Source organism: Pagrus major, chromosome 5 (genome assembly GCF_040436345.1).
Source record: "Pagrus major chromosome 5, Pma_NU_1.0".
Classification (NCBI taxonomy): domain Eukaryota; kingdom Metazoa; phylum Chordata; class Actinopteri; order Spariformes; family Sparidae; genus Pagrus; species Pagrus major.
In genome coordinates, this window is record NC_133219.1 from 39,214,327 (window position 1) to 39,286,415 (window position 72,089).

A 72,089-nucleotide genomic window follows, 5' to 3' on the forward strand; every position below is an offset into this window, starting at 1 on the left:
GACATCTTGTTTGGCAGCAACTACATTGTCTGATACAAGTGTGGTATTGCTTGGAGATTAAATAAATAAATACAGGTGAAAATGTTGCTTTAAAGTTATTTTAAAGAATAATATAATTATGTTTATTTTTTAAGATAGATGTCTCTTTGAGGAAAACTGCGTGTGGCAGCCGTCCGGTAACCACCTGAGATTCTGTGATTGAGTCTGGGAAGGTTATAGGATGTCGAGTCCCTCTTGATCCAGCTTGTTTTGCCCGTCTTCACTGTCTAACAAAGGCAGCAGCGCTACCTCTCCCCTCAATAAAAGTTCACAGGCATTTTCAATTGGATTTCAGTCGGGAGAGAAACTCTCTCGTAGTGTTGACTCTCTCTGTAAAGCAGGGACAAGGTTCATTTATTTATGATTTTACAACACAGGGTTTTATAACGACATGCCAGCAGTCCCTCAGTGCTTTTCACAAACACAAATCATTTTATGAAGCTGCTTTATAGTCTGATGATATGGCAGCGGATACTTCTGTATCTTTGGCCAGATGGCAGCAGGATGAACAGACTGTGGCTGGGTGGGTGATATAACTGATGCTCTGTAGACTGGTAGCAATGATGTTCTGGGTCGTTTAAAGGTCCACTCTGTTAGAAAAGCTGATTTGATTCTTCCCAACTCGTCAAACGTTGACGACCGACTCAACCTTCAATCCCAAAGCATCAGTATTTGACAAGCTGGGAATGAGAATCAACCACCGAATGTTTTTTAGGTTTGGTTTCAACATAAGTAAGGACTCAACCACCCACCCCCAGATGTCCCTTCTCTTTTGGTGGCATTATGTTCGATCTCTAGAGAGTAAAACATGTTTAAATATTAAGTTATGTGTGCTGTACAGTGCAGGAAATAAAGAAAATGGAGTACAGGGAGTAAGTAGGCAGGAAGGACAGGGAACATGGATCGTCCATTAAGCGCAACAGCTTCATCTGGGATGTTGTGATGGTGTCAGGTCTCTGGAAGGATCCCCTTCCCCTTGCTTGGTCTTATATCAGCCATTTTTATTTTCCTGCGACCAGACAGAAGCAAGAAGCAGGCTGCAAAGTGGAACAGCCTTATCGGTCCAAGCTGGCTCTCTTCCCTCTCTTATTTGTGCGATCTCGGTGGCGTTTGGTCCGGCTGGTTTGGCTGTGTGGTCGGAAGATGTCATGGGCCATTATGCTTCATTTAATCTGATCCACTTCCTTTTTTCTGATGTTGATAAGCGTGTTTCTGTTACATCATGATAAACCTTGATGATCCCCTCACTTTTCACGTCCGCCATCAACAGGTCGAGACTTTTTATTAGCCCGATACTACAATAAACAAACGACTAAATGTTGGCATGCTGACAAGCTAAATCAAGTAAACATTGTACAGATTATATCTGAGAACATCAGCATGTTAGCATAGCCGCTGTAAGAATGCTCTAGTGGAAAAACATCTATACACACGTGCTTCGAAGGTGTGTACTCAATTTTATACAATAAAAGATAATCATCTATGTTCATGTAAAGCCTTATTTGATTATGAGTAAGATATTTCAGTGCACTCTACGAGCAAATGTAGTGGACATGATACCTGGATAGCATCGACATAACAGGTTACTGTGGCTGACCCGGTCATCTCATGGCTCGAGCTGTGCAGTGCAGCAGGGATGCAGCTGAAAATAGGATGAAATGAGTAGGAATAACTGTTTATGTGAGGCTGGTGTCATTCACCTCTTTTAGTTTCACCCTCCAGGCTGTGTAGACTCCAGCATGGAGCTCTGACAGACGTGATGGAGAGGACGGACCGGAGTGGATCGAAGCGAATCTCCCAGGAGAGAAGAAGTGTCCTTGTGCTGCAGGAACGTGACTGGACACCATCTATAATTTAATTATCTTTGGAAGGGGGCAACATTTTTTTGGTGAATGTGTTGTTGAAGAACTTGACGACCCATTTCACCGACAAGAAGACATCTGCATAAAATTTACAGGCAGACGGTTTCTTAAGATGGTTGAAAACCACTGTCTCATCTCCTTAATGTGCTGCAGAAGCCTTCTGACACTTCTTTCACACAGTCGCATCCCTGCTTGAAATTTCTGTGAGATTTGTGAGCAGATGCTATAATTACAGTTGGTTCTCCGGGTTAGACTGAAAAAACCTCCGAGTTCACAGACAATTTTCAACGAGATTTAGCTGTTAGAGTTGTCATTATATTTGCCACGGGGTGATTCTGAAGGGAAAAAATGGAAATTACGTGAAATTTCACAGCAATCTGGTGAAGAGATGTCCAGATATTTTTCTCTGGACCACAGTGTTAGACAGACAGATGGACGGATGGATTAACTGCCTTTTTTAAATTTTTCTTTCAATCACAGCATTCGCACATAAAATTGCATTTATTTTTCTTTTCATGTCAGCCTTGGTCAGAACGGCCACCTTTCAAAGGGTCTCACAAGACGTTGATGGTGTTCTGGGTACTTAACAAGTCTGCGTGAAAGCAAAATCATAAAAACATAAGAGCTCTGATGAGAGGCAGAAAATACTTTGCTTGCATAATTGCATGGCTTTTCTGCACTCTGCGAGTTTGATGTTGTAAATGATGGCATGACAAAAAAGCCTCTGTTCTTTTTTCCAGCAGAGAAAGTGTGTCTGATTGTGGGATTGTGGGATTAAAGCGTAGCTGCAGTGAATCTATAGTGACCTTCTCCTCTGTGTGGTTTTTATGAGTTGTTATGGCTCTATAACCTTGTAATGTAGCAACCTCATTAATTTATTCATGAGAATATGTTTCTGCTGAGATCGGAGAAGAAAACTCTGCTGTAAATGATGAATAGAGCCTTTTTTTTACATCTGGAAGACACAGGATTTTTATTTTTATTTATTATTTCTAATGCTCTCATGATGCAGGAAAGACATTATCACATATAACTCATGAGCATCGTACTGAGTGACTGACTCTTCATTCAGGGAAAAGAAAACATACAACAATCTATATAATATTCAAAGTATAAATGAATAGAAATACAAAAAAATAAAGACTATATACATAAAACCACTGTAAGGAAAATTACACAGGGTAACTGCACCCATAAATGTAAAACACGCTGCCTGAGACATTAGACTGCACAGGATAGCTGCACAGTGCAAACATCAAAGTGCTTTACATGGACATAAAATGACATTAAAAGACATTAAAAACAAGTAGGAAGACATCAAGAAACAAAACATTAAAACAAGTTAACAATAGAAAAATAAGCTGAAGTAGAATCGGTTTAAAAGAGACAAGACAATAAGAGTTACAGTGCAGTTCAATATATCGATCAAAGCTTTAAAACTAATTCAGCCTTGATTGAAAAGAGGTGAGAGTCGGAGCAGACCTGCAGGTTTCTGGGAGTTTGTTCCAGATGTGGGGTTCATGATAACTAAACGCTGCTTCTCCATGTTTAGTTTTGACTCTGGGGACTGAAGGCAGACCTGTACCTGATGACCTCAGACGTCTGGATGGTTCATAACGTCGCAGCAGATCAGAAATGTGTTTGGGCCCGAAACCATTCAGTGCTTTATAAACCAACAGCAGGATGTTGAAGTTTACTCTTTGACAGACAGGAAGCCAGCGTGAAGATCTGGACGGGAGCGACGTGATCGAGTTACTTAAAGTATGAGACGTAAATTTTAACCTGGTGATGGAGCGAGATTAGAAGTCAGGGGTCAATGATTACAGCTCATCCTGAGGGGGACATTAATGCCGTTAGAGGAAAACTCAGGGGAACAGTAAAGTCAAAAGGACTCATCCTCTGGGGAGCGCGAATGTCTGTACAGGATTTATTGCAAATCCATCAGGTAGATGTTGAGATATTCACCGGATAAATGAAAACTTTGATGACCTGGTGTTAAAATATTGATAAATCAAATATGAATTGCAATAATACCAAGAAATATGAGACCTGTTGCTGTAAACTGCCCTGACAGGAGCTGTGAGTTGAGCCTTTGGATCTCCAGTCTTTCAGTGGTGTCAGCGGTCCAGCGGCGAGCCTGGAAGCCCTCCTAATGACCTCATTCATCCTCTCACACACTCTTCTGGGCAGACAGCCGCAAACACACACATGAAGAATGGCAGCTGGAACAAAAGGTCTGACAGAATATCTAGAGCTCGGCGGTGTAAACAAAAAGAGTGCAGTCTCCTGAGGAAAATCTCCTGGACTCAGTCTTATCAATTCATATCAGGTCACTGTATCATATTATTATGATCTTATTTTCATTATTATTTAAATATTGCATTACTGGGTATGAAGGCATTAGGACTTTTACTGTGAAGCATGTTAGCATCCAGTGAAGCAGCTTGATCTCCACACACACACAGTCCAGACTTTGAGTCCACAAGAGGGGGGCAGTGAGTGGGGAGAAGGGTCATCAATCAGTGTGGCACCTCAACACATTACACATTCAGCTGTATGTGGGGATTAATTATTAAAACTGGCATCAACAAAGCCACTGCTGCAACCACTACGCAACTAAATCCTATAACATCCTATAACAGTGTCTTTATCATCATCATTACTGACATTAATTATTAAAATCATCCTGTTCGTCTACTCATGTCCCAGTCTGACTTCCATTCATTCTCCTGCTTTGCTGTTTGTGTTTGTCTACAAAAGGAATTATGAGCAAATGAAATCAGATAAGAAGCATTCAGGCAGGATGATCCTGGTATGAGCCGGATGGAATGAATCACTTACCTGGACTCATCCATAATCATAATTACAGAGGCTGCCTATTGGATGCGGGTGCGCAGCGGCTCGCTCCACGAGCTGCTGTACAGTCGCTCAGTTTGAGCTGAGGAGCCGAAGGAGAGCGCTGGAGGAGAGAGAGAGACACAGAGAGAGGGGAGCAGAGAGAGAGAGAGGAGCAGAGACAGAGAGGAGCAGAGAGCTCAGATACGTGGAGCTGTGCCGGGAGCGCAGACCTGTTCTGTTTCTTGGTGCGCGTAAAAGGCGCGTTTTCCGTTTTTACGCGCGGCGAAAAGTGCCAACGATTAACAGAAAGTAATCGACTTTCAATCAAAATTTCCACGTGAATACTGAGATTGAATTTCTGAAATCAAAATCTCCAATACAGCGGAGTGTTTGACTGCACATCCCGCAGACAACGCGTGCGGTGCGGTGCGGTGCGGTGGGGACGCGTTTCTTAAACTTTTGTTCACTTTGCATTTGGCACCGGGGTCTTTAACTTTGTCATGTATTGAATTAAGTTGTACTTGTCGTTTTACAGTCGGACTTTCGGTCTTGAGCAGCAGAATGGATCCTTTATTTAACACCACCGACGTGCCAAATTTGACCACCGGCTCCAACAACAACACCAACAACGAGACGTTATACTGGAACCAGTTCGTGCAGCCGGTCTGGAGGATCGTCCTCTGGGCCATCGCTTACAGCGGCATAGTTGTCGTGTCCGTGGTGGGCAACCTTACTGTGATCTGGATTATCATGGCGCATAAACGCATGAGGACCGTCACCAACTATTTTCTACTCAACCTGGCGTTCGCCGAAGCCTCGATGTCCGCCTTCAACACGGTGATCAACTTCACCTACGCGGTGCACAACGAGTGGTACTTCGGACTGGTCTACTGCCGCTTCCACAACTTCTTTCCCATCGCGGCTGTCTTTGCCAGCATCTACTCGATGACTGCCATCGCTCTGGACAGGTGAGCTGCGGGTTTCACTGTCTGTCTGTTGGTGGAAAAAGACTGGGCCAGTCATCCTGTAATGAAAAAGATTCAAACCCAATGCAATTTATCTGGAGGACTTTAAGAATAAGCGCACAATAACCCAATATAAAAAAACCCTCTATATTGAGCCAATAAACGGATATTATGTTATAGCTCTGGCACCGAATAAAAAAACAATCTGATATGAGACTTAGAAGACCTGTTGAATTCCCCCTCTGCCCACTCACAAGGTCCCTGAGCAATATTCCTGAAAACAATACTGATATCTGAGAGGACTCTGGTGCTGGCTGTCCCTTAAAATCACTGCAGGTGATAGGGAACAGGCTGTGATATTAGATCTCTGCTCTGGTTTATTGAGGCTCTTGAGAAGTCTTTAGACATTTCTCTACGCTGAGTTCAGACGGTTCTAGTTGAGTAAGTTTTATTTCTAAAGCCTGATCACAGATTCACACTCATGGTTTGAGAAATCAGTGCATGATTTTTGAAAAGTGATCCATAGTTTGGTCCATTCTGCTTTCCAGCTGTATGGAAAAGTGGCCTCAGCATTGAGCAATGTGTTTCACAATTGCAAAAAGAAAAAAAAAAACTGTCATGTGTAGCAACCTTTTTCTCATCTGATGTGATTTGCTGTGTGGAGCTCAGTGAGTGGAACAAACAAAAGGCATGGTTAAAGGTTAAAAGTACTGAATTCACTCTGACAGCATCGTACTACGGTGGGAAAAGGAATTTAGATATTTCAGAAAATGGAGGTGGGGAAGAGATTCACCCACTGTGACCCATCACACTCCTGCATTAATATTCACCTTCCTGATTTTCATTCACCAGGCAAATAGGGTGCAAAACTGCAGGATCTCTTCAGGCGGTGATGCAGCTGATATGTGAAGCTTCTCTCTGTCGGGAGACGTCTTTATTTCTTACAGTGTGTTGAAGAAAGCTCTGTGTAGTGTGACAAACACAGGCGTGGTTAAAAGGTTCAGAGCCTTCTGCATGGAGTCCTGTTGAAGATAAAGCCGATGACTGTGACACAACGCAGGCTGTGTTAGGTTTTATTCTCTCGTTGTGGTGACTGCTGGAGAGAACGTGGTGTTTAGGAGATTTATATGTTTGTATTGACGGCTCCTCCTCCCGTCAATGAACCCTGTTCATCAGTGGGACGGCTGCTTGTGACAATGAGGCTGAATGGAAATTAGATGCATAAAAATGCCTGTGCTGCTGTTTGTGTGTGTGTGTGTGTGTGTGTCTATGCGCATTTGTACAGCGCAGTGTGTACGTGTGTGGGTGAGTATGTGTATTTTACATGTGTGTGTGCATGTCTGTGAGTATTTGTATTGTTTTATTTATAAGATCATCGTTTGCATCACTCATCTTTATTCTGTGTGTGTGTGTGTGTGTGTGTGTGTGTGTGTGTATGAGACAGTCACCTCTCACTGTAACGACACATGAAGCTGTATCCAGTGTGCGATACGACACTGTCTCTTGGGTCGGCCTGGTTGATATGGTTTAATGACCTGTCCTATTTTCATCATTTTTAAAGACCAGGTGAAAAAAAGGTTGAATTTGACCTCTTTATTTTGAACATAACCACTTTATCAAACACAGTTTCCTCTCGGTCAGCGCTCATCTTCTCACTCCGGTGTTGTGCTTTGTGTTTTCCCCGCGGTTGGTTTGTAAAACAGTTGGTGGAGCTGGTGCAGTGGTTTGTGAGTCTGTTTTTTGCGGGTTAGCAGCTGCTGCAGTGTCTTTGGGCTCGTAGGTAGAGCAAACTGGCTGGGTGGTGGACCAACCAACGAGCCCGGAGACACTCCGGCAGCGAAAAGCGGCTCCAGAGGATGAGTGACACCGAGAGGAGCAGCAGGGGAACGAGGACACAGGCTGAAGGGGTCGGCGTGTTTGCCGGCACGGCTGCAGCTCGCAGGCCACCGTATCAGACCGCGAGAATAGCAAACATCACTGCTGTGTGAGTTAATAGTTTTACAGGCGGAGCACGGCTGGTCCTGTGAGATCTCTTGTTGTCAGTCTCATGGCGATGGTGCAACCGAAATACACAGCCGATAAATGATCAGCTGTTCACGTGTCACTTGTAGCAACGCTCCGTTATCAAGGGACATGACAGGCTGTTTATAAACCAGGGCTCATTCGCTATGTGCTGTCAAGTTGGTTTGCATTTAATGCATACACGTGAAACTGTCGAACATCTTATCAAACTATCAGGAATATGAGATGCATTTTATTTCATCCCGACTAGAAGAAGGGATGAGCTGTGTCGTCACTGGGGATTAAACAATATGTGACCACAGGGGGGAAATCAAAAGCAGAGAGGGGAAGTCTGGCTGTATCCATCCTGCCAGAACCTTCTCACAACTGCATCTACGTCTTTTATACCTCCACATCGAAAGTGTTAACTGCCTGTAATTCCTCCGTAGAGTCTCTCTTTCAGCAGGAAAGCCATGAACTCATCCTTTTCCAATATGAACTGAAACATTTAAAGTGGGAAATAGAGGGCAGATGAGGATGGCACCAGGCCACGTTCACGATACAAATCCAATCTGCTCATTGAGAGTTCGCTATTCATGCAAATTTGCCTTTCATACTTTGTGTGGCAACGATAGGAGGAGGTAGTTATTTCTGTGAAATGTCAAGACCCACTGTGACCTATCACACGCTGAAATTTCTCAGCAGCTAATATTTCACTTCTTAATTTTCATTTGCCACCTTCTGTGCACGCTGAAGAGTTTCCATTAGTTGCTAGACGTGATATAATTTTAGGCAAATAGGGCAAAAACTGCAGGATCTCTTCAGGGGGGGATGGAGCACAGTGCTGCAGCTGATAAGTCTTTTCTTTTTTCATCATTGCTTCAATCATTCCTGCGGCGTCCACTCATAGATCAACTGTACAGCTGAATTTTGATGCCAGTGTGTGCACGCAGATGCTGATTTAAGAAGTTGAGAAGCATCCAAGCTCATAAAGTCCCTGTTGATTGAGATCATGTTTTTATTTCTTTTCCCTTGGATTTTATTTTTAACGAGACTGGGTTTCTATTGAGGCGCTTGCTTTCTTTCTTGCATAAAATCCCTGTTAAATGTAGCAGAGAAAAGACTTAACAGAGCAACAAAAGCAAAAAAAAGTTGTTTCATTAATTAAGATAATCATATTCTCTAGTGTCAGGGTGATTATAGCTCTCTCATCCTCAGGAGTCGGTTGTTTATCCTCGACTTTGCATAGTTTTACTGCACTTATATCCTTTTTTATAAAGAGGAAATTTGAAGATTGCCAAAATAAAGCTGCTTAGTGTGAGCTAAATCTTGCTAACAAGATTATAAGTATAATACTCGATTCTGATTTGCTGCAGGGTGTCATTCGCTTCTGAAGAAAATGGACACCTGTGGAACTAAGTCGTGTTTCAGCCTGTATCCAAAACAAGGAACAAACACCAATATTCATCAATCTGAATATTTTATTTACAACACAGCTTGAAATCCTTCAATCCTCCGACTCTACTCTTTGACAGACGACAGCGGTGCTAACTGAACACACTGCATTTCCTGTGACAAGTCAACTTCAAAATAAAAGTCAGGTCACTTTTAAAAAAAATAGAATTGTGTATTCATTTCAATTGCAAATGGAGGTGTAGTTTATTTTGGTGTGAAACAACAACAACAGCTGGAAAATCCCTGCTATAAGACGTTAATTATGCCGCCTGGTTTAGAAAATCACTAGTTTGAAACCAGCTAGTAGTTAACGACTTACGAATAGCTGGTAAAACCTGATACAGGAGCTCTTGCTGCGTTGAAACGAGCTTCCTCAGGTGAGTTAAGTGAAATGAAAAGCTCTGAACGGCTCATACAGCATGTGAAAATGTATTACCTGCAATTGACTGGTCACCAGTAGGTTTCTCCATCTTGCCTAAGGCATCCGTTGAAAGGCTCCAAAATAGACTGATAGACAGTTGCAGTGTATCATTGTGCTCAGTGCAGTGTGGAAGATGTGACTGAAACTTGTTACCGTCTCATTTAGTGGAGAATTATTTCCCCTCCATTTAGTTCTGGTCTTCCATTTGGCTGCCGCTGGTCGCTGCCCCTTTGTGTGCATCACTGATGATCACTTTCCCTCATGTTCAGTTTTTAGCAGTGCTTGATTTGATCAATTTCTGGTGTACTCAGTTGGAAATTACAGGCACTGATCATTTAAAAATGAGCCTGTGGGGAGGTATAAGTGTGCAAGTTTCAAGTGCCAATTTGAGTAAAGCTACTCTTGATTAGGCTGATTGGACAGGATGAATGAGACATATGCAGATTAGCATATTTCATGTAAAGCCTATGCAATGCAGGGAAATTAGCATAATGTTATCTAATCTAAAAACAGCAACGTTTGGACCAGTTATGAGTCGACAGCACTGCTCCCATTTCTGCTTCAACCTGAAAACGCACTGGCAATTTTATATATCCCGCAGCTCAGTTCGGTCCTGTAGTTTGTGTAAGGTTGTCATTCGTTTGCTATAAGTGTGAAAAGGCAGCAGGCAAGTTTGTTAAGTTCACGGTTAATCGAGGAAACCCAGACTTTGCTTTAACGCTGCAGAGAAAGTCACAAGCCCGCAGGGTAAAAGTCAGCCAAAACCTAAATGAAAAAAGAAAACCCCATCAGATTATAGCTCCTCTTTGAAGATGTTCCTCTTCGACTTACATGTCAGCAGCACCGGTGGCGGCTGTTTTATCCTTTTAAAGGTGCTGTGTAAGCCACCAAAGTTTTGACAGACCATAAAAACCAAAGTTATTGCACAACAGACAACCCCCTGGCATTTGCTTGATTTCCCAACAGCACCAATAAAACACACCAACATAATCACAGCTTCACAACGAGGCACCACACAGAGTCAGGCAGCGATGGAGCGTCGTGGTCATTTTCAGTTTCACTTCATGTGAAAGAAAGAAGGACGGGTTATTACGTCACCGAATCTCGCTTTGGGACCAGACTGTGGTGACAGTCGATGGAAGTTGCGTGGAGAAACACACTAAAACCCAACATATCTACGTCTATGATTTCTGAGAAGGGTTAGGGCCTGCAGAAAAATGAAAGAACACACTTCAGAGGGTAGCAACTGATTTTTTATTGACAGTCACGGTGTAAGGGCAGTGTCATCAGCGAAAGTGAGTCGGACACGTGAATTTACAGCAAGTTATTATCTCCATACGGCCATTTTAGTAGTGGTGGAGTTCCCCTGCCTACCTCAGAAAAACCTTGTTTTTTTGCTGCATTGACTGTAGTATTAAACCTTATTGACAGTTACCACGGTAGCCCCAGGTCTCACCAGATTACCACTTTAAAGCTGCAATAATCAATATTATATATAAACAATGGGTCAAGTGACAAAGTGAATTGTGAACGGGTTCAATTATCACAAAACTCTGCAGTTCCCCTCAGCTTATTATATGGTCAATAAATCAATTACTAACGCTATGTAAATCAAGTAGAAGCTGTAAGGTTGCCATGTTGGGAAAAACCCCTCAGTCTAATTTTTTTTTCTGACCTCTGACCTGCTTTACGCTGCCCCCCCAACATGGTTGAGGAGCTGATACAGTAACGAATGAAAGAGTGATCGGCTGAGACTTAAGTTTATTCCAGTGCCGGACCATTTATATTCACCTACTGTAGCTGTAGTGCAGGCAGCTTAGCACAATCAGACTGGGTCATGGCAGCAGATGGGCTTACTGTGCAGCATATCAATGAGAGCTTACTGTACGGTCTCCAGCTCGCTCACCGCCTTCCTCCAATTTCCACTTCCTCCTCTTCCTCCTTCTCCTGTCTGTCGTCCCCAGAGGGGTCATCATTGGCTTCGCCTCTCTTTCTGGACCTATTTGTAATTCTTGCTCTGTGCATGAAAAATGGGAGGTATGACTTCTCGCACTACAAAAGGATTAGGTGACAGGAATACAGTCAGTGGCAGAGATGTGACAGTGGAGAAAATGTGGACTTCCAATCAGACCGTGAACATTTCTGCTGTGAGTGAAATTTTCCTTTTGTAGCGTTCAGGTTCTCCTCGTTTAACCCCGACTGAAACCTCCAAATCATGTTGCGTTCAGACCAAACGTGAGGTGAATTATTCGCGTGGTAATGAAAAGATGCAACGCGTGAAATATATGTTGCATTAGTTGACAATATCGAACTCAAGCGATGATTCCACATGACGCTGTGTCATGAAAGCCTATCGGTGTTGAGGTTCACACTGACGTCATGACGCTAACGTCGCTGATGTCCTGACAGAGGAAAATCGTAGCCGTCTGCGGACACCCAGAGCTGCACGATAACACGTCTACTCGTACCGATGCGGGACAAAGAAGGAGCTGACATGGAAGAAAGTGAGCGAGGAAGTTGGACTACCTGGTAAGTCACGCAAATATGTCTCAGCACAGCATTTCCCGGATCGATCCAAACTCCATTCAGGGAACAAGCATTTTAAAAGTTGTTTGCTTGTTGTCTGGCCGACAGACCTGACGGAGCATGAACTCAGGCTTTTTACATGCCGGCATTGCGATGTTGTTATTTCGGCGTCCTTTTGATCTGTTTATCGCATCAGATCACAGAGAAATCTCTTTGTTTTGGTTTCATACCGATGTGGTAAAACAGATTAATTTAGTCGATGTCTACTTGCTGGTCACAGTTTCTATTTATTGATTTTAACACACTTACTCTGTGAGAGACAGATGGGCAGGCGCTTGGCAGCTGAGAACTGGGCACCGGTCGGCCTCGGGTAGCGCTGGAAGCTGCAGTCATCCAGACGCAGCTCCAGAAGGTCCTGGGTTCAACGAAATATGTAACAGATGTCCGAGATATAATTTCTGTTTCAGTGTCTACGTTATGCTCGATCACAGCATGTTGTTTAGTGTCTGTTTAGTGTGTTTGCTGGTCAGGTCAATGCACAAACAACACATGAGGTGTTACATTAGGAGTTATTGCCCGAAGTGAGCAGGAACACATCAGAAATTACACTAATAATTTCACTCCGAGGCTTTTGGAAAAGACGGCATCAGTGCTTCTATAAATCCACATCCATTAGAGTAAGTGTCACACATTTAGATAATTTTGAACAGCTGCCTCAGAGCCATGCCACCCCTCAATGAATAAACAACACTCCAATCAACACTTGTCATCTCCTGTCACCGAAAAATCAACTCCGATTAGAGCTTGAAAAGTGGCTTTCAGGGCCGGTAATATCTTGCTTAAAGGCACTTAGTGGAGTTACAAGTGATGTGATGTCTTTCATGTAGTGCTCTTGTTTGATCTTGTTGACCAGTTGTTTTAATTCGTTAAGGTGTAAGTACGGTGGCCCTGAAAGCTCAGTCCATAACCACTTAAGGTGCAAACATAAGCAAAGAGACAAAAGACAGAAAACACTCAAATAAAAGAAAGTTGGCTAGTTATCATTGATGGAAAATGAGCAAATGCTCAACTCATTTTGTTTTAATTCATAATTAAACTGATTATATTGCAGGTATTTGCAGTTAAAGGTGCAGTATGTAGTTTTGGGGAAGACATTTTAACCAGGAGAGAAAGAGCTTAATCGTTTTCTGCCTAAATAATCAAACTCTCTTTGACTCTCTTTCTTTAACCTTATGTTAGCAGTTTGCTAAATACTACCCCACCACTTCACATAATGCTATGTATAATCTGAATAATGTAATCAGAGTCTGATCCCATATTTACATGTATGATCTAAATGATGATTAAGTATGCATCAGATACGGTGACAACATTAATCAGTACAGGTCCTCATTCAAAGCTATGAAGGTGCTGAACTTAAATTATTAATATGATATGAATGGAAGCAGCAGTGACTCCTGAAGTTTACTTCAGCTAGAAGAGAAGACCCATCACTGCGTCGGCGTTCAGTCCACTCACAGTTGTACAGCCGTGTTACAGAGAGACGCTTATTTTGCCTCATAAACAACCTTTGGCAGAGTCCAGAAAGCAGACTGCAGAGAGGACGCACACCAGACAAAGGCCAAGTTTGATTTTGTCCCGCCGTCAAAGAAAAACAAAAAGAAAAGAACGTTAAGGAGCCACTGCTGATACAATCATTTTACATTTTTAACTGTTGAAAGCGTCAGTCAGTGCCAACTTAAAACAAGAAGCCACTACCTGAATGATTTTATCTGACTCTTTGCTAATTAGACCGTCGAGGAACAAATGTTACAGTCAGATGTTTAGCAAATTCATGTATTTTCCAGGGTGTCGGAACAGAGTACTGCTACAGCTCCATCCACTGTGCTGATGACCAGGACAGGAGGGTGAGATGGAGAGAGGAGTTTGACAGACAGACGAGACACCAAAAGAGCTGCTGGAGAAGTGACGAAGAGTAGAGACAGCAGATTGGGAAGTCACAGAGTTAACACAGTGTGTCACGGTTCAGATGGAGTCCTGCAGCAGAAGCTATGAGAGCAGGGTTGTTTTGTGACATGCAGTCAGGTGACAGCTGCATCAACGTCAAGGCTCTTATTTAATCTCAATTTTTCTGCGGTTCCTTAAATTAAAATGATAATGAAATTGAATGAGAAGTCAGATTGCACTCATTTAGTTTATTTTGGGTCATGTTGCACATTTTGGTGGAGCACAGTGTCTCACATCTCGTTTTCACTTTACTGTGATATAACTTTAAAACTGCAGTTATCAGGTGAAGATTGAAATGTTTGTGGGCTTCTTCGTCTTCGTCTTCTTCGTCCTTCTTCATCTTCTCTTTCATCTTCTTCTTCTTCTTCTTCTTCTTCTTCTTCTTCGTCTTCTTCGTCTTCTTTTTCGTCTTCTTCGTCTTCTTTTTCGTCTTCTTCTTCTTCACCTTCTTCACCTGCACAGACTGTTTCTACCTCTAGATTAGCAAGCCTATCTTCTTCTTCAGTGGACACACAATCCTTCCCAAAAGGATTTCTATGTGCACACACACACACACACACACACACACACACACACACACACACACACACACACAGACAAACAATATCAGGGGAGAGGTGAAGCTGTGGTGTGTAGGTGGATATTGGTTTTGTACAGGACACCGGAGTGTTTGCTGGTTACTGATGAGACCGAGGCGGCTCCAGGAGTTGTATGCATGTGGACAATAATGGAAACAACAATGACAATCCATCACTCACTCACACACACACACACACACACACACACACACACACACACACACACACACACACACACCAGCCTATCTCCTCCCAGCTGATGGAGTTGAACGTCACCTTCCCTCAAAACAACAGCAATGCCCTGAGAGACCAATAAACCCGATGAAACAAATTCATGATCAAATTACCACAACCTACTTTCAAATACAATTTGGAGGGAAAAAAAAGGGGGGAAAAATCACCAGCATGCTTGAAGGCAGGCAATTTCATCTGTCGCTTTGGCTGCTTCCTTCTTAATCACTTATGTCTCCTCTGGAAAACACTGCAGCGGCCTCATGGTGTTTATATCGAACCGTAGCATTGCCGTGGCAGTTTAGCTGCTCGTTGTGGATAATTGGAGGTGTATGTCACCCATGCAATCTAACGCCGGCTGCCGATGCTGCCTGCCACCTCGTGAGAAGGTATCCCGCCTAGCGAAATCAGATATTGCCCACAGATTTTGGAGTACGGTCTCAGAGGTGTGCTTTACAAGATGTGAAATAAAGGGCAGGAGGACGGCGGCGAGCAGAGCTCCACTGATAAATCCATAAAAATGAAACACCTCTCAGCTGCAGCAGGGCCGGTGGGGCACTGCAACGCAGAGGCTGACTTTTCTGGGGCGAATGAAACGTTAAATAAAAAGGTGTTCATACTGAGTTACGCTGGAGGAGCTAGACTATAAATTATACTCTATTTGCAGGCAGAGGAGCTAATCAAACAGAACTAATGGACTCAGAACACATTAGAATGGGATGAACAGTGGGGAAGGGTTTGAATGTGCACAGCAGATGTCAGACACAAAGCGTTTGGGATAATACTCAGTGTTTGTTGCAGCCAACTGAAAGCTTTTTCAGAGGGAGTTGAGAATGAGTTCCCGCTGTTGCCCTCAGGCACTTTTTACTTTTCTGTTTTTGTCAGAGAAAGTTCAAGTTTTCACTCCATTTGGGCAGAACACCGTGTAACAGAGAGCCGAAGTGATGACGAAAAAAAACATTGTACGGTCGTCAATGAAGAGACACAAATACGTTTTTGTGCCATGATCACACATGATGTTTGTGAATCAGAATCAGAATCGTTTTGATTGCAGAGTAAGTTTTCACAGACGAGGAATTTGCTGTGGTCGGTAGGTGCAAGTCACTGATGAGGTCCTGTGTGACTCTTCGACTTACCGACCATATTTCGCCAAACACAGACGACCTCAGCGATTAAAATGACTTACTAGAGGTCCTCAGGTAACACTGGTCCCATGTGAATAGGGCTTCAGTCAAAAACCTCTACAAACCTCTACTGTTGTCTGATCTGGCGTGCATGAAATCTGAGCTTTCACGCACGCCAGCAGGGGTGATGATGTCGAGCGAGCGGTCCGCTGTCCTCAGCAGGTGTGTGTTTGATTCTGACATCAACGAACATGACTGTGACTCACCTACACGAAGAGAAAAAGCCACACGGCTGCCAGCGGCGTTTGAAGCAGAGCCAAAGTAAAGCCAAGGCTGTGATCTCCCATTTTTTCCTCAGCGGACCGCTGGGAGCGTTTGATTTTCAAAGGCCTCCTCTCGTCTCTGATATAATTAGAGGGTGAGCGTCCATTTAGCAGATTCATTTAGGTTATTAGTGGGATTAAGCCTTTAATTAGGCCTCTTTGGCTGAGGACGGCGTTCCACTGGAGAGCTTCTGCTTTAAGAGGGAGCCAAAAAAATAATCACACTGATGTTAATTATTTGTAGACATTGACTCGGCACGGCAAGGATTTGCATTTCCACCACAACTGGGCTTCAAGGTTTGTCTTAAACTAATGACGAGCTGGTCTGTTTTCATCAGCAGGAACTAAACACGACTCCTGAAACATCTCATCACAGATGAAAGAAAATGACCACTTAGGTTTTAAACTAGCAGTTGATCCGAGAAACGTCCAAAAGGTGGGACCACCGTGTGTTACGCCTCTTAAATGTTAGTCACGGCTGAAATCGACAATGGAAATGGACAAGTTTACCAATTTTAACACATCTCTGCAATTCTACCTGAAAGTCGCTGCTGTGTCTGTTTGGTCAGTAACAGATGTCTCTACTAAGTCTGGCGATTACAGCTGCGTGCTCATGTGGTGAGGCGACGACAAAAAACAACGACAACACCAACAGCAGCTTGAAGTTTAGATAAGAAACGAGTCCCTGTGAAATGCTTTATAATAATATAAAAGTTATTGAGACTCTATTAAAAAACAAACAATGTTTAAGGGATTTAAATGAAAGTGAATCAGCAGAGAGAAGCAAGTGATTTTCTACACCAACCTGATGAATTTTATTCTGACCGAGGGCAAATGGATTCTGCCTGCGAAAAGTCTTTTAAACCAAATATCCTGTTGAGGCTCAGTGTTAACGATGCACAAGGTCATTTTAAGTTATTCATGCGCTGCGTCGTACTCTCTGATTAGGTGCATGATTATGACAATGTGAAATGATTACTCAGCTGCCGAGGGGAATCGTACGACGAGAGTTTAACATCAGCAGCAGACAGACGGTCTCCATAATGTGACTCCGGCGTTGGTTTGGCTCCAGAGACACAAACTCTCACGATCCCGTCTCCATTCATTTTTTAAAAACCAGTATGACTTTTGCCGCTCGTGTATCGTTTGACCTAAACTCAGAATTAAATGTTTCAGATGCAGCCGCGTGGGTGAGCGTGTGTGTGTGTGTGAATAATCACTTCCTGCAGCTTGTAGTTTGTTTTCAGCCTTCACAAACTCTATTTTAAGTATATGACTCTGACACAAATGAGCATTTCTGACACTTACAACCTCCATGATGGACCGAAATAACCTGTGATCACACGCCGAACAGTGAATCCTCCATCTGTGCAACTCTTTTGCATTTTCTGCGACTGTATACTTCTGTTCCACCACGTTTTCAACTCTCGTCTTGTTTAAGATCCCTTTACTGTCGGCCCCTCCCTGATGTGTCTCACCTGTGTTTAATTATCCCTCCCTTGTGTATTTAGTCTGCGTGCTCCCCGTCTTCCCTTCCAGTTCGTCTTCGCCCTTTGTCGGTCCAGCGTTTTCCCAGTGACCCTGTTTATGGACCTGACTTTTGCCTCTGCTGATCCCTTTTTGTGTATGTTTGCCACGTTTGGGAAAAACCTGAACTGTCTCGAGTTGTGCATTTGGGTCTATGTCTAGTGTGTCTGATCTTGTCAACTACAAATTAACTTATTTTATCAGCAGTTGCATCCAAAAAATGGATCCTGAATATCAGATCCAAACATCAGCCAGGCTGATCGACCTGTAGTATACAGTATGAACATACATATATGTATAATTTACTTTTACTTTTGATACTTAAGTACAATTTTAAGGTACTTTACTTGATTATGTCCATTTTCTGTTACTTTATACTTCCACTCCACTACATTTAAGAAGCAAATATTGTACTTTGTCTTCGCCCTGGAGTTATTTGATCAATATTTATATTTACCAAAGTAGCACGTTTGTGAATTAATTCATTTTATCAGCAATCGGATTTAAAAAAAGCAGATTCTGATAATGAGAATAACGCTGAATATCAGATCTGATAATATTAATAAATAAGTATATTTTACTTTTAATTGCTTTTGATGCTGATATAGAAAATCACTTTTTGATATTTTCAGTACCTTTTATACCAGATACTTTTATATTTATAGCCAAGTTCTAGTTGTATGTGTGACTTAACCTTAAACCAAAGTAATATTTTAAGTAATATCTACACTTTTACTCAAGTGTGACCTTAACGCACCTTTTACAACACTGTGAGGGGTTTCTTTTGGTTAGGTTTAAGCAACATAAGTACTTGGTTAGGTTTGGAAGGATAACTTCTCCCTTGTGCATATTTTTCTGGCCTTTTTCCCTGAGCTTGACATAAAAAAAACAGAATGGTCAGTTTCAGTGAAGGTCTTGGAGCAAGATTAATTATTATCATCCCACTCATGATCTGTGCCCTCTCCCCTGCAGGTACATGGCCATCATCCACCCTCTGAAGCAGCGCATGTCGTCCACAGAGACCAAAGTGGTGGTGGGAGTGATCTGGGTTCTGGCTCTGCTCCTGGCCTTCCCTCAGTACTACTACTCCACCACGGACCAGCTCCCCGACCGGGTGGTGTGCTACATCGACTGGCCCGAATACGATGTGTGCGACTTCAAAAAGATGTGAGTGTCCCCGCGGAAACAGCTATTCGAAACAAGTCAACAAGCGCCGTTAATTACTTTTTGAATTGACAGCGAATGTAGGAGGATGCTGTTTTCTATCGGGTGTAAATGAGAGAGCGCGGAGGGAAAGCACGGAGGCTTTTTGTGCTTTGTAGTGACTGAATTGAAGGCACATCACAGGGGATTTATGTTCTTTCTCTCACTGAATGGAAGCGAATCGAGCTGGAAGAAAAGAAATTTGATTTGATTAAAGCCGCCGTTCATTTCCCATTAATAAATCCACTCTCGCTGAAAAACCACGGCGAGGAAGAAGACCTGTTCCCGTTACTAACGGCTAACAGTGGATACACCTTGGCCCATTTAGATAACAACTATGATTCTCGCTTAGTTCAGCCTTTCACACACACGTTAGTCGGCCCACTTCACATTTGTCCATGGCCTTCACTCTCAGCCTGAGCAAGCTGAATAAACGTAATTTCTATGAAAAGCCTAATATGGACAGAGACCTTCACAACCCTCTGGCCTACTTTAGTTGTTTATCAAACCACAGCAGATTAGGGATGTGTGCTAAAAGTCAGCCAACTTCACCTCGACTTCATCGATGAAAGAAACCTGTTTCATAATCCTCTCGAAAAAGTCCAACAAGGACTTGATTTTGCAGGTTAGGAGCGCTCTGCACAGAATGCAAATTCCTAATCTAAACAAAACATTCACAGGATTTTTAAGCCCGAGGCGACCGAGCGAGTCGTGCAGGGTCAAAGTCTGATCTTCTCCTGTATATTCAATAACTCATCTTCTCCCTTAGTTTGAAGCGCTGTGCTGCTTATTGTTCAAGCAGCAAAACCTATATTTCTATGATTCATCTTCTTTATGCTCCCTCTAATGGGCCTTTTAGAAGAAACATCTCGAGCAGCTCAGTACAGTACAATACTATAATTATAGTTTCAATATGTTTTTGCCTCAGGAGAGAGAAGGAGGTGATGGGTCCAGACATCACAAATTTTTAGAGGTTCCCTCCAGAGTTGGTGTAATTTATGTCAAGATGTGTTTTTTCCACAAAATCGAAGCAAAAGCAGAGTTTAGCTTGAAGATATAGTTACTAAGGGACATTATGTAGTTTTTAATGAGGTTATAATACAAACTCAGATTGAAACTCTACATTTCTTTATGTTGCAACTTTGTGCTTTCTTTTGGTCAAATTTTTTAAATTTTATGTTGCGACACTTCTTTGCTCATGTTCTGGTTTGGTTTAGGCACAAAACCCACCTGGTTAGGGTTCAGAAAACATCATGTTTAAGCTTCAAATACCTGGTTCTGTCACCTCAAAGCTTTGTGGAAATGTCCTGAAGGCTCGTCTAAAGTTTCCACTGCTGTGGCCACAAACATGGCTGGAAAATGTTCAGACGTCTCGTTAACAATAGCGTTAAAACGCTTTCTCAAAAAGTGGCTTGGCAGCTTTGTCGCGCAGCTGGAACGCCTGCGGGATCCCATTCTGCTCCTGATATAAGACTCAGCACATATACATTTAAAATACAATATGTAGTTTTGGAGAAAAAATACGCTTCACGTATGCAAGATGCAATCAGTGTCAGACCGACAGGGTCAGGAGTCGGCAGCACGTCGGCGGCAGCAGCAGGGACAACGAGCTAACGTGTGAACAACAATGTTCACGACGCAGCCGGTCGTCTACGTGAACGTGCCGCTCGACTGCGAGTATCTCCGGCCTGAGGTGAGCACAGAGAAACCTTCCTCCTTAAAAACAGGCTTCTCCTGTCAAACCCTGCGCATGTATTATTCTGCACAGTGGAGCTGAACATCCACTCTTTGCATATCGTTTTAATCTGTTAGTGCCACTGAGGTTTTGGCAAGAGGCTTCCCTCACACCATTTGAATAACTGTGATGCTGCAGGGTTTAAAACAAGCACTAAGAATGATTTGCAGGCATTAAATCACACTGCTCCGGCTGCCTGGTGACAGTCAGGGTCCACTACAGTCACCTTTCCTCCAGATATCATCTTTCCTTGAGCTGCTAAAATAGAACTGAAGGCCTTTCGCATCTTATCATAGCAGCGACTGAACATTAATGCTGCTTCTTTTATTTTATTTTGCATTTACGCGTTTGCTTGTGCAGGGGGGAAATAGCTAAAAAGCTGTCACTGCCGCAGAAGCACACCAATTTCATCTTCCCTCACGTCTCTGATCTACAATCAAAGCGAAGGCGTGTATTGTCGTACACGTGGCGTCGTTAATCTTCCCTGTGCACACACTGACAGCGTGCTGTTCAAGACAAACTTCTGAGGCTTCTTCTTAGAGGAACAGAATAAACGCTGCGAGTGATTTATTCGCACGTTGCAGCACCCCAGTAACCTTCTATTTTCTTCCATTTTGTCTTTTTTGTAATCCCACTGGCAGAACTGGGCGACACACACATGACGGCACAAACACAGGTACACACTTCCACAAATGCACACACAATACTCGAACACAGGAAAAAAAAGAAAAGACACCCACGCAGTGACGCACATGTGCAGGAACACGGCTCTGATCACAGCTCTGCTGATGGCAACCTTTCAGCTCATCAGCCGCAGTGTTTACCCTGCTGCCTCTGCCAACCTGCTACTGCCGTCCCCCCTCCCGCTGCCTCTGTCACATTTCTCCATGGAAATATAGTTTGTTATGAACAGCGCAACGGCAATTTCATTCTTCATGATGTGACGCCCGCTGCACTTATTACTTTTTTTAATGAAACTGTAATCAGTCACACATAAGAGCCGGGCGGAGAAACGCAGGAATCATTCAGATCAGCTGCTGAAGCTGTAAATGACACGTCTGATTAAGGCCGACCCGGGGTCAGCTCCCACATGCCTTTGTTTCCGGGCGTCGCCGCCGCCGCCGTCACAGTCTACACCCTGTCTGCTGCCTTCACAGTCAGTGGGAATTACTGAGTGAGGTCTCATAGGAGAGTATTAATAGATGACACTGCCTGTGGATGCTGCTTACATAGAGAGCTGCTGGAAACGCCTCCTTTTACATTTACACGTGTCACCTTCAGCAGCGACTTCATTCCTGCAGTCGCTCTTTTGCATGTAAGCTGATTACTTAGATGGATGTAATACATTTTTGAAAATGACATAATCACAGGCTTGAGTGTCATCGCAGCTAAAGAGTTGCTGGGCTTTTTGAAGAAAAGACGACTGCTGTGTGGGAGGACGCTCTTCTGAGACAAACATGCGAGGCACTGGGACAAGTAATGTCAGTCAGCAACATCACAGCGCTGTCCAGTTGTGAAGAACAGCTGGTTTCCACACCGCACGATGAACATTACAAGCCCGTGTAGTAACTAAGTGCATTTCTTGAAGCACTGTACCTTCTGTAACACGCCATAGTTGCACGTTAATGATCTCAGACAACGTCACTAACGAGACTGTTGACTGTGTCGTCTTTATAATGACGTATTTTCACAGTCACACTCATATGTGTGATTCATGACACGGCATGAAGCCAAAATGACTCAACCACCTGGCTGTAAAATTAACCGGCTCTTCTGTGTCGTGCGGCCCATAGAGACTAACTTCCTGTTTAGCATCGGGCCAACTTGCATAGAAATTAAATGGTTTAATCTTGTGGCTCTCCTCGACTTTCCCAGTTTTATTGGACCAACTGGCTGACATTCAAACGAGTGATTTCGTCAGGGTTGTGACGCTGTTGTTGTGTTATGTTATCCACCATTTTACAGCTGCTTCTTTCACAACGTCAGCTCGTGGAAAAGTCTTTTTGGGGCAGCAGTGCATCACGTGACGTTGTAATTACACAGTTTGGCCACTACAAAAGTTGGCTTCAAGGCCTGGCGCTCTTCCTGGGAGCTTGTTTTAACCTTCAACCTTCATCCAAGTTCATATTTTAACAGCAAACCCACTAATTTACTCCATGAAAGCAGAATCAACTAAACAAACTCATCTCATCATCTTGTCCTCGTCTCCTCTCCTTCCCACAAGAACAGAAATACCTGAAAACCTCACAAAATAGAGCGACACTATCCCGAAGAAAAACACACACAGACTGACTTAATGGATGCACATGTACACACTCAAACACACACACAGGAAATCGCAGACTGAGCACACCTCGTCCTCTGTGATGTCTCTCCCCTTAATTGGGCTTTGCACAACATGAGCCGTGAGATTAGTGGCGGTGAGGCGGCGTGGAGCGAGGCGTCCCGTTACCCCCGCCACTCTTCTGCTTCTGCTGGCAGGCGAAGTCAAAAGAGCAGCTGTCCTCCCTCCCAACACACACACACACACACACACACACACACACACACACACACACACACACACACACACACACACGCTCATTAATTATGAATACTCATACAAACACCCACATGTTTGAATAACAGGCGGATGCACATTGATTATGCACATAAACACTCATTTTCCTTCGCATAACCTGCACATATTGATACAGTAAATCTGAGTATGTGACACCAAGCTGAGTGTGAGCTCAGCCTCTGTTTGATGCCGTGCATTAAATATTTGCTTGGCATGCTCGCTTGCTTTGTATTCACACACACACACACACACACACACACACACACACACACACACACACACACACACACACAGCCAAGAACTACAGGCATGTGGAGTGTTTTGTGTGCTGTGGGAGAGACGAGGCAGCAGCCCCAGAGATTAAAACAATATAAGTTAGTGTGTATAATGTGTCAGTGTGAGTCTGTGGCCCTCTGTGGAGGGAGGTTTTATTAATTCAGCCCGTACACAGACCAGCTCTCTATTCCCCCAGAGCCTCATCCATCAGTGGGAGCTAAGGGTCCGCCGGGGGCCCAGAGAAACAGGCTCTTACAGGGTAATACTTCAGCTACAGCTGGACTTTGAATGGGATCGCCGATAAAGAGGTGGAGTGAACGATAACAGACCACCACGCTTCAGAGAGCAATACTGTAACATTTCCATGTCTCATCCGTCTTCAGGTCATGCTTTTGTTTTGTTTTTTCTCGCCTTTTAGTTCCGTTTCCTGTTTTATTTTGGTGTTTAAGGCTGCGTCCAAAATGTCCGGACTTCACCGCACTTGCAGACTCGTGTTCAGAGGAAGTCCGCGAGTCTTGATCACTGTCCAAGCTCACATTTCATCCGGTCCATCGGGGCTGTCAAGCGGACAAGAGTCTACTTAAGCTGCAGACTTCGCTGATTTACTTATCCACAGTTCATTGCAATGTGTAAAACAATTACTTTATTGGAACTTTCCTTGAATCATGTTGGCCAGAAATAATATTTAACCACATCATGATACATAAACATGTAGAAGTAAACGTCTTGCCGCGTCACTCGCAGACTTGACGTGATGACAGTGAACATGTCGTGGTACGTACGACTGAAGCCTGCGAGGGCTCGGCCCACAGGTCTGGAGGATGGAGATTTGGATGCAGCCTCTCATTTCTGCCTCTGTGTGTTTCCTCGCCGCTGTGATCGTCCTCCCCTCCCTGATGTGTTACACCTGTGCCTTGTTATCCCCTCCTCCCTTGTGTATTTAGTCATCTTTGTCTCCCCATAGCAAGAATCCCAGCATGTCTCCTCCTGACAGCCTTTCTGGTGTGTGACCCTTATTTTGCCTCTGTGTGATCCCTTTATCTACGTTTGCTCCGCCGACTGATCTCCTGTTCACCGAACCTGATTCAAGTATTACATCTCTGTAGTGTTGCTCACGTAGCAGCAAATACTGCGTAGTTTCTCTCCACTGTGTCCCTTTTAATGATAAAATACACATTAACTCTGAATCCCTGAGCTTAACTATCTTTTAACTTTTAATGTGAAAACTGGTCCTAGAACAGAAACGTTTGAGATCTGATGTATTAATGTTTTTGTATTGATCCTCTACTTTACAGATCTTGTTAATTCCAGTTAGATATCAGTTTCTTTTTAGGAAATTACAGGAAGAAAATGAGAACGACAGTTTAAAATAATGTGATGAGCTCATCTTCCACCAGCTGCTCCAATAAAATGCAGCCTTAAGATCTAAAAGTATATGTTTCTTAACTTTGGTACTTGATCTCTTCAGGCACGATGTTTTTTTCCTGACCACAGATTTAAAGGAAAGGTTGCATCAACATCTATGTTGTGTTCAGTCTACTTCACTATTACACTGCTGCTGCTCTCCAGAGGACAAAATCATTTCATTAAGACGTGAAGTCTGAGGGCCCGGTCCACAAGCGGGAGGATTTATTTCAGTAAGATGTGCATATTTTCAGGAGCTTCAGTTTGCTCCAGCCGAGTTATAATTAAAACTCCCGTCTGTTGGTTTGTGGCTCACAGTGTTTCCAGGATGAGACACCCTGCGGAGATTTTCTTGTAAACAAGCAAAGTTTGCAGAACTTTTTTCACCAAAACAAATTGTGTGACCTCGAGCTCTAACAAACACGCTGAGCGAACTGCCTGCCTTGTTTACATCCATGTTGTTAGCTCGCGGTCTTCTTCTTCCTTGTCTTGGCTGCCATATTGCTGCATCTCTCTCGGCACTTCACTGCCGCCAAATGAACTCCAGTGTGAGGGTCACGAGATGATTGGAGACAGTCAGTCGGCCAATGTGCATGACGGCTAGTCTACTTTTACTGTAGAAGAAGGTGAGAAGCAACTGTCCCTGACACAAACTAAAGACCTGCAGGAAGCAAACCTTTGAAAATATTACATCATATTAAAGGAGCACTCTGTAGTTTTGGGGAAGAAATTTGGTGTTCCAGCTGGGCGACAAAGCTGCATTTTAAATGAGACATCTGGGCAATTTCCAGCCATGTTTGTGGCTACAGCAGTGGAAATTTTAGACAAGCCTTTGGGACATTTCCACAAAGGTTTGAGGTGACATAACCAGGTATTTGAAGCCAAAACATGATTTGTTTTCTGAACCCTAACCAGGTGGGTTTTGTGCCCAAACCTAACCAGAACATGAGCAAAGTGTTGTCGCAACATAAACTTGAAAATCTAAGCTAAAAGAGTTGCAACATGTAGAAATGTAAAGTTTCAATGCATCAGTGGTTTGCAGAAATCACAATTACCTCATTAATATTGTTAATATTAAAGTTCTGAGTTTGAATTTCTTCTCCAAAACTACATAATACCCCTTTAAAAGTAAGTATATCTTCAGCCTAATCTCTGATAAAGACGAGAGCAGGATTTGGAGATGAAACCATGACTGCAGTCTACAGTCTTCACCCTCTTGGAGGTTTTATGTTTAATTGTTATACAACATTGAATCAAAGTAGATTTAATGGGGGTCTGTGCTTCACCACCTACAACACCTACAAAGCCACTTTAATCATGCAAATAAGATCTGCAAATTAATCAGTCGACTCTTTTAGCATGATTTACGCTTCTGCTTCATGATTCAGTGTCTGGGGGAGTCAGGAAGGAAGGAGCACTTCAGAAAAGAGAGACACCATCTGGAGCCATGAGTGTGTCATTTTCAGCATGTTTGTCGTGTTTGGTGTCACTGTGACTCGGGAGGTCGAAGTATGCAGAGACGTGGCTGTTCAGCAGTTGTCGACGCTCAGCGGGAGTCGACCCCGACAGCATATTTAACCACAGCCTGATCCTGGCACGTCACACTTGACATGTCTGACTTTTTCAAGGGAAGAAACTACAAGATGCCCGAGAGCTGAGAAATAACACACGAGAGCCAAGAATGAAGATATGAGTCTGATGCCTCCTCCTCCTCCTCCTTCTTCTTCTTCTTCTTCTTCTTCTTCTTCTTCTTCTTCTTCTTCTTCTTCTTCGTGCCTTATTCATGTCTTCTTCTTCTTCTTCTTCTTCATGTCTTCTTCATGTCTTCTTCTTTGTTTCTTCTTCTTCATGTCTTCTTCATGTCTTCTTCTTCTTCTTCATGTCTTCTTCTCCTTCGTCGTCACACAAGTGAAAGACAAGAAAATGGAAATCATAGCTTGGTGGCTCTTCTTCTCCTTCTCATTCTCCTCCTCCTCCTCCTTCTTCTTCTTCTTCTTCTTCTTCTTCTTCTTCTTTTTCTTCTTCTCGTAGCATTTTACAAGAGCGAGGTACATTACCCAGCCCTCCCTCCTCCTATCCTCCACAAGGCAACACATTTATCTTAGGTAATGCTGTTCATTTACAAATGTTGACTATCTGCCGCCCTTTATATTAAGCCATGTAAGGGAATTAGCCGGCTGCTAAAGGCAATTTCACACCTCTGTGCCAACAAATCCAGTGAAGGGAAAACTTTAGGTCAACAGATGTGATGTGCAGCACGTTGTTGATCCTGTCTGAGCTCTGCAGAAACACACAAACAAAAGCTCATTACTCCTCTGGGCTCTCGTGTGCCTACAAATCAATTCCTGCTTTTCTGCTAATTTCATTGCAGCAGCTTCCGTTTTTCTCTGAGTTGATTGCGTGGTAAAACGCTCCGCGGGCTCGTGCGGCGTCTCCTGCACGCGTTGCCTTTGGTTAACACTTTTAATAGCACTGGTGTGGCAGAATGCTTGACTTCTCGGTTTAATTAAAGACAAGATTAGATTTTTTTTTACTGCATTTCTTCTCTGCACTCACGTGAGGAAAAGAGGGTGAAAAAGGCCCAGGTGTCACTAATAACATTAGCGGCGGCTCGTTCCGCTGAGCCGCGTCAGCGTGCCAGCGGACGTGCACGGCGACGATCATAGCTGCGTCCCACTTACATGCTAATTAAGCACATTTTGGAGTATGTGGTGGAAAAGAGACAAAACTGCAACTACTGGAAAAAATGAGGTTGCATGTTTAATACAAAGTCTTGTTATTTGAGGGTGCTGTTGAGTCAGTGCACTGAGGAAACAGAGCTGCTGCTCAAAAAAGATTGTGTAAAACAAACATGTTTGTGCACATTAGTCAAAATTAATATGTAGTATATTCATTGCTATTAATGCAGTCAGAACAGTGGTGCAGCACAACTCACACGTTCATCCTCATGAGATTATCTGTCTAGAAGTTTGGTGACAGGGTAAACTAGCTGGCAAACTCAAATGGAGACAAATTTGGAGACAAACATGCAAGCGTTGCGAAACCAAAAAAGGTTTGACGGCAACACGTCATAATCCTTGAGATCTGAAGCCTGACGGAGCTTCAGGCTCTGATATGAGCCGTCTATGTTTTCCCTTGATTGAATGACTCACTTTCTTTGCAGTGTGTGTGTGTTTGTGTGAAGGATTTTCTTTCTTTCTTTCTTTCGTCTGCAGGTGGTAAAAACCTCAAACCCACTTTTATAGACTTTTGCTTTTTTGTGAAGATTTTTCATCTTTCTAACTTTTTAATCCTTTCACTGCTCTTAATCTTTATAATTCCTCTTACGTGACGTCTTTCTTACTGTCCCTTACTGCTTTAATTTGTTTACTTTTAATCTATTTATTATCCTTTATTCGTTTTACTGCTCTTAATCTCTTTATCCGTCCTTGATTCCTCTGATGTGATGTCGTCTTATCTATTTCTCTCTCTTTCTTTCCTTTTACTTGTAATTTCTCATGTTGACCTTCGTGTTTTAACTCTAGACTCGGCTTCCTTGTGTTTGGCTCAACCGTTGAGTCTTTAGTTCCTGCTTTTGCTTGTTTTTAAAGCACTTTGTAAACTCTGTTTCTAAATAAAGTTTATCATATTATTATCATTATTATAACCTCCAGGTTGGCCAACAACAATACGTCATCCCTGCGGCACTCTCTGGGCATCGAGGCGATGACGTCATCTTTTCCTTAACCCACACACAACTTGTTGAGTTTGGAAGAATCTGCACGAACGAGGCGCGATGAGAAATCTGTGTTTTAGTGACGAGAAGTCAAAACACAAAAGGAAAATGTTTCGTTTTGAACGCGTCCTCGGCGTGTGTGTGGTCATTCTTCCTCTGATGAAAGCTCCCGTGCTCCTGGGAATTCAATGGGATTAACATAATTGAAGTTAATTGCAGAGGAAATGGCCTGTGAGGCTCATCTGCAGCGCTCGCCGAGGGGAAAACAGATCGTCCCCTCTGTGGACGCTGGAGTCAGGGGGTCCTTCCCTCTCTGAAGACAGTTAAACACAATACACACACTCACTCTGCACAGCTCCGAGTGATATAACACAATTTTCAACATTTTAATGGACTTTAATGCACACACACACACATACACACACACTAAACAGGGGGAATTAACAGGATCGCACACTGTGTCTGCGATAGATTAGCAAATCATTAGCTAAATACTGAAACTGTCATATTTAATTATTTCCTAGAGGGTTGAAATTCATCGGAGCAGAGGTCTAACCGCTGCCCCCGACATCTTTAATTGTGTTAACGAAGCAGAATAATTTCTCCGTCCTCCAGTGATGATTGATTCAACCACAGGCAGAGTTTACAGCGAGGCAGGACAACAGTTGAGTCTGAAATATATGTATACAAATATTTACGTGATCCAATGAAATGATTGTCAGAAATAAATCTGAATTCTAATGTTTTTTGTTTTTCACTTTTAACAAACTTAATAATACAATCTCAGAAATATTTATTTGTTCCGTGAGTGAATAAACAAGCTGTTCTCAGAGGAAAATAAGGTCCCAGAACACTGTTTGAAGCTAGAGAGGTGGCAGGGTCCGCCACATATAAACAAAGTAAAACAGTATAAATTGTGTTGTCCTTTAAGGTCAGTCTGTTTATTCAGTTTATTAAGTCATGAAGACAAAGAGAGGTTGGTTATTTAGTTTGTTGAGGCAGAAACAGGAAAAGATCTTTCTCCTCTGATTTAAAATGTCCGGACTTTTTTCACTGTCTGGTTACGAGTGTGCTTTAACTGCGAGCCTTTTATAGTGCGAAGCTTCAGGTGGTGGTGACTGATCTTTACGAGCCAGACTCAATATGGCTTATCTGTGATATGGATTGCATGTCTTGCAGGTACTATGTGTGTGTGGCCATCCTGCTCTACTTCCTTCCTCTGCTGGTGATGGGTTGTGCTTATCTGGTGGTGGGACTGACGCTCTGGGCCAGTGAGATCCCAGGAGACTCTTCTGACCGCTACAAGGAGCAGCTGACCGCCAAACGCAAGGTAACCTGCGTTTTGAGATAGCTACAGTTGTAATCAGATTACTCCACTTGTGCTTTGTGTATGCTTCAGCCCTGAACAGGATGCGTCTGCCTGTATTGTTCCTCCAGTGATGAAATCATCATCACAGCACCATGAACCTGAATCTGAAATCTCTGCTCTTCTTCGGTGGTTTTTCCAGTCTACCTGTTGTCTTTTCACCGTCTGGTTCCCCCACCGGCTCTCCTCCTCCTCCACCACCTCCCCTACCTGTTTGTTTGTCATCTTGTCATCTTTCATGGCCCGTGCTTGTCAGGTGTGTTCACAGCTCCGGTGTTGCATTTCTTTAGAGGATACTCTCCTGATGAAGACGATTGCAGCGACTTGCCTTTTCTGAATCTAGAGCAGGAGATGGGAATCCCGTGAGACTTTGCTCATACATATTTACTGAGGAGCTCCTGCACTGTTCAGAGCCGTCATGTCACACTGAACATTTAGTTTTGCTGTGTTTCAGCAGCAGGAACTTTCTCCAGGGACGAGGAACCTTTGGAGGGACTCGGTGTGTTTCCACCGCAGGGACCAGCGTCTAAATTAAGTTCTGGGCAAATTATTTTACCCCACATAAAAGCTCCTGCTCGGGGTTTGCAGCACTGAACATATTGATAGTTTGAGTGTTATCAGCAGTTTCAGGGTCTTTTCCTTTAATCGATTTACTTGGCTCGAGGAAAGTTTTACAAATATAAAACCCCTGATTGATCAAAAAAAATCATATTACATTGCTTTTGCTACATGGCTCAGTTAATAAGAGTTAAAAAGAAAAACACTTGCTCTTGGCATTACATGCTGCTCCAGATTGCCCAGAATGCACTCTGCTTCTCCAAGACTGTTGTGCTCTGAAGACCACACCATATATTCCAGCTGTGGCCCAAAAAATGTACGGTATGGTCATGTTTGTTTCTTCTCTTCTCTTGGCCATCAACAACTATAATGGAGACTTGTACACGGTAGAAGGGGTCATTTATGACATTTCTTGGACGCTGTGGCGGACAGAAATTGTAGAAACAAATTTCAAGACAACTGCAAAACACCAAGAAGAAGAAGACGACGAAGGAGAAGAAATGAAGAAGAAGAAGATGAAGAAGACACAAAGAAGAAGAAGAAACGAAGAAGAACAAGAGGAAGAAGAAGAAGAAACAAAGAAGAAGAAGAAGAAATGAAGAAGAAGAAACAAAGAAGAAGAAGAAACGAAGAAGAACAAGAGGAAGAAGAAGAAGAAACGAAGAAGAAGGAGAAACGAAGAAGAAGAAGAAGAAATGAAGAAGAAGAAACAAAGAAGAAGAAGAAGAAGAAATGAAGAAGAAGAAACACAGAAGAAGAAGAAGAAGAAACGAAGAAGAAGAAATGAAGAAGAAGAAACAAAGAAGAAGAAACGAAGAAGAAGAAACAAAGAAGAAGAAAGGAAGAAGAAGAAATGAAGAAGAAGAAACAAAGAAGAAGAAACGAAGAAGAAAAAACAAAGAAGAAAAAGAAGAAGAAGAAGACGAAGAAGGAGAAGAAACAAAGAAGAAAAAGAAGAAGAAGAAGAAGTAGGAGAGGCAAAATTGTCTTTTTCGTGTCTTTTCAGTTGTTCTCCTTGATCATGTCCCTCTGCAGGACACCAGTCCACCTCCTACGCTAACGATGCAGCCTGGTGGATCTGTTACGCCTGTCCTTGCACATTATTTCCAGTTCATTGTCTGTTGACAGCAGCTAATGATGTGCCATACATGCGTTTGATTTACATTTTGGCAGACAGTGAGCAGCTGAGCTTTTCCTGGCCTGACAGATTTGTCGCCACTTGTTCATCTCAGAGAGAAGCTTGTTAAGGAAAGAGGATGATGAGAGAAGACGATCAATGCGGCGCCGCGTGTCTCATCATCAAAAGATTACGAAAGCAAGCGCCAAACTGACTTCTGCAGGATCATGGTTGGGATTGATAGGATTGATGTAACCGGGCGGGTTTTACATGTTCCCCTGTTGTCTTTATTTAACTGTCACGTGTCCCACAGGTGGTGAAGATGATGATCGTGGTGGTGTGCACGTTCGCCATCTGCTGGCTGCCGTTCCACGTCTACTTCCTGCTGCACCAGTTCTTTCCCGAGATGTTTGAGGAGAGGTTCATCCAGCAGGTGTACCTGGCCATCATGTGGCTCGCCATGAGCTCCACCATGTACAACCCCATCATCTACTGCTGCCTCAACGACAGGTTAGTCGCTTTACACTCACCTTAACGATAACTACTACTTGGCTAACCCTATAACTTAGTCTAGGACTTAGTCATAAACTGTAAACTGTGTGTGTTGCCTCTGTCCCGACTAGTTAGAAATCTGCTGCTGGCATCAAATTCAGAACAAGCATATATTTACAAAAAAACATTAAATATATCGTCGTCTTCTTCAAATCTTTCAATCGAGTAAATGTCAACAAGGATTAACAAATCATCGCAGTCTGTTTCACACCATGTCCCAACTTTTGCACAACTTAAGATGGACAGGTGCGTAGGAGAAGACCGAAGGCTGACAACATCAGGGAAAAAAGACTCCTGCACGCTGTCTACTTCACTTGCAATTAAAGTTTAATCCTTAAAACCTTTAAAACTTAATTGCAAGTGAAGTGGACAGTGTGTGGGAGTCTTTTTCCTGGAATAGAAGTCGTACCATGAATAAAAAACATCACACAAATACAATTTCCCCATTTGCAAGTAATCACCCTGACAAAAAAAAGAGGCAGAAGTCCAATCTGTTTATTTGTTCTGTGACAAAATAACTTTCTTTGTGAGGAAAAATGACATCTCTTCAGGGAGGAAAAAGGTTATTTTCTTGTTTACCAGCAATCTTTCTGTCCTGTAGGACTGCACACACACACACACACACACACACACACACACACACACACACACACACACACAGCTGCAGGTACACTCGCCGAATAACAACATCCCATCCTCAGCTGCTGCCTGAGTGACAAGCAGTTAAAAAAACTCTGCCGTCGCTGTGGAGAGGCTGCTTATGCTCACTCTGAGATCAAGAAGCTTTATGATTTCACACACGGACTGAAGTTTAGAAGAAACTCCAGACTTTTAATGGGCTGAATCCCACTGTGAACATCGACCGCTCGCTCTCCCAAACTCTCGGCATTATTAGAAGTCTGCCTGTCAAGAAAAATGTCAGTGAATCCAAAAGATTCTGCCGTCTGGTCAAAATGAAGACAGATGGTCAGGTCTGCTCGCTGTCTTTCATCGATCATCCTCTCCATTGTCTTCAGAGCCACCTGTTAATTGTCTCCATGCTGGCGGAGAAATGAGATTTCACACTTGGCTGTTTTCGCCCTCTGTTCATAAGATCATTAAGTCCTAAAAATGAAAATATGTGGGTTGGACTGCATTCAGTAGTTTAGTCATTATTATGTACAGGATATCAAGCCGCTTTTGTCTCCATCATCTCTCAGCCCAATTTAAATTCAAATGTGTCCTCTTGTTTCCCATCAGTCTCTGCTCACCGGCTCTCAGTGATTGACATTTTCCTGCCTTCATTTCTCTCTCTGCCTCTTTGTATGCGTTACGTATGTGTGTGTGTGCCTATTGTGATACCATTCTTTTTCCTTGTTCTTATTTCTGTCACCTCTTCGTGTGACTTTTGGCATTTCTATAAAACATTTAAAACTATTTGTAGCATCTAAAATGAGAGCCACCGAGCGCCGGTAAAATTAGTCTGTCAATAAAAGGCCAGTCGTAAATGTCACATGCAACATTTAGTGATGCTGAACATTACAGTGCTTCACTTACACACAAAGCTTTTTTTTTTTTTTACTTTACATCTTTATTAGCCAATGCACATTCTAGGAGTGCAGAGAGGTTTCAAGGTGTCATTTTCCAATTATCTGCATCTGTGATTTTTCTGTCAGTTGCTGATAAAACATTTAAAAATGTGCTACTTTCACACAATGTCCCGCCCACAATACTATCTGATTGGTAACAGTTAATAGTTCTAAATGTGCATAAACCAAGACTAATCAATCGATCAATAAGACCGATCTTTGCTTCTCTCACACAGGTTTCGTGCTGGTTTCAAACAAGCCTTCCGCTGCTGCCCCTGCGTCCCTCGAGGCTCCTACGAAGGCCTCGAACTCAAGTCCACTCGCTACCTTCAGACCCAGACGAGCGTTTACAAGGCCAGCCGCATGGAGACCACCGTGTCCACTGTTCTCCAGAGTGGGGACGACATGGAGCAACACAAGGTCAAGGCGGCGGCATGTCCGGGCCCCGGCGGGGCAGCGGTCGGAGCCTGCTCCTCCCTGGACCTCACCTCCAACGGGTCGTCGTCACGAAGCGTCTCCAAGACGGTATCAGAGACATCCAGCTTCTACTCCAGTAACAACCTGCAGGAATAGGACCTCAAACGCAGGAGGCATTGCGCTGGACAGCAGGGAGAGCGTGAGTTGACTGTTCACATTGCTGCTTTTGCCGCCGTGTATTCCTGCAAAAGAACAGCGTGAATGTGTGAGTTTGTCTGCCAGTGACTGTGGCTTTGGTGAATACATTTCCAGCGTGCCTACTGGAGCATCATGTGAGGTAATTTGCAAGTGAGACGAAGCCCCTGGTCACTGAGCGCTGTCTTCACCCACAACGCCCTTGTATAAAGTACTCATGCTGCTCACAGTTAATGATCAACTGCCATTAGAGAGGCTTGCTCGGTGCCAAAAAGTGTTGATGAGCACTTCAACGATACGAGCACATTCCAGTTCAAAAGCCAAACCGAAGCAGACGCTAACGCCTCCGATCTTCACAGCCTCTGCTCGTCACACCAACATGCTCTCATTGCAGAATGAAGGTTCACACATCCGCAAATCACACAAGCTGTGTGACTTCACACAGTCTATTTTGGAGCGGGGCTTTAACACGAGACCGGCATGCTGGTGCATGCAGCGGCTCCTCGTTTTGACAGGGAAAGACTTGAGTGCTTGGAGACCTTGGGTTTTGCAAGAAAGTTCTCCACCTGGTTTTCACAGGAACTCTCTCTCCCCAGAAGATACATGTTGAAAACACAGGCAGATGTGTGGTTTCAGTTGAAAGGCTCTCCCTGAAGAGGTGATGGAGAGAAGGAAAACAACAAAGCATAAACTCTGAACTTGTGTGAGTGTGTGAGTGTATGTGTGTGTGTGTGTGTGGCGAGCTGATCATAATGCCAACTGTCTCCCTGAGCAGGACTTGAGTGCCTGTCTGGCTGAAGGATCGCTCTAAAGGATCCCCTGCAGGTGTTGCTGAAAGTGTCTGGCAATCACCTGAAACGCTGGCAGCATGTAGTTCAGCTTTCATCTTCAGCAGCTGGGAGCATCATCTTGAAACAGAGAGGTGCTTCAAATGCTGAAGAGGCGAGAGCCAAACCTCGAGTGAAAAGTAAAACCTAAACTGCCCAATTATGAGACCTCCATCCCGGATGTAGTCGTCCGTGACACCACTAAACCCCCGAACAACGCTGGCGTGTAGCGTAGAGATCAATCTGCAGTGGAAATCAGATGAAACGTTCAAATTTTCTACTAAATTTCTCCGTAATAATCATAATAACCGTCCCCTCAGCTGCCTGTCTGTAACCCGCTCCACCTTCACCAGGCTCATGACACTGGCTCATGATCTGAATGCAAGGCGCCACTTTCAAACTGTGAAATATTTATGTAACTCTTCATTAGCTGCTCTACCCTTCCGCCTGGCACTAACATGCACTCTGTGTCTTAATGCGATTTGGCTGGATTACATTTATACCTCGCTTTAAATCTCTCGTTGCCCATTTTCTGAAACCATCCATGTTTTATATGTGCCGCTGCGCCGTCCAAATGTCAATCCAGTCATACAAGATGCATGTTATTATCAAGGTTTTAAAAAAAGGGCTCTGTAGACACTGAAGCCTCGAATGTACACAGGCAGCCTCGTTAGCTGCAGCTCCTCTAACGTGCAGTGATGTGCCTTGCTGCGTAGCATAATGTCTGTACCGGGGCGAGGGGAGCAGAGACACTGCTCACTCTGCTGGGGTCCGGGAAAAAGGAAGGTCAGGCAACAGGGGCTATGGAAGCCCGCTGGGACAAACTGTCTTAACCTCTCACAGTGTCAAACACACACACACACAGAAACACTTAACCACTATAAAAAATTGAGGAGCAACATTTTAAGCTCGTCTCCCAACAGGAGGCAAATTCACTTTATATCATGATAATCCGACTTCTTTAAAGATCTTCACTTACCAAGTTCCAGCTGGACGACTTCACGCACAGTTTTTTTCTTTGGTTTTTCGATGATGAAAGTGGAGTCGATTAATGGGAGCCAGAATGTTTTTTAATACAAATATCCTGCGGTGAGCTTAATAACTAAATCCTGAAGATTTACATATTTGCTGGGCGCACAAAAAAAACACAGGCTTTAACGACACACATCCACCGAACAGTTTAATGTATCACACACACACACAAAGGAACAAAGAAGACAAAATCCATTTTTAATCGGTCTTTTTGAAGTACGTCAGTATAAAGAAAACAGATGCTACGCGTTGGAAATCAACACAATAGTCTCACAATTATCACGTTATCACATTTGTAAAGAATATGACTCAGTCCTCTGTGAAATCATGTCACCAGATACATATTCTTTGCAGTGTGCAAACACAACACAACACAACACACACACACATGGAGAGTGATCACCTGTTGACAGCCGTCATTCTGCGTTCACACCCCTCGGTTCCCCCTCCTGACTCCTGGTTTATTCTCAGCGCACAAAAGCTGTTGTTTTAAATTCCAGAGTCAGCTGACGTGAAACTGAGAAGGAGATGTGAAGCAACACAACCACCGCAATCATAATCTGTATTATATCACCGTATCCCCCCCCACCCCGAGACGAGACAAGGCGTATATGAGACAAAGTATGGACACGGTGCAGGGACGACGGGAGGTTGGAGGACATAGAACAGATGTTTTCACAGAGGCTGGAACAGAAATGTAAATACTCCTTCAGAGCGTTTGAGAGATTAATGTCTCGGTCAGGTCGTCAGTTCAATGATGAGAACATCATCATCAGCGCGTTAACGTACACAATGCTGAGTGATCGTCTGGGACTTTGAGGAACCTCGACTACAATTAAGATACACACTCGGTGGATGTGCCCCGATGATTCATGAATATAAAAACTACAATATCATCTCGTTAAATCGTGACATATCTCATTAAGCAGATTTATTACTGGATGTGATGTAGCTTTTGAATGTCATCCAATCGTTTATGGTGCAGTGATCAACACCTCCACCTTCAGTGAGTACGGGAACACAGTGATCTCTACATGTATGTATGTATGTATGAAGGGGAAGCAGCTCCTATAAAAACAAGATGAAGTGCTCGTTTGTGTGCACAGACACTCTGAACGATGTCCTGTTCCTTCTGCTGTCCGTGCATTTATAAAGAAAATTACAATAGACGCACAATAAAAAGGCACAATTTTCACTCAAGTGGTAATTTCTTGCCGGCCGCCCTTCGCAAATTTACATCTGCTCTATATTCTGTGTCGATACGCAAAAGAAACCTGGAGGAACGACCAGCTCCTGTCTGCTCTGGTGGTCGTTTAAAGGGTAGCTCCACCAGTTTTACATATTAAAAGCTGTTTATAGGTGAGTTGGATTGTGGGTAATGTAGGCAGCAGGTTTTTTATAACAATGTTAGACTTATTATGGACAGTTTAAAAACAAAAAGGAGATATCCTCTTTGTTATTCCATGCATTCTTCTTCCTTTTTCAAAACCTGCAGCCTACATTACCCACAATGCAACTTAGCCACTGAGTGACATCACTGGAGACATTTTATCAGACCTCCATGCGGCTTCTTCTGGAGGCTTTATACTACTTTTAGTTGCCCTTTAAAAAAATTGTATAAAGTTACACATTTAACATTTTTCAGGACGTTCAGTTCAGTCGAACACAGTGACACATGATGGCAATTATTTATTTATTTATTTATTTTTATTCATTAGTAACCCTCGGCTCAGTAAGAACAAACTGCAGAGTTTATACCTGCTTTCCATCTTTTTCAGCGTAGTGTGGCCATTTCCCAACGTGACTCCATGAAAGCAGGTCTGAGCTCCAAATATGGGCAACGAGATGCTTCATTTGTCATCTGTATGTTAAGAAACAGGACCGGCCTCGGTGAACCTGTTATGATGTCTGGAAAAATGCACGGACACAACACTTGTATAAGCTGAAGTGTTGGCAGTAAGCCCACTAATGTCCAACACCAGACCTATTTCCATACAGCAGCATATGGTACGTGTCAAAGTGTCGACTATAACTCAACAGGATTTGTGTGCCGTGCTCGAGTTTTTTTTTGTGAAACAGCCACAATTATTCTCACTTTTGCAGAAAATGTCCTGGCAGCAGCCGTGACACACAATCACTCAGCTTTCTAGCGCTGCATTCCTTTATTTTTTTAAACATTCAGAGATGCATATCAGCCTAAAATTAGTAACGCAACGCTGGGTTGAGAAGGGGAGTTTAACAAAGGCAGCCGACCTTCTCGGGATCATCGCAGTTCAACCTAAGAGAGCGAGCCGGGAGAGAGCGAGAACATTACGGTTGATGACATTAGAAACGTAGTTATCTGATTACAGTATGAACGAGACCTGCGCCCTTGATGCCTCCTGCCCTGATGTGATGATTTGGAGTCAGTGAGCTGGATAAAGGGAAATGCTCCTTGTCTGCGTGGACTCCTGCAAGTAAATTAGCTCAAACAGTGAATGTACAGGAGGGTAAACGAGGTTGTGCTTCCTCCTGACGAACCGACAGAAGCAAACACTGCACCAGCATTAAAAACTGATGTGTCACAGCCAATCACAACAGCAACAGCCGTAGCTGCTGCTGTTGACATAACCCCAGCGATGCCCACACAGCGGTGTGTAGTCTGATCACAGCGACAGCCACAGCAGCAGCCGTCAGCCATGAACCGAATGCAGCCACACTCCTGTGTAGTTAACACGAACCCTCGGCTTCTCATGACGGCTCTGAATCCAGATTAGTATCGTTTCAGTGCACAACCTGCACCGATCCCCACAGCCAGCTTGGCATCTTTATCACAGTCGGTGGAAATGGCTGCAGCTGGAGCTTTATCCTGCTGCGGTCGAGTCATTGATTGGTCGATTGATTGATTTCTTTTATTGTCATGTCAGGCGCACAAAGTGCCCGACCCTCGTGGGTTTACAGGGTCAAAAATATCGTTACATATTTACAGGTTATTTTGTAGCTCGGTCTTAAAGGGGCACTGTAAACCCTCTTCAACCGAGGCAGTTCAGGTGCTGGTTCTGAGCCAGTGCCTTCCCTCTGCTACAGAAATCTCAAAATCATTCTTTACATACGTCCTCTGACGTCCTCGTAAACAGGTAACTGATACTGATAAACTGATAATAATAATTACTATCTTAAACAAAGTGTCGAGTGTGGTGAAGTGTGTTATTTTAACGTTAGTTTTATGTTAAACTAGTGTTTGAAGAAAGATTAAAAGATCCTATAAAATGATTCTCAACCAGCTCATCATATTTAATTACAGGGGGAGAAATGACAGGCCTGTTATATAACATATCCAGACTCCTACTTCAATCTTCATCATCATCCTTGAACCTTTTTTTTTATGATTAATTTTTAATTTGAACACGGTGCCCTAATCCAAAACCCCGCGGTCTAAATACAGAGTATGTTCGTGCTCATCCGCCCCGTCACTTGGTCGGGTCAAGTGGAGCTGGTGAACGAGAGGCTGGGGCTTTAATGAATGTGTAATCAACTTTGTCGAGCGAGAGCTCCTTAAATGAGCGTTCGGCAGACGCGCACACACACACACACACACTTACGCTTACACACTCGATGATGAGAGCTGTAGCGTTGGAGACAAAAGATGCCAGCTTGTTGCTGAGGAGAGGCGCCAGGCAGGCTACACAGCAGGGTGAATAGCCTCATCAGCACCATCTCTTCCTGTGTTTCTATCCATCCCCTCGCTCTCCAATCATGTTAATTACAGCCGAGAAGTGAAGAGGACAACCAGCCGAACATACGCTGAAGCATGCAGGCGCACACACACACACACACACACGTATGTTTGCGTGCATTCGTGTGTGTGTGTGTGATTAATCACCAGATCGGTGCTGCAGTGACCCGAGTAGTTTGTGCCACCCGTGGCTGCATCAGTGTCATTTATACAGTACGAATGTGCACACGGATGACGCTTCATCAACGTGCGCCCGTATACACACACACACACACACAGATGCATTGTCTCAGCTGCAGGGTCGAACCCACAGCACCCTGCAAAAAAAACAGCAGCAAACAACAGCCTCTGCCATGTGAACAGTAATCGATGTAGAGATGTGCGTTGCTGCAGTCGGGCTTTGGTATCGTTGCTTGTGAAAATACTCTTCTGGTTTTCTTATCTTGCTCAGTGAATCTATTTGTGAATCTGCTGTACCTTTTCTGAATGTGACATTTTGATTATGAGCTGAACAGAGGACTCACTATGAACCATGATATAGAAAAATGTCTGTATCTGTGTTGTGTTGTGAAATGTAATGAATCCATGGAAAGAGATGTTACTGTGCAGTATCGCAGCAGACGGGAGTGAACTCATGGGGGAACAAAGATGCTGACTCTGTGCCACGAAGAGACATCTTCTTACAGTTAGTGCCTGTTCTAGTACAAAATGATCATATATACCTCTGCTTCATCTTGATAATGGCTGTGTCTGAAAACTGACGCTGCCACACGCAGGATGATCCCTTTGCTTTCTTTGCGTCGACATACGTCAGCCTGACTTTCACCTCGCTGCAGCGGCATTTAGCAGCCAGACTGGGTTTGTCATAGTCCAACCCCTTTATTGGCATTTATGTTCCTAAATTTAATCAGGAGGCTGCGAGTCAGACGGGTTTTGTTTTTTGCTCTGAACTCTTGTTAATTTAATTTGGCATGAAACTTTGAGTTTTCATTTCATTCAGCCTGGGGTCATGTTTTTGTTGATTTCACTTTGTGTTGCACTCAAAATCAGTAGTGAGCAACATATAAATGGTTATTTTCTACATTTCTGTAGCACTTTTTCAGTCTTCTGACAGCTGAAGGAGTCGAAGTCATTGTCCGGCTGTTAAGAGCTTTGCAAGAAGGATTAATGCATTGCAGATTTTTCTTGTCTTTTTTTTTTTTGACAATAAAGAAACTTTTTATTTCTTTTCTGAGCCGTATCCTTTAAAATGCTGACCAGCACCGATGGTGATTACATTCACACCCGATCGACCATGTAGAACTTACAGTCCTCTGAATGCAAAAATCTCCTGCGGGTGTAGGAATAAAATTCATCCAGTTCCTCTGAGAGTTTTTTTTAATCCCCCTAAAAACCATAAAGCTGAAAGTCCACACTTCGACCTCAGTGTGTCATTTAAAGTCCAATGAACACTGAACACGGATACGATATAAATCTGAATCATACACCGAGTGGTTATCAGGCACTTTTCAGACACAGCCATGTTTGTCCGACTTCTTTACTGTATCGATGTTTTACTTGTTTCTAATCACGCTGACGTATTCCTGAAGAAGATCTAAGTTGAGACAGTATTTTAAAATGTTCGTTTCTGCAGTTCAGTCATGCTTTTTGCCATTTGAAGTGAAAAAAAAAAGTGCTGCTCTACAGGTGACTGTGTATCTGTTACTGCCTCCGTCGTTAAACTGCCATTCGTGGAGTCACATTAACTGTACAGTGGGTGTTTTTATCTGTGCTCTTTGCTATAAAATATCAATTTTAATGTACTCTGTTGCAGAAAAAGGAGTAATTACAGTATTGATATACGATTCAACACATTGGCTTTGTGATCATTTCAAGCAACAACAGGTGTTCAGGTGTGTGTGAGCGTGTGGATTCTCTGTTTCTTTCTTTGTCCAGATCAAAGAACGGCTGTGAGTGGTACAGAGTGTCTTCAGTAACGTTCAGAGAGAGAACAGGTCAAAAAACTATTTATTCTGTGGATGTGCTGTGGCTCTCTGTCTCTGTCTGTCTTTGTGAATCCTGACCTGCGACTGAGGGTGAACAGAGATGAAACAGACGAGGATGAAGGAGAAGGAGCCAGGACAAGAGGCTGAGTGAGATAAAAAACGTGTCCTGTGCCACCATGACGTCAGCCATTGTTTTGTGGACTACCATTTTGAAGTTTGGCATTATGGCCGTCTCCATCTTTGTTTTTTTGGAGCCAGAAGTTGCCATATTTGGACGAGAACATCCTGGTTGGATCGGACTGAGAGCCGAGGTTGAGTGGTCGTCAATCCACGTCCGACAACAACACCCCGCTTTATCGTCTCTTTTACTCCAAACTGGACAATATTTACAAAAACAATAGCGTGCCGTGTTGAAGACGACTTGACACTAGCCGATGAGACCAAAAACTTGTTTTGGTGGGTTAATAATTCATTACTTACCAAAACATTTAGGAATTGTTCCAGCTGAGACACAACTGCAACGACTGCAACGTAACCCTTTGAAACACCTTTTTTGTTAAACACAAGTCTCGTTCGAGGTGAAGTCTCCCTCTGAGATCTCGAGAGGTGAGTTGTTGCAGGGCGATGATGGTGGAGAGAGGAGTCTGGAGGTCACCTACAGTAGTGGGACCACCAGCGTGACTTTATCTCCAAAGTCACGGCTGAATATTTAACTGATTTTGATTTTGTCTCATCAGTATTTTGCACCAGTGGATTTACACAAATCCGAGTTTTTAAAAGTCTGAGATTAAATGAATAGTTCTCCTCAATATGAAACTGGAGCCAGTAGATGATTAGCTTAGCTTAGCATAAAGACAAGAAGAAAAAGCTATCCAGACTCTGTCCGAAGATAACAAAGTCCTCCTTCCAACTCATCTGCATCTCACCAGTCAACTATTCGTCACCTCAGTGAACATCACTGTGCTTTCCTGCCAAAAGTGGCGACTGTAATTAATGAGATTTAGAGGTGCTGGTCGGGGGACAGGCCAGCTGTTTCTCCCTCTCTTTTTGGTCTTTTGGCTAAAAGTCAAGCTAACAGGCTGCCGGCTCAAGCACATACTCAGCATGCAGACGTGACGGTGATGTCAATCTTCTGGTTTAACTGAAAAAAGCAAATAAGTGCATTTTCTAAAATCTCTCCATTAAAGACCAGATTGATCTAAAAGTCTTTGCTGCATTACAACGTCAATTGATAAAACATCTCAAGCGTAACACTTGATTTTGCCTCAGAGAGCAGAAAAACACACACTGAAATATCTAAAACTCTGCAGCACGGTTTAAAGAAGTGCGGTAAATGATCATGACAGCTCAGTAACGCAGTTAGTTAAGCTGCTGATTCATTTTGTGTTCGTCTGATATGATTACATTTAGTCGTTTTAGCTGCCATATGCTCATTTCCACAAAACATTCAGGGTTTCTCCTATCGTGTTGTTATTTTCAGGATAGAAACCGAGTTGAGACCTCCTCAGGACTGCAGATGTCCCCACTGAAAGCCACAGCAGCTCATTAGGACACAGCGAGGAGACATTTTACTGCAGGTTTTATGGACTGGAGTGATGGGCATACAGAAATAACCTCTCCTGACCGGTAGATCAGGGAGTACCTTCAATATGAGAAATAAACCACAGCCAGCGTGTGATTTTTTTTTAATAAAAGGTCATAATGATCAGGTCTGCTGTCGGCCTCTGGGAAGCTCGGCCCTGCTCTGCATCTGCTTCCTGTCATTTTCCAAACCAGTGGAGAGAGATTCAGCGAGCCAGCGCCTGTCAGAGGAGCCAGAACCGCTGGGTAGCACCATCTGTGCTCCTCTTCAAGTCTTCTTACCGCTTCATCCTTATTCCACATTTAACACTTTATTTAGAAGGTGGGGATAATCGGGACAAACACCAGTGTGTGGTGATCAACGTTATCACTCCTCACAAGGAAACTCAGGACAGCAGGAAGAGGGGAAGGACAAAAAACTTGAGTCAGAATTACTGTGGCACGTGACGGCAGTGTTGCATGTTTGATGGGATGTTTTACCAACAATTGTCACGAATATTAGTTAATTTTTTACGTGGATTACACTCGCTCAAATCCTGCACACCTCTTCAGTAGTGTCTCTCGGTTCTCGAAACCCAAAGTGCAGCCAGAGTAGAGCAAAGTGGTACCAGATTGAGACTTTATTTGCCGCTGCCATCGTGCAAGGTGATTTGCATCCGGGTCATTGTCACTTTTTTTATTACTGTTATTAAAAAGGTATATTCTTCTGTGGTTACCTTGTGAAAAAATAGAAAAATCGTCTTTTCACCAGTCCTGGTTCATTCATTAACACTGAACAGCCTTTAGACAGTAATTCGATGTCTGTCTCTGGCTCTGGGCCACGGCTGCATAGCAAAATGCACTTGACTCAGACAGAAAGTGAAAGAAGAGCAGCAAAACAAGAGGATGGCAGCAGACCCAAACTATTATCGACAACATGAAACTCTACAGGAGATTGAAGGACTGTGAGGTGAGAAAAAGGGGGACAGTGGAAGCAAATGACTGGAGGTAAAAAAGAAAGAGAGGGAGTTGGTGGAAGTGGACATGAGGGAGAAATATTGTGGAGGAGGAGAAAAAAAAAGATGATAGCTTAGAGAGAATCGAGACAAAGGGAAGAAAGACTGAGAGAGAGAGGTGTTGGGAATGAGGGTGAGGGAGGAGGAAGGAAGGAGGTAGAAGATGAGCCTGGGGAGGTTTCATGGAGGCTGATTATAACGTCTCAGGTGCTCCATCAGTCCCCGGGGAGCACCTGCAGCCCACCAGCCGATGATAATGCTTCAATCAGCCCTCTTCCACATGTGGTAAGGTGTGTCAGAGTGGAGGCAGGTTTGACAGAGACAGGAAAACAACTGGCACCTGATCGTTACAGGGAGGATGGATGTGTTTCGTTGCGATTACCTCCAGTGCGTGTGATTCCTTTCACATCTACAAATCAGTGTCCCATCTCGTCTGAACATTTCCTGTTTGGTTTTGTTATCTAACTCTCGTCTCGTTTCAGATCGCCTCCCTGCCCTTCTGTGTTTCCTGCCGTTGCGATCGTCTGCTCCTCCCTGAAGTGTTTCTCCTGTGTCTTATTATCTCTTGTGAATATCGTCTGTGTGCTCCCTGCTCTCTCCGCCAGTTCGTGTTCGTCCTTCGTAACAAGTGATCCTTGTGTTTTTTGGACTTTACCTCACCTCTGCCTCGCCCTTTGTGTTTTGTTGATCACGCTACCTGCCTTCAGTAAAGACTGCTTCCTTAACCTGAACCGTCTACGAGTTGTGCCTTTGGGTCGACGCCTGCTGTGTCCGATTCTTGTCGGTCAGTTCACACTTGGTATGAAAATGGCTCTCATTTCCTGCTCTGTGCAAATAAAAACATACATCACTGGAACATTTATATATGTATAACAGTTGCCAAGTTTACAAGAAGACCAAAATGATTGGGCGTTACTTAACGTTTATAAAGTTTCTCCTGACTCAACAACTCACTAAATTTAGCAATTTTTTAAGGGAGACTGGGACACAGGTGAAACAATTACATGACATGTGACCAACAATAAAATGTGTTCTATGATTTCTGCATACATGTTGAAATCAGTGTAAACAGTGTGTTCAAACAGCTGCTGAGAGAAGATGTACCTGTGACAAACCAACAGTTTTTACAAGTAAAAAAACAACTAATTGTTTAACATTTAATGCAGAATTTACAAGAAAGCCTTGATAATGAAGAATTTGTCAGAAACAGTGTTTCAGTAAGTTTATAAAGTTTCTCCTCACTCAAAAACTCACTAAATTGAGACATTTTCAAAGGGAGTCTGGTGACTTTCTCCACAGGTAGCCTATATTGGTTACTGTTTAGGGTATTTGTAAAATTTGACATGTTTAGTGTCAATAAAATGTTTCTTTTTTCATTAATTGAGCGTAAACGGTGAAATCAGTGTGTTCAAACAGCTGCTTAATGTACAAACTGACTTTTCACGAGGAAAGAAAACATTTACGTAATGTATTTTATCCTGAATTTTATAAGAAGGCTCCAATATTTCGTGATCTGAGGAACCATTTTGCATAGTTTAAGTTTCTCCCTCTTTTCCCTGTCCCTCAAGCTGCCTCTTTGTTTGTTAGACAGCTATTTGACACATTATTTTATGTGAGCAGCTGAGTTCAACAGCGGACGGCGTTCAGTCAAAGGGGGACAAGAAATTACAAATCTGTGCACATGCGTCCACGTTAGTACGAGATCATCAAGTATGTCTGTGCATTAATGTTTTGGCGTAAGTGTGTTAATAACCGTGAGTAAGTGATTGTGTGCGCTCTCGCTGGCTGTTAAAGTGTGTGTGTGTGTGTAAGAGCTGAGGCAGGTGCTGGAGAGCTGAGCGGAGGCTTGAGTCCTGGGAGGCGACTCTCCAGAGACAAACTGAAGGACTATCATTTCACTCCACTGTCATCAGCATCGCTGCCTCGCACGTCGAGGACATAATAACCAGCCAGGAGCACCACCACCACCTTTCACACACACATACGCATACACACAAACACACACACTGTTCCCACAACAATATATATTCATATTTGCTGATATCTCAGGCTGATATTGACATTTTTATTTTTTATCAGCCATCAGCACTGCCCACCTCCTACATGATGGAATAGTGAACATATTCTCCAGTCTGATGTGGAGGAGTGCACTTCACCACCCGATGAATCTGCAGTGTAACCGGCCTGATTTTTAATAAAGGTAAAGTACCTACGCTGCTGTCAAACTTAGTGCAGACATTCATGGACCCCAGAAGATGAATCCTGCTTTAATGATTGCCTGACTTCACCTCGGTAGGTTTAAAGGTGACAGCTGTTTGATGGATTGGTACAGAAATCATGGTTTCCAGGTGCTGATAGTTTTTAATAAAATATCTCATATCGAATGGACTGCTGTGATATTTCCGTGCAGATGTAACGTGAGGGGTTCGCTGGCGCTGACTGGACTATTCTTGGTAACAAAGAGACGGCAGGATGGAGGTGGATAACTTGAATATGAAGCAGCGTTCACAACAGCTTCACAACACACCGCTTCCTGTCTCTCACTCATATGTCCCCGAAACCAACAAACCAATCAGGAGAAGAACTGAAGAACAGACATGAAAACCTCCGGGGTCGTAACATGGATACTATCGTGTCAGGAGGTCATTTTAATGTCTGCTTCCTCCTGTCAGCCGACCCTGTACCTCATCAAAAACAAGGAAAGTGTGTTGTAGGAGTAATGAGACGTCCTGTTGCCGTTATATTCACACTGACACAAACAGCAGCCCGGCCTTCATCACTCTGTTTAGACACATTCGCCTGTATTTACTTATTTATGGAGTCATTTGTCAGTTTGCTGTAATGAAAGGCTACCTGCTCATCAGCAGCAATGACAGAACAAGTCTGTGGCCTTGCCTTGCTTCATGTTTGCCATTTAGTCTGGATTGATTGAATCTGCTCATCAGTGACAATCACTGTCATTCAGTAATTCAGCTGCTAAATCTAATTATGTGCGTTCATGCCGGCTGACTCCCGTCAGCTCATTAAGTTAATTGAGAATGTCAGGTACCGGGCCTATAGAAGTGTCAGAGAAAGCTCGACCAGACGCAGAAAAACACGACTGCAGTGTGCAATCCTGTGTTTACAACAAATGTATTGCTTTAAAACCACCTTAAAGCTGTTCTCAGAGGAAAATAAAGGTCCCAGAACACTGTTTGAAGCTGGAAAAAGGTGGCAGGGTCCACCACATATAAACAAAGTACAACTGTGGCGGTACTGGCAGTGAAATGCTTACAAACCAGCCCCGACCCACATAAATATATAGACAATATTATGTGTATTTCCAGGGAATGACAAATACTTGGATAGTAATGAACAGATGCCTCTTCAGGGGAAAATAATGAAACTGAAATGTACTTTTACAACCTCTCAAGTTCTCAGAGTTTCTGGCTGACAGTCTATTGGGATGAGGTCTGCAGTGAGTCAAGGACAGAATCAGAACCAGTCTGACCCGGGTGTCATTCCCCACCTCTCTTAAGCCGTCACAAAAAGGGCCGTCACCACACCCTGATTGGCTGAGAGCACACAGCTTGATCTGAATCCACTGCAATCAATACAGAGGGGTTTAAAATTGGAGATTGTTCTCTTTCTCTACATACTGCACCTTTAACAGTATTTAAACTACCAAATCAAAAAACAAATGCAGCAAACACACAGATAACTGTAACTGTAGGTTGTCTAATCGGACGCAGCTACACATGTTATGGTCCATGAGGAGAAGAAGTGTTTGGAGGTAACACAACTTCCTTTTGTTATTTTGTAGGTTGACACTCCACCAATCTCAAAAAAGTAGAATATCATTGAAAAGTTCCCATAAATTAATTCAAAAAGTGAAACTTTCATCAAAATCATCTGAAAATATGAGAATATTACATAAAACCAATCAATAAAAAGGATTTATAATACAGAAATGTTCATTTATGCGCTCAATACTTACTCAGGGCTCCTTTGCAAGCATGGAGATGTGATGGAGGCCCAGGCTGCTTTGATAGCAGCCTTCAGCTCGTCTGTATTGTTGGTCTGGTCTCTCTCATCCTCCTCTTGACAAACCCTATAGATTCTCTATCTAAGTGCACTCATGAGCTGCTCTACACACAGCTAATCATACAGTGTGTTGTCCTGGACCGTTCGTGTTCCTGAGTCTATAATCTACAGACTAATGCACACCAGAGCGGACGAGATCTCCGTCCTTCGCTCGGAGATAATCCCATCATGTCAAACAATTCCTTGAAAATTCAGCTCTTAGCTCTTCATCCCATCTCACTAGCTGTACCTCCCCAATGATTTATTGTTTATTACACAAAGAATCCATTAAAAACTTCCATTATAGAAACAACTGCATACATTAAATCCTCCACGATGAAGGTTGGGTTGAAGGAACGGGGCAAACAGCAGCTGTCCTCTCGATACGATAATAAATTCATAAAAGTGCAGCGACTGAAGCCGAGCAAATTATATTAATCAAAAGCTTTCAGTGGATTTATGGAAATGCATCACGCCTGCTGACAGTTACCACTGTGACTAATGCAACGCAGCACTTAACTGTGCAGCGCTGCCTGAGAAGAGGCCGTCTCTTGCTGCTTTGTCGCACGGAGCCCACGCGTCTCATATTGTGGATATCCTTTTGTTCATTTGCATTGTAATTCCAGGGATTACACGGTGCAGGCCTGGGTGCAAGAGGCCAATTGTAGATGTGTGTTAGGAGAAGAAGCATTTTCTTAAAGAGTCGAGCTCTGTGGCTCTTATGAGCTTCTTCACTTGAGTGTTTAACAACTCAGAGCGCTCGGGTGACTTTTAATCTAAACGTACAGCGAGTGTAATGATGGTGAAGGTCAAATCTGGTGCCTCAAATGATGAAGAAGCTTTTAATCATCTGAGCTCAACCTGCGACTTCCTACCTGCCCATCTCGACTCCATCGTGCACGCCCGGGGAGGAAGAAGTCGCCAAGTGTGGGGGCAGTTTTAATGGGACGGAGCCAAGGCTTCATCATTCATGGTCATAAAAAACATTCTTCTCATTGTGTGTGATTTACACTGCCATAACAGAAGATTTGTCAGCCGGGCTATAATGTCAAACAAACAGAACGCTCTTAATCCCCCTGTCGTAAATATTTAATAAATATTTTTACGTTGGCCTCGGTACAAGCTCTTGGCATTGCTTCTGAAAATGTGCTACTGTGAGCCGGGAGTGATCCAGCAGTAAATATCCAGGCCTACACGTCAAAAGGTGAGAAAAAACATAAAAAAAACAGGTTTCTCCCTGTGTTGTTTTATGCCTGGTAGCCCAACTGAACCTAAGAATGGTTGGATAGCATCGAACAATGAACAGTGTGCATGCAGTTTTAATGATAAGACATACATATGCTCAGCCTGATTGTGTTTTTGAAGATATGAGCCTGATTGCAGAAACTAAAACCAACTGAGCATAGAAAACTACAGATAGTAAACTATTTTCTGAAACGTATCCAAGTAGTTCTGTCGCCTAAACCCAACCAAAGAGCGACAGACCTGAAAAAAAAACAGAAAATAATAAGTCAAATAATCTTTTTAACTGTTTCTGACGAGGAGCATGTAGCAGCAGAATGCAGCCACCTTGTTTTCCTGAAGAAGACAGCATTGCTCTCAACAGCAACAACAGTAACTGGAGAGGCCGGGATGGTTGATGATCATTTGTAACTCAATTCATGTTTTTAATGGAAAATAAAGAAATAAATGTCTCTTGGTGGCAGCTGGCTAAACTCATCCAGTAACTTCTACCTTTTACTTCTTTTCAAAGTTGTTTCAAACTGAAAGAATGAAGATGTATTCATGCAGCCGAGCTTTTGGCAGCCGCTCTGTTTAAAGACACGGCAGTCTTGGTTTTTGGCGTCCGCACTCTGCTGGGAGAGGGGTGGCGGGTGACCGGGGAGTCGCGGGGCACAAAGCCAACTTTTAAAAAAGGGAATAACAGAGGGAGAGATTGAAGCCACATGGCTGCTGACTTTTCCCTCAACACACCTCTTCTTGTCGTCTCGTTTTTCCTCACCTCCCTCCATCCACGAGCTCAGATTAGAAAAGCAGCGAGGTGACTCTGCCTGCCGCCAGATGCTTGCCCGACAGTGACATATGCAAATTTTTCTTTTCTTTCTTTAGCTTTTTTTGTGAGAAGAAGCTGCTCCAGTAATCTGTGCTCAGTTTTTTTTTTTTGCACGTCTCTCCTCTTTTTCAGGATTCAAAGAGCATCTGTTGAAAACATGGTGTCTCTTGGCTGCAGAGTGAGTTAAATCTCCCCTGGAAGCCCTGTCAAAACACCAGCTTTTATTGTTTCTCATCACAGTAATTTCCTTTGTTCCAGTTGCCTCTTCTTTGTCACCAGATGAGCAGCTGGCTCCAAATGTCGAGCGGTTTGTAGGGAATGAGTTGAAATCAACTACATTCAGTCCAAACACAGAAGGAAAGCACACAGTGGTTGTTAAATCAACCGATTCAAATTTTCCAATTCAGATTTTTTGATTTATAAGCTCGGGTAGGATTGTGTTACACATTGTAGTGAAGACATTCAGTACTGACGGATACACTCCGGAGACCGATGTCATTATTTCTGTCCAGATGAACGCAGGGTTTTATAATTCACGGATCATTTACACTACATTGATTATTCATATAATTCTGGCACAGTAAGTGTTTCTGTCTATTTGAATGGAGTATTTATTTTTTTCTTGCCTAAATTTTTTAATACAAGAATAATCCTGCAGATGAGCTGTTCGTGCCCCTATTAGCTGGAAAACACAATGGGTGCACTTCATATAGTCTAACATGGTCCAAGTTTAAATGTGATAATAATATCACTGAAAATAAACACTTACCCCAGGAGCAAAAACTCAATATAGTTCTTTATTTTCTTATTCACACTAACTTTGTGCACATAAAGTTGTTTAATTTGCCATTTAAGTTAACTCGCTGAATAAAAGATGATATATTTATAATAAACAATGTGTTATTGTAAAGGATCAGGGCTTTGAATTGGAGTCTTGACACATTTGACTGATTTCCTCATCTGATATTAAATGTATTTAAGTATCAAAAATATATATAAAATAAATTATACATCTATTTACATGAATGTAAATAATGTCAGCTCAGAATGATCAACTCAGACATTCAATATTTTCCTGATAATCACCATCAAATACATTTAAAAATGCACGACTTTGGCTCTGGTTGAGCATGTAATCTACAAAGTAACTAGTAACTAAAGCTGGTAAAGACTCCATATTTGACTCCAGAATGTAGTGGAGTGGAAGTATAACAGAGCAGAACATGGAAATACTCCAGTAAAATACAAGTACTGCACCCAAACTTCAGCTGATGAACTCTCATATTAGTTTGACTTGTTCTCCGTCAGCTCTGTATGAAACCCTGAATGAAGACGAGAAGAAAAGACTTTGTTCATGTTTGTTTATTCATGATTTAAAGCTTCAGTTTGTTCACACGTCCCATCAGTAAAGTCTGTTAAACCACTCTTGTTTCAATGATTTCATGAACAGATTCACTTCATCCACACAATCAGTTTGTTGGAGCAGAATCTCAGCTGTGTACAAGCAAATAATGAAGCATCTCCTTATTGATTACGATCACGTGAACTGAACTCATCACGAGCAGCGAGAGCCTCCGTGGCTGAACAGACACAGGAAGGAGCGCCGCCTGAACAAAGTCCAACATTTACAGAACAACAAGAAGAGGTCAAAGTACCGCCCATCATGTTTGATTGACAGATGATCTGTGTGCAGTGAAGAAACGCCACAACAATCAGCTCTCAGCAACAATGATGGAAACACAACAAGTGTGAAGACATGAAGCACAGAATTTAACCCACTGACCCTGAAATGACTTCTGTCTATTTGAGTTGACAAAACTCAGCAGAGCCTAAAACATAAAGTCCAGCATAGAGAGGCTGAGTGAATGTGGTCTGGACTCTGTGGAGGAGAGTGATGGTTTCAGAAACGCTGTAGAAGGACAGAATACCTGCACTGTGATCCAGGTACACTCCAACTCTGGAGGACTGAGGAAGTGAGACGGGAGTTTGGACACTGTTGTGATAAAACTCATAACTGTGTGTGGTACAATCTAACCTCCAAGATTTGTCAGTGAATCCAAATAAAGATTCACCTGACCTCCCTGCTCTCCTGATATTCTTGTATGTGACTGCTACATAAACTCCTTCCCCTCTCCAATCCACCTCCCAGTAACAACATCCAGTCAGACTCTCTCTACTCAGGACCTGCTGCCACACAGTGTGTCTGTCTGGGTGACGAGAATAAGACTGTCGTTGACCCGTGTATGTTGCTTTTCTGTTCCCCTCAGATAATAACAGATATGCGTGTGCTGTGTTTGGATCCAGTGTGATTTCACGTGAATATCTTAAGAAGTCAGCTCTGGTCTTGGGCTCTGGTTGTGGGTTTGACAGTAAAACATCCACTCGAGTCACTGTCAGTGAGATGTTTGTCCATGTCTCTCTCAGGACGTCCTGTAGTTTGTCTCTGACCTCTGACACAGCTGCTGTCACATCCTCAAAGTACTTCAGAGGACGGATATTGATGCTGGATGAGTGTGTAGACTCACTGAGTGCTGACAGTGAGGGGTAGTTGTGTAGAAACTGGTTGTGATCCTCTGTGTGTGAGAGCTTCTTCAGCTCAGCGTCTTTCCTCTTCAGCTCAGTGATCTCCTGCTCCAGCTTCTCCTGAAGCTCTTTGACTCGACTCACTTCAGTTTCCTGCTGGGATCTGACCTGCTGCTTCACATCAGAGCGTCTTTTCTCCATGAGACGGATCAGCTTGGTGAAGATCTTCTCACTGTGCTCCGCTGCTTTATCAGCAGAGCCATTGATGGCCTCCACCTCCTGTTGAAGCACCTTCACATCTTCCTCTCTGTCCTGGATTCTCTGCTGGATGTTTTGTCGACTCCCCTCCAGCTCTCTCTGCCTCTCAGTCCTCTCTGCTGCAGCTGACACTGTGTCGTGGCCTTTATGTTCGTCCATGGAGCACAAAATACAGATGGTCTGTTGATCAGTACGGCAGAAAATCTTCATCACCTCATCGTGACGAGAGCAGATGTTCTCCTGGAGCTTCTTGGACGGCTCCACCAGCTTGTGTTTCTTTAAAGGAGCTGCTTCATAATGAGGCTGCAAGTGTTTCTCACAGTAAGAGGCCGGACAGGATAAACAGGACTTAACTGCTCTCAGTTTCCTCCCAGTGCAGACATCACAGGACACATCTTCAGCTCCAGCATAGCAGAGATCAGCAGGAGCAGCTTGGAGTCCAGTCTTCTTCAGCTCCTCCACTAAAGCTGCTAACATGGTGTTTTTCAGCAGCTCAGGCCTCAGTGTGAAGCTCTTCCTGCACTGAGGGCAGCTGTGGATCCCCTTCTCATCCTCTGTGTCCCAGTGGTCTGTAATACAGTTCTTGCAGTAGCTGTGTCCACAGGGAATAGCCACCGGATCCTTCAGTAGATCCAAACAGATGGAACAAGAGAAAGTCTCTCGGTCCAGCTGAACTGCTCTCTGCGCCATTTCACCTCTCAGTGTCAACGAGCGTCTGAGCTTCACTTCCTGATAACAGAAACTAGTCTGAGCTCTGATCTGAACAGGGTGTGTTTGTGCAGCGAATGAGGACGTCAGCTCAGTTACACCCAACCACAAACTGTAGATCTGAAGGGGAGAGAACAAGGAAAATTCCTGACAGATTGGAGCTGCTGTGTGAGAGGAGGAAGAAGAGGGAGGGCTGATCAAGCTGCGACTCGCTCCAGGACGAGGAGCCGCTCTGTGAATCTGAACTGTGTTTCCTCTTTTACAACGAAGCCTCAGTTAAAACCTGCTCCACATTTGAAAACATCAAAGTTTTTAGTTGTAAAATATTTCTTGGCTCCTCAAGCTTTGCTGATATTTCTCTAACTCTTCCTCTGATTCTGTTCACTTTTTCTTTTCCTGGTTAAAAACAGCTGACTGACAGCAGCGAGTTATCAAACTGAACTGTCTTAAAGATTCAAGCTGCTGTATAATAGTTGTCTCACACAGTTAATGATCTATTTTGAAGCACTTGTGACAAAACAGTTGAGCTTCAGAATCTCATCCTGAGCCAAAGCAGCATTTCAAGCTTCAGACGTGTTGAAACAAAACTCATCACACCAGTTATTAGTCAACTGTGAATCCAGAAGGACGAGAATGAACCAGATCAGCTGCTTCTGCTGATCATCTGTGGATCCATATGAATCAATCAATCTGTACAGTTGACACACTTTGGTAAAATAAAACACCCTGTGCAGGCTCCCGATTGTATAAAAACGAAAAATTGCCAGATCAAATAAAAACGAGCAAGTCAACAAAATCGGGCAGGCAAAAGGCTTCTGAAACGTTCCCGCTGGGTTCTCTGGTACCGATTGGACTCAGAATCTTGTACTACGTTCATAATGGTTTCCACAGAGAACACAAACTTGTTCTGTATTCATAGACTCCTCTCCCTTTGCTGGTTATGTCAGGGGTGCAAATATTTCATGTTTATTTTCAGTAATGTTCAAGTTATTTCAGAGATTAATTTTTTCTAACAGTTTAATATTAATAGTAAGTTTGCTATTTATGTTCTAAAACTAAAATGTTACTTTTTGTAAGTGTTTTTAGTGTCTGTTCAGAACATGTTGGCTTATGTTATGTTGGTAATTGTCATTTTTGTGTTGGTTTATAGTTTAACCATTAGTGAGGTAGCTGTTACATTTCCTGACACCAGCTGTCTATCCACTCTGCTGGACAAACTATGTCATTACACCAATTTTAAATTACCCCAAGCATGTTTTTCTGCATTATAATTTTTAAATATAAGGTTTTCATATCAGTGCATATCGGACAATATATACACCGATACCGATATATATCTGTGATAGGCTAATATCGACCGATAAAATCAGCCTACCGATGAATCGGTCGGGCTCTACTATTTTGCACAATGTTCAATGTAGTGTATTGTGAGAAACATGAGATAATCCTGCCTGAATAAACTCAGTCCACTGCATACAACTTAAAGGTGTATTTACTCATTACTTTCATACAGTTATAAAAAGACAATTGTAGCAGGGAGAGGAGGAAGAAAAGTGGATAAAATGGAATTGTAGCATTAGAAATGTCACAGTTGTGCTCACTTCACACGGGGCACCATTATGTAGTGCTTCATGCAACATTAGGGAGTTTTGGGTTAAATGTGGCTAACAATAATAATTAATGATTATCAGGGATAATTATTAATTATGATTAAAAATTAGATCCAAATTACATCAGATCACCTCGGGGCACCACCCTTGAAGAAGGGAAAAGAGCCAATTCACCAAATCAGTCTCAGAAAAGGTACTAAACCCTTTGTAACTCTGATTAATAATTAACTTAATAACTACAAACAATATTACCACAACAGCTGTAATGGTTGAAGGATTGTGGAGTTCTTGACAGAGTCGAGGTTGGCGACATTCACTCTCGTACAATTTTAAATAGACAGCATGAAGGTTCAGAAGTCTTTTATTTTCACAAAGATGAAAACACACTAGCTAACATGTACTATATACAGGTGTGTGTGTGTGTGTGTGTGACGTGATGCCAGGTTATAGAAGATGGTTAGTTGCATGCAAAGATCCTGAGTCTGTGTGAAGCATCATTCAACTAACGTCAAATTAACCGTGTAGCAAAGCAAACTACCAATAACCTGACCTGAGATCACAATAACACCAAAGCAGTGAACAAACACACAGATTGAACACATGTGCATCACATCAACCACTCGGTGCTGTGAGGAGAAGTTCTTTGGGCCTGCTGGGAATGTAGCTTGCAGCTCTCAGCAGCTGTGAGGCCCAGAAGAATCCAGGAGAAGAGAACTAGAGGGCAGCAGCCCTCTGAGGAGAGGGGTGGAGAAGCACTTGGAGAAGAGAGAAGAGAGCGAAGAAATGAAACACAGAATTTAACCCACTGACCCTGAAATGACTTCTGTCTATTTGAGTTGACAAAACTCAGCAGAGTCTCCATAAACAAAAAGTCCAGCATAGAGAGGCTGAGTGAATGTGGTCTGGACTCTGTGGAGGAGAGTGATGGTTTCAGAGACGCTGTAGAAGGACAGAATACCTGCACTGTGATCCAGGTACACTCCAACTCTGGAGGACTCAGGACCTGAGACGGGAGTTTCGACATTGTTGTACCGAAAGTTATAACTGTTTGTGGAACAATACAACAACCAAGATTTGTCATTGTATCCAAATCCACATTCATATGAGCCCCCTGCTCTGCTGATATTCTTGTATGAGACTGCTACACCACCTCCTTCTCTCCTCTCCACCTCCCAGTAACAACGTCCAGTCAGACTCTCTCTACTCAGGACCTGCTGCCAGTCAGTGAATCTGTCTGGGTGACTAGAATAAGACTGTTGTTGACTCGTTACTGTTGCTTTTCTGTTCCCCTCAGATAATAACAGCTGTGTGTGTGCTGTGTTTGGATCCAGTGTGATTTCACGTGAATATCTTAAGAAGTCAGCTCTGGTCATGTTCTCTGGTAGTGACAGTAAAACATCCACTTGAGTCACTGTCAGTGAGATGTTTGTCCATGTCTCTCTCAGGACGTCCTGTAGTTTGTCTCTGACCTCTGACACAGCTGCTGTCACATCCTCAAAGTACTTCAGAGGACGGATATTGATGCTGGATGAGTGTGTAGACTCACTGAGTGCTGACAGTGAGGGGTAGTTGTGTAGAAACTGGTTGTGATCCTCTGTGTGTGAGAGCTTCTTCAGCTCAGCGTCTTTCCTCTTCAGCTCAGTGATCTCCTGCTCCAGCTTCTCCTGAAGCTCTTTGACTCGACTCACTTCAGTTTCCTGCTGGGATCTGACCTGCTGCTTCACATCAGAGCGTCTTTTCTCCATGAGACGGATCAGCTGGGTGAAGATCTTCTCACTGTGCTCCGCTGCTTTATCAGCAGAGCCATTGATGGCCTCCACCTCCTGTTGAAGCACCTTCACATCTTCCTCTCTGTCCTGGATTCTCTGCTGGATGTTTTGTCGACTCCCCTCCAGCTCTCTCTGCCTCTCAGTCCTCTCTGCTGCAGCTGACACTGTGTCGTGGCCTTTATGTTCGTCCACAGAGCAGAGATAACAGATACACTGCTGATCAGTACGGCAGAACATCTTCATCACCTCATCGTGACGAGAGCAGATGTTCTCCTGGAGCTTCTTGGACGGCTCCACCAGCTTGTGTTTCTTTAAAGGAGCTGCTTCATAATGAGGCTGCAGGTGTTTCTCACAGTAAGAGGCCGGACAGGATAAACAGGACTTAACTGCTCTCAGTTTCCTCCCAGTGCAGACATCACAGGCCACATCTTCAGCTCCAGCATAGCAGAGATCAGCAGGAGCAGCTTGGAGTCCAGTCTTCTTCAGCTCCTCCACTAAAACTGCTAACATGGTGCTTTTCAGCATCTCAGGCCTCGGTGTGAAGCTCTTCCTGCACTGAGGGCAGCTGTGGATCCCCTTCTCATCCTCTGTGTCCCAGTGGTCTGTAATACAGTTCTTGCAGTAGCTGTGTCCACAGGGAGTAGTCACCGGATCCTTCAGTAGATCCAAACAGATGGAACAAGAGAAAGTCTCTCGGTCCAGCTGAACTGCTCTCTGCTCCATTTCATCCCTCAGTGTCAACCACCGTCTGAGTTTCACTTCCTGATAACAGAAACTAGCCTGAGCTCTGATCTGAACAGGGTGTGTTTGTGCAGCGAATGAGGACGTCAGCTCAGTTACACCCAACCACAAACTGTGGATCTGAAGGGGAGGGAACAAGGAAACTCCTGACAGAGTGGAGCTGCTCTGTGTGTGTGAGAGAGGAGGAAGAAGAGGGAGGGCTGATCGAGCTGCGACTCGCTCCAGGATGAGAAGCAGCTCTGTGAATCTGAGCTGTGTTTCCTCTTTTACAACGAAGCCTCTGCATTTTTTTCACGTTTTTCTGCATTATAGTTTTTAAATATAAGGTTTTCATATCGGTGCTTATCGGATCCAGATTTTTTGTTACACATTGTAGTGAAGACATTCAGTACTGACGGATACACTCCGGAGACTGATGTCATTATTTCTGTCCAGATGAACGCAGGGTTTTATAATTCATGGATCATTTACACTAAATTGATTATTCATATAGTTCTGGCACAGGGGAGCATTGTGGGCAAGAGAGACGGTGTTGGTGACGTGTGCTGAGCGGAACCAGATGATATTTTACTTCAATGATGACAAACTGAGACTTGAAAGATCATCTTTTAAATTGATTTTGTGTAATAAAAGTTGTAATTTGTTGTCATTAAAGTAAAATATCATCTAGTTTTTATTGGTGAACAATTTTTAATGAAGTCATGTTGACAAAAAGAGCGTGTATACAGACACATGTATACTTTTGAAATAATTAAACAGAAATTCATTCACGGTATGTTGGATTAACTACTATATAAATGCAAATAATATACAAGCATGCATTACCACATATACCTTAACTTGGAACATCTGTACAAGTTGTACCAACACCAACATGGCCGCCAGCTCAGCACAGAAAAGGTCGTTAAAAAGATGAAGATCACAATAAATCTGCTCATATTGACAACTGCAGTTCTGTGAAAGGAGAGCTGGTTCTGGTTCAGTTCTGTGAGCTGCTTAGCTCTCTATAACTGTTTAATGATGTGACACGTGGAGGGGTACTGAACATCATCACTTCTTCCCACCACACAAAGTGGAGTCTGTGAAACACTTTGTGAGCAGATGATTGTTACTTTCCATCACATATGAAGCACACCGCTCGCTGGTTTCCAGCTTGGCTCCTTCTACTCATCTCTTGGCCAACCTGAGGCATCGTTTTAAGATTTTTCATGCCAAACCAATTAAATCACGTGTTTTCTGGAGACAGTTAGACCCTATTAAAACCCAGCATTATTTATTGCCTGTAAAGAAAAATCCAACCTTTTTCAGTACTTGAATGACAGCATTGTTATTAAAAAACACCTCCGCTCAGGCGCTCAGGAGTTTGTCGGAGCTATGCTGTGTCAGTTGTGGCAAAATGGCGGGGACCCAAATGTAAGACGCTCAGGCAGGCAAGCAGGATAAAGAGCGAGCTTTAATAACGAGCCGAAATCCAAAAATGATAGCATCCAAAAAAAACATGAAGTGCAAATTACAAAATAGAAAGTAAGAACACGAACACTCAAACAAAGTTCAACCAAAAGTACAAATCAGGAAAAACACAAGGAGTAAAGCGAGAAACTAAAAAATCCACGAGGAGACACAGGAAGACACGAGGTAACAAAACAGGACGACCTGACGAAGACATCAGGGAGCACACAGGAAACGAAAAGCAACACATGACGATGCTGGTCTGTGCGTGAGATCACCATGATATGAATGTTTATGTTAGAAAGATTGCATAATTGTATTTTCCCACACTCTGTATTGCCGACAGGGTGAGGCTTACGTCGATTGAGTTGTGAAATGAATTTATTTAAAGAGCCATCTTAAATCAATGACCTCGTTATCACGTTTCCTCTCGGTGTGTCTTGCTCGTTGCGTTGCATGACAAGATGGACGTTCCCTCCTTCATTACAGGACTTTCCCCCAGTGATCGACCTTTTTAATCAAAGCACGAGATGACTGTTTTAGCAGCTGAGCAACAGACGTGTGATATTTAGCGTTATGATTTGTAGAATCAAGCAGCCCTCCTGCTGCTGCTGCCGACCCCCTCCCTGCGTCGTAACTGAGAGACGTCCTCCTCAACCTGCCAAATCAAATACGAGTTAATGATTTCAGAGTCACTGAAAAGCCTTTTGTCTGTTTGCCCATTATTACCATTTTATCAGCCGCGCATCGAGTGTCGATTTGCTTCAGCACACACATATCGTCTAATCAGAAAATGAGTTCGGCGGGTTTTGTAAGCCGAACAAGGCCGAACGCGGAGACTTCTGAAGTACGTTGAGACGGATTAAAATAAAAGACTCGGATTAATTAAATTGATCTGGAGTCTGGAGAAAGTGAGAAGGGATTTCAAGATTGTCGATTGTTAATTTTGCACAAATGAGATATAAACAAAGATAATGAAGCATAGTTTGCGTTCATTGATCGGTGGAGTCGAACATATCAGACAGCCGTGGTGAAAGTCATGAAAGATAAACGGACTGCTTTACGTCTGCACACCTCGTCTTCTCTGCCAGGAAATCTGCTCAGATGAGCCAAGAAAAGCAATTAATGGCATGTCAGACGGTGTTCAGCGGCAATTTATCAAGACAATGAAACAGTTTTCTATGCAGTGTGCAACCTTTCACCATTTCAAAACAATGCATTTAATTTATGGATCAAATCTATTCCCTCAGCTGAAAACACGTCCATTAGGCTAATTAAGAAGAAATGTTTTACATTTGCAGCGAGGAGGTGGGGGAGGTGCTGTTTACGTTAGAATAAACATACTGTCTTATACAAATGTGTCTGTATGCACCTCGACATCAATATGTGTGACTGTGATTGTGACACATTTCATTTTCAGCTGCTCTTCCCTCCTCGTGCCATATTCCCTGAATAGAAAGCATTTCTACAAAAATAAATGTGATACCCAGTCAATGAGCTGGTGTCATTTCAGTCATGTCTGTCTCCATTTCTGACTCACTAATCTACAAAAACTAAAAAAAAAAAAGATACCGAGAAAAACAGAGAGAGACGTTTTTTTGCTGCTTTAAAGATGTCGATAAGTTTTAAAAAGTACGTTTCCAAGGTCCAAATAAGTCAACATGTGTACTGTAAATGACCATCTTCACATTCGATTCAAGGTAAATGATTAGTTTTAGCAGGTTTGGCTTCTGTAAATCGAATCAAGTTTTATTTATAAAGCCCAGAAATCACAATCAACATCAGCCTCAGTGGGCTTTAAAATCTGAACGACATCCTCTGTCCTCAGACCCTCGATTCAAGTGAGGAAGATCCCTCTCCCAGGATGGAGAGACATGTTATAGACGTCGCATGTACAGAACAAAACAACATTGAAAGAATGTCTGATACAAGTGAATCATATAAAATATATATGAAGAGTGTGGATCCAGGAGGACGAGTGAGCAGGACGAGGCATCGTCGAGTGTCACAGCCTCCACTCCACTGTGGTGACCCGGAAGAAGTTTGTTTTATTTTGAAGTTCTACCCTCACGTGTCTTGTTGTCGTTGTCCATTTCCTCCCTCTGTCCGTGTTTTTCCACCTGATCGTCCTCCACTCCCTGATGTGTTTCACCTGTGTCCGGTCTTCCCTCCCTCGTCTGTGAGCTCACCTTCTCTTCGTCAAGTTCGTCTCTTTAGTTTCCCGTCCTGTTCTGTTCCGCTCTGTTCCCGTTGTCTCATCTGTTTATGTTTCTGATCCACGTTACTCCTGGTTCGTACCCTTGCCTTCTGATTTGATACTTTGTTTAGCTTCTGTGTTTTTGGTCCTTGCATTTTGTATTTCACGGATTTTGATTTTTCTTATTAAAAGCTCGCTTTTCCTTCAGTTACTCGTCTGCCTGTGTGTCGTGCGACACCACAACACACAGGCATTATTTCCCTGAGAAATTAATATGAATGGCAAAAAAACAGCCCATCTCACAGTGTTAAAGAAACATTCCTGGATCCGTCCCTCTTGTCCAGAACTGCACCAAAAGTTAACTGGGTCTATTCTGGGCCGAGACTCGTCCTCCAACCAAATTTACAGGGAATCCTTTCTGTAATTTTTGTGTAATCCTGTTGACAAACCAACCATCCGACAGACACGGGTGAAAAAATAACTATAAGCATGCAGGGGAGGGGGAGCAGTAAGAAATTGCATGTATATGTTTCATATCATGATTTTTTAAAAACGTTCTCCTAATTATTATGATTTCGTGTAGCTCCCTGGCTCATTTTCTCCGGCCCAGAGTCACCTGCCGCCAACGAAATTCAGCCGGATGCAAGCTGATATTATTTTTCTCTCGAGTATTTTTCATGCAAAACTGACCTTTGCATATTTTGAACAGCTTATTATAAAGCAGCAGAATGTGCAGCCGACCACAAATGCCACCTCTCAAACACTATATTTATTGAACCCCTCCTTTAAATATATGTTTTCATAAAGAAGAAGGTTATAAATGAAATGATCACACTGACGGTGTTTTGTATCAATCATTTAAAATCCTGCTGAGTTTATACCGATTATGTTAATCGTAATTAATGCCATTAAAGGCTTATTGTCTCCTGATCCACGGCAGATGTTCCCAACAGTCAAAATCAGTTATGCAAACTGTCAGATATCCATACAGCCACCTGAGTAATTCTTCTTTGTTTTGTTTTTTTGGCCACGTCGGCAGCAAAATGAGCTGTAAACACATCGGCAGATTACATTTTGTGTTTAACTACTTACCTGTCCTAGTCATGTTCCAGCCACCTGGGGAATATAAGTAGTGTTCACTCTTTCTAAGCTGTTTGTGGTCCATTATATTCATACCGTCTCCAGCAGGCCATTAACACTGACGTGGACTAAAGCAATCCTGTACGTTGCCTCACACGACTGCATCAATCTCAACATTACCTTCTCCTCTAAAAATACAAGTACTGTTGAATAAAAGTTGTTTATTGCCAGTTTCCCAATATTCATGTGAGGCAGATTAAAGAAAAAGGGGGAAAGAGACTTGTTAAAAGTGGTTGTTTGTGTTTCTAAATTGATTTTAAAGAATAAAGAGTTAAGGTAAAACAACTATTACGATAAAAGACGGACAGCAGCTACCGTCAGTACGCTTTAACGAGGAGCAGAAGAGGCGATGAGACGGGAGGAGGATCGGTCTCTGGATGTGTACGTCATCCCCTAAAGTTTATCTAAAGCAGGCGACGAGCGAGCCAGCTAGAAAGCAGACATCTGTGGAGCTACTCAACTCCAAAAACATTGGAGCACATTTTCCGGCCATATTTGTTTATGAATAAAACTCCAGTGTGGCGCTTGAACCGTCTGAAGAGCGCTGAGGCAGATGAGTGTGTGCAGTTTGGGAAATGAACATTTTAGATTTAGAAATCAAAGTATAGGTTGGGTGATGTCTGTGTGAGTCCGACCGGCCTTCATGTGGGTTTCTAGTTGACTCTGTTCAGTGCAGCCAGGACCGCGCAGATTTGTACATCGGTGAAACAAAACAACCTCTCAGTAAACAAGAGGTGTTTATCCAGGTGCCTAACTGTTATGCTTACCACTGATGCAGTTTGCAACTCTAATGCAAATGCTAATCCTTCTACTCCCCTTTTCAGGGTTGTACATGTGCAATTGCAACCACAGCCATTAATCCGTGCAATGACAGTTAGCCAAAACATTAACGTTGCCAAAAATAATAAGCTGATAGACACTAAAATGGTCCATGTAACATTTGGGGGATAATTCATTGTGGGCTGTGACCTCTTTCACCTTTATTTAGTAGTTTAACTATTGTTAAAGGTCTTAAAAACATATTTTCCCAATCAACTTTTGTTTTTAAAGATATCTGTCTCAGTTTGAAAAAGGTGATGTCATTGACCATCGGCAATACAATCTGATCAAGTCATCATGAATTTATTTAAAAAAACAAAAAATATTGCTTAGTGCAGCTCTAATCGTATGATTCTGTCCATTTGGGACTGAAATCATGTAGAAAAATGAAGAATTTACAACTTTCCAGTAATCTGTGCCCCTGCTTGACTTTTAATCGCACATTCGCACCGAGCTGCAGCCATTTAATCACATTAACTGTTGGCCGCAGACCAGCTTGCACTGTGTGAACCGAGGGGATAAGCACTTGTGCTCAAGGGCACCTTAGCAACATCACACTCACCCAGAATTCACTCCAGGGATTCAAAAAAACATCCGACCATCTTTACATGTGCATTTAACGTTTGACACATTACAAGAAAATGCATTGACATGTGAAATTGCATGTGCAGACGCAGTGATGCAAACAGGAAACTCTGGATTTCTTGAAGCCGCCCACACTTGATTTATTTCACAGGGGAACAGACTGAAAACACTCTGAAAGCAGCTTCCAGGGAAAACACATCACTAAAAAAGTGAAATGCAACAGGCTGCTGCTGTGCAGCTTAGAGGAAAAGGGTCACATGTGAAGTGTTTTTCGCTCGGTCAGGCCGGGAGAGGCAGGTCGTGATTGACTATGACCTTTTCCAAACAAGGAAATGCCTCCTGAAGTGAACAGTGACAGAGAGATTTGAATTTCAAAAGCCACTGAATACTAAAAACTGACTTCATAACAATGATTGTTGATTCGAATGTTGCAGCAGGCCATTTTTCCAAAGTAAACTGTTGAGCTGCAACGTCAAGTAGTGTGGAGATAAAATCACAATGAGCAGTGAGGAGCCACGTCGCTGCTTGAAGTCTCTAATTTTTCCTGTGAGCAGTCAGCGTTATTTGACATTTGATTTGAAGGATGATGAAGATATTGTGTGGTCAGTAATTAATTTTCAGCCTTATGTCAGCCTTATAAAGCAGCAGTGCGTGCTGCTCTCCTCTCTTTAGCTCTCAGCCTCAGTCTTTCTGCTCAGCAATCACAAACCCACAATCTCAAATCAGCGTCTTCTTGTTTCTTTCCGCTGACTTTGCCTCTCTGATCACACCTTCAGACTCTGAGCGACACTCGACATTTGTCTCCTGTCAAACTCCATCGGCTGCCGGTGCTATCTCGACGTATCATGACATCCACGCTCAGCCAGTGTTGAAGTGGTTTGGAGTTTTTTTTATTCCTTTTCCTTTTCTTTTATAATGAAGGCTAAGATGTAGGAATATGTGGGTTGAACCTGATATCTTACAGATTACAGAGTATATACTCTATAGCATAGCTGGGCAGAACATGTAGACAGATTTAAGCAAAGTCTGCAATCAATACCTTTACAATCAGTCCTGTAGCTGTGTGTTACTGTGCGCTGGCTATTTCCGCTATTTGTAATCAGGAGCTGTCACCTCCCTAACATTCATTTCTGTCACCATATTGGCAGCTAGCCAGCGAGTATACATTTTTATCTTGGTGTATTAGTACTGAGTGCTGTTTTAACAATCATTTCCCTCAGTACAAATCACGCCTGTCAGAAAATGAAATGCTGTGGGGCAGCCATCTTTAGCAAGCTCCCTCCCACCCCACACCAACTCCCTCAAGACTTCTTCAATTATGAATTATATAGCTGGTGGAAAAACAGCATGGTGGGGAAAGTCTCAGAGGGACCAGGTCGCATCAGAAACTGTTTTGTGCAGATATGAATGTGGGTCCTGTGGGTGTGTGAGTGTCCCCAGGTCCTATCTGATACATCTCCCAAAGTCTCGTCTCAGCCCAGCATGTAAACATGGGACCGTAGTAAAGTCTGTGTTCAGCTGAGGCCTTTTCACACGATGCTGCAAAAGATGGAAGTTGTTAAATATCAGTAGACTTAAAGTTCACCCAGATATTATCCACTCAACCCCCTGCAGACGGAAAGTCGGCTGAAGTTTCTTCGTCCACGAAATATTAATGGAGCGTCACGAAAACAGCCAAACATCGCTGCAGCGTTCTCATAAACAGATTAAGTTGATGGGAACTTGTTTTGAAACGTAAATGACACAAAAAATGTGTTTATGTATCACGAGTCTGGACAGAAGACTCAACAAAAACAACTAAAAGGAGCTCATCCGGCGTAATCCGAGTCCCCAGAAGCCCCGAGATCCCAAATCTGTTTCCAGACTTTTGATAGATAAACACTTTTTTTTTTTGGAAGCACTCCTGTGGCTGAGGAAACTTCCACACAGCAGCTCAGTCTGTATCTGAGAGTATTAAATAATTGGAGAGTGGAGGGAAGCTGAACTTTATGTTTCAGTTTACTTCAGACCCCAGGTTTGATTATATGTTCTTCCTGTTGACCTGCAGAACTGGAAATGTCTTTGTATGTTAGATATTTATCACTATTTTCTATTTTTTAACACGTATTTAACCTTTAAAGGTGCACTATGTAGTTTTAACATTCAGAAGAGAAAGGTCTTCATTGACTGATAAATAATAAATCAATAATCAAACTCATGACTGAATAAACTGAATAAACACACTGACCTTAAAAGACAACACAGTTTATACTGTTTTACTTTACGTTTATAAGTGGCGGACCCTGCCACCTTTCTAGCTTCAAACAGTGTTCTGGGACCTTATTTTCCTCTGAGAACAGCTTGTTTATCCACTCATCGAATAAAGTTTTGTATTATTACCTCATTAATATTGTTTGAATTTCCTTTCCCAAAACTACAAAGTGCCGCAGAGATCGCCGTGGCTGGGAGCGTTATGGTCTCCGTCCGTCCCATTCTTCAGGGAATTTCTTCAAATTTGGTACTAGGATGAACTGATTAGATTTTAGTTTTGAACTCCGAGCTACTAAATGACAGTGAGTGAACGAGGCCCAGGCTGCTGATGGCCTTGAGTCCCACATTTTTTGACCCTGCACTTCCAAGACATTTAGACTATAACCTCCTGACAACAAAAGAAACAAATACATAATCCACCTGTATGTGGTGGTCTTAGACTGTGTCCACAGTGAGGACACTGGCCGTACTCCAACAAGAAGACAAAAAAAAGGGGGGGGGGAATGTCCTCACATCAGCATGAGTGACATTCTTGCATTGTTAGTCGAGAGCAGCAGCGGATTGTTGTTGGCAAATGGAAAAGGATGAAATGTCTCATTGATTTATGGGCAGAGGGCACGTTGCCAACCTCGTTTCCTGGCAATGGCGGCCAACAGCTGCACTTTGATGATGAAATTCATGCAAATACATGTACTGATCAGGACAACAGCAAACACGTGTGAAGGCAGAGCAGCTGTGTGAAGGGTTACGGGGACAATCAAACTCCAGTTTGGAAAAAAATGGTCAGTATTAATATATTTCTCTCTCGTTATTTACAAATGTTTCAAAATGTATCTGACGTGTAGCTTAAGAGACAACAGAGACGTGTGCCACAAATCCATATCTGTCCACGTCCACATGACAAAGCCTTCAGGCGGCCATACTAATTATGACCAGGGATAAGGTGGAAGTGTTATTTTTATCATATATTAAATATTAACAAGGAAGTTCAGGTGGTCGGGATGGAGGGGACAGACGCTTATCTCTTGTTTTCCTCCACAAGTTTCTTTTATTCATGACCACGATCGACCAAAGTAGTATTTTAACCTCAACCCATAAAGGTGTCTCTTGTCAGTCTTTCATCAACTCAGCTGGTGATGAGGGTCACAACATTTTATTACCTATTAAGGTGAAGGGAGACAGTCTTGCTGCCAATTTGCAGTCTTTAAAATGGCTGTCAGGACACCTCTACCTACAAAAAAAAAAAGGTTTTGGATTTGTAAAACATCTGCAGAGTCTAGACAAGCTAATTATTTTACGTACGTGACATTATCAGGTCTGTGAGCGAGCAGGCTGGGCCGAGGGGAGAGACACTGATGTGTGTGCACGGTGGGGCAGAAAAAGCCTTTTTGGATCACGCTCTGCTACTTTAACTGGAATGAATGAGCACCGCCTTGGAGTCTGTTATCCAACTCTCGTAATGATTATGAACCACCTCCTCCCACCTACAGCTGCACAGAAGCATGAGTCTGATTCACAACGACAATGTTTTATCATCCATCTCCTCATGAGGTTTTCATCCCCAGGTATCGTGTTTTATCATGTTTGGGAGAAGATCTGGTGAATGATAACCTCTCAGCTAATGGAAATTCACTTTCCCTTCAGGTCACTACAGGACAGGTCACGTTCACGCAGCCTAAAACAGGCCTGGAGGAAGGAGAAGACATTTTCCCTCTTTATTCCTCATCAGAGCTGAATGGAGAGCACCACGCTGTGACATGCTGCGTAACTATCACCTCCAGTGATATTATCATGGTGGGGTTTACTCTCCGTGCCATTCGGTGCACCAGTGATTATGATTACGAGGCGCTGTTGGAGGGTAAACAACCTCCGCACGTGCACACGTACCACCCCGCGACTCGAGATGTCACCAAAGCCCTGCCAGTCATTATCCGTCAGCATGCCGAAGTTAATTGCCGCAGCTCCGCAGGCTTCTGCTTAATGAGAGGAGGCTCTCTGGGCCCACATGGAGCGCCGGGTCAGCTGACGAGTTGGAGGCAGAGCTTATTAAACAGTGATGGGGATGACAGGGTGGGTGTTAATGCAGACATGGTGTCAGAACATGGCTGTGATGCATACGTGTGTCTGAATTAGCCATGTGTGTCCAGATTCAAAGGAAAATTAAAGGTTTTTACACCCAGTTTTTATATTATATTTTACAAACATTTCCAGGAACAGTAAGAAGATTTATTATAAAGATACTTGGATTAGGTAACTAGCAACTATTAGCATCTATATTATTAAAGTAACCCTCCCAACCCTGTCTGACATAATGAGGAGAATATGTTATACTCATAATGTAAAATGATCCTGACTACATGTTATAAAACAAAAAGAGTAATAAAATATAAGATAAAACATTCAGATATCAATAATCTGGTAGGACTTGTGCTCCACTAGCTTGAATGTTCATGACACCTCTGCTGAGAAGCTTTAATAACTTTAAGCTGATGATAAACATATAAAGTCTGAGTCGTGAAAAGACATCGACTGTAAGAAATATGGACGGAGCTTCAGGGTCTGAAGAATGAAGCCGATGTAGAAGTGTCTTAAATCTGACCTGCAGGGGGCGACTCCACTGGTTTCAAACAGAAGTCTGATTGTATGTAAGCTTATGAGAAAATGACCCCACTTCTGTCTTGATTTATGAGCTCAGTAAACAGTTTCCTGATGAGTTTATGGTCTCAATCGTTAGTTTCAAGTCTTCTTCATCACAGCATGATGTTCGTTTAGTAAATTATGGTCCCATTCACAGTGAAACAGACGATAAAGCAGGGTATGCTAAGTGATAAGTCGCTGCTGCTATCCTCCCCGGCTCCGCCCTCTTTTCCAAATACGGTCACTTCTGGTTGTAAAAACCAAGACGGCGACGGCCGCGATGCCAAAAGGCTTCAAAACGGTCGTCCTCAAACCAACAGGTGACGTCACGGTTTGAAAAAACTAAAACTAATAATCAAATACAACAAACAAACCAAAGTGTGTCAACTGTACAGATTGATTGATTCATATGGATCCACAGATGATCAGCAGAAGCAGCTGATCTGGTTCATTCTCGTCCTTCTGGATTCACAGTTAACTAATAACTTGTCTGATGAGTTTTGTTTCAACACGTCTGAAGCTTGAAATGCTGCTTTGGCTCAGGATGAGATTCTGAAGCTCAACTGTTTTGTCACAAGTGCTTCAAAGTAGATAATTAACTGTGTGAGACAACTATTATACAGCAGCTTGAATCTTTATGAGAGTTCAGTTTGATCACTCGCTGCTGTCAGTCAGCTGTTTTTAACCAGGAAAAGAAAAAGTGAACAGAATCAGAGGAAGAGTTAGAGAAATATCAGCAAAGCCTGAGGAGCCAAGAAATGTTTTACAACTAAAAATTTTGATGTTTTTAAATGTGGAGCAGGTTTTAACTGAGGCTTCGTTGTAAAAGAGGAAACACAGTTCAGATTCACAGAGCGGCTCCTCGTCCTGGAGCGAGTCGCAGCTCGATCAGCCCTCCCTCTTCTTCCTCCTCTCACACACAGCAGCTCCACTCTGTCAGGAGTTTCCTTGTTCCCTCCCATTCAGATCCACAGTTTGTGGTTGGGTGTAACTGAGCTGACGTCCTCATTCGCTGCACAAACACACCCTGTTCAGATCAGAGCTCAGACTAGTTTCTGTTATCAGGAAGTGAAGCTCAGTCGGTCGTTGACACTGAGAGGTGAAATGGAGCAGAGAGCAGTTCAGCTGGACCGAGAGACTTTCTCTTGTTCCATCTGTTTGGATCTACTGAAGGATCCGGTGACTACTCCCTGTGGACACAGCTACTGCAAGAACTGTATTACAGACCACTGGGACACAGAGGATGAGAAGGGGATCCACAGCTGCCCTCAGTGCAGGAAGAGCTTCACACCGAGGCCTGAGCTGCTGAAAAACACCATGTTAGCAGTTTTAGTGGAGGAGCTGAAGAAGACTGGACTCCAAGCTGCTCCTGCTGATGTGGCCTGTGATGTCTGCACTGGGAGGAAACTGAGAGCAGTTAAGTCCTGTCTGGTCTGTCTGGCTTCTTTCTGTGAGAAACACCTGCAGCCTCACTTTGAAATCCCTGTTTATAGAAAACACAAGCTGGTGGAGCCGTCCAAGAAGCTCCAGGAGAACATCTGCTCCCGTCACGATGAGGTGATGAAGATGTTCTGCCGTACTGATCAGCAGTGTATCTGTTATCTCTGCTCTGTGGACGAACATAAAGGCCACGACACAGTGTCAGCTGCAGCAGAGAGGACTGAGAGGCAGAGAGAGCTGGAGGGGAGTCGACAAAACATCCAGCAGAGAATCCAGGACAGAGAGGAAGATGTGAAGGTGCTTCAACAGGAGGTGGAGGCCATCAATGGCTCTGCTGATAAAGCAGCGGAGCACAGTGAGAAGATCTTCACCCAGCTGATCCGTCTCATGGAGAAAAGACGCTCTGATGTGAAGCAGCAGGTCAGATCCCAGCAGGAAACTGAAGTGAGTCGAGTCAAAGAGCTTCAGGAGAAGCTGGAGCAGGAGATCACTGAGCTGACGAGGAAAGACGCTGAGCTGAAGAAGCTCTCACACACAGAGGATCACAACCAGTTTCTACGCAACTACCCCTCACTGTCAGCACTCAGTGAGTCTACACACTCATCCAGCATCAATATCCGTCCTCTGAAGTACTTTGAGGATGTGACAGCAGCTGTGTCAGAGGTCAGAGACAAACTACAGGACGTCCTGAGAGAGACATGGACAAACATCTCACTGACAGTGACTCAAGTGGATGTTTTACTGTCAAACCCACAACCAGAGAACATGACCAGAGCTGACTTCTTAAGATATTCACGTGAAATCACACTGGATCCAAACACAGCAAACACAGAGCTGTTATTATCTGATGGGAACAGAAAAGCAACATACACGAGTCAACAACAGTCTTATTCTAGTCACCCAGACAGATTCACTAACTATCGTCAGGTCCTGAGTAGAGAGAGTCTGACTGGACGTTGTTACTGGGAGGTGGAGAGGAGAGGAAGAGTTCGTGTTGCAGTTGCATACAAGAATATCAGGAGAGCAGGGGACTCACATGACTGTGTATTTGGATACAATGACAAATCTTGGATGTTACTTTGTGACACAAACAGTTATTACTTTTATCACAACAGTGTCGAAACTCCCGTCTCAGGTCCTGAGTCCTCCA

The 72,089-nt window shown here is 43.2% G+C and overlaps 4 protein-coding genes across 4 annotated transcripts in view; 2 read left to right on the forward strand and 2 right to left on the reverse strand.

The window, feature by feature from the left end:
* The first annotated feature begins 4,822 nt into the window (after positions 1-4,822).
* Positions 4,823-41,393, forward strand: tacr1a (tachykinin receptor 1a). The gene is made up of 5 exons (XM_073466902.1): positions 4,823-5,707; positions 18,870-19,064; positions 29,970-30,120; positions 32,145-32,341; positions 34,188-41,393. Exons 1-5 carry the CDS (start codon positions 5,301-5,303, stop codon positions 34,522-34,524), a joined length of 1,287 nt encoding a protein of 428 aa, XP_073323003.1. The 5' UTR covers positions 4,823-5,300; the 3' UTR covers positions 34,525-41,393.
* A 10,767-nt stretch (positions 41,394-52,160) lies between these two features.
* LOC140996128 (tripartite motif-containing protein 16-like) lies at positions 52,161-54,299 on the reverse strand. Its single transcript, XM_073466403.1, has one exon. The coding sequence runs from the start codon at positions 54,282-54,284 to the stop codon at positions 52,614-52,616; it is 1,671 nt and encodes a 556-aa protein (XP_073322504.1). The 5' UTR covers positions 54,285-54,299; the 3' UTR covers positions 52,161-52,613.
* Positions 54,300-56,351: 2,052 nt separating this feature from the next.
* On the reverse strand, positions 56,352-58,419 carry LOC140996129 (tripartite motif-containing protein 16-like). Its single transcript, XM_073466404.1, has one exon. It carries the CDS (start codon positions 58,402-58,404, stop codon positions 56,740-56,742), a length of 1,665 nt encoding a protein of 554 aa, XP_073322505.1. The 5' UTR covers positions 58,405-58,419; the 3' UTR covers positions 56,352-56,739.
* Positions 58,420-70,585: 12,166 nt separating this feature from the next.
* The window catches only part of LOC140995716 (uncharacterized), a 6,961-nt gene continuing 5,457 nt past the window's right edge, over positions 70,586-72,089 (forward strand). The window contains exon 1 of the mRNA XM_073465793.1: positions 70,586-72,089. This exon is cut by the window's right edge and continues 155 nt beyond it. Coding sequence (XP_073321894.1) covers positions 70,604-72,089 — 1,486 coding nt within the window. The 5' untranslated portion in view covers positions 70,586-70,603.

What these genes read in the sequence shown, in the direction of transcription:
- tacr1a (XM_073466902.1), top strand. Translation starts at nt 5,301, where the DNA reads ATGGATCCTTTATTTAACACCACCGACGTGCCAAATTTGACCACCGGC. An exon ending in ACTGCCATCGCTCTGGACAG is followed by an intron (nt 5,708 to 18,869) that starts GTGAGCTGCGGG and finishes TCTCCCCTGCAG; the next exon opens with GTACATGGCCATCATCCACC. An exon ending in TACTGCTGCCTCAACGACAG is followed by an intron (nt 32,342 to 34,187) that starts GTTAGTCGCTTT and finishes TCTCTCACACAG; the next exon opens with GTTTCGTGCTGGTTTCAAAC.
- LOC140996128 (XM_073466403.1), bottom strand. Translation starts at nt 54,284, where the DNA reads ATGGCGCAGAGAGCAGTTCAGCTGGACCGAGAGACTTTCTCTTGTTCC.
- LOC140996129 (XM_073466404.1), bottom strand. Translation starts at nt 58,404, where the DNA reads ATGGAGCAGAGAGCAGTTCAGCTGGACCGAGAGACTTTCTCTTGTTCC.